Source organism: Apium graveolens, chromosome 3 (genome assembly GCF_009905375.1).
Source record: "Apium graveolens cultivar Ventura chromosome 3, ASM990537v1, whole genome shotgun sequence".
Taxonomy (NCBI): domain Eukaryota; kingdom Viridiplantae; phylum Streptophyta; class Magnoliopsida; order Apiales; family Apiaceae; genus Apium; species Apium graveolens.
Window position 1 is genome coordinate 209,628,577 of NC_133649.1, and position 72,089 is coordinate 209,700,665.

General features: G+C 35.1%; 2 protein-coding genes across 3 annotated transcripts; one reads left to right on the forward strand and one right to left on the reverse strand.

The window, feature by feature from the left end:
• Positions 1–24,793: 24,793 nt before the first annotated feature.
• On the forward strand, positions 24,794–26,988 carry LOC141713063 (zinc transporter 1-like). Its single transcript, XM_074516290.1, has 3 exons — positions 24,794–25,761; positions 25,842–25,991; positions 26,548–26,988. The coding sequence occupies exons 1-3, from the start codon at positions 25,135–25,137 to the stop codon at positions 26,851–26,853; spliced, it is 1,083 nt and encodes a 360-aa protein (XP_074372391.1). The 5' UTR covers positions 24,794–25,134; the 3' UTR covers positions 26,854–26,988.
• LOC141713062 (pentatricopeptide repeat-containing protein At1g79490, mitochondrial) lies at positions 25,637–32,932 on the reverse strand. 2 transcript variants are annotated; one of them, XM_074516288.1, is made up of 3 exons: positions 30,284–32,932; positions 27,452–27,762; positions 25,637–26,056 (listed from the first exon to the last, which is right to left on the reverse strand). In XM_074516288.1, exon 1 carries the CDS (start codon positions 32,741–32,743, stop codon positions 30,311–30,313), a length of 2,433 nt encoding a protein of 810 aa, XP_074372389.1. In that variant the 5' UTR covers positions 32,744–32,932; the 3' UTR covers positions 25,637–26,056; positions 27,452–27,762; positions 30,284–30,310. The 2 variants fall into 2 exon arrangements, with proteins under 2 accessions (XP_074372389.1, XP_074372390.1); XM_074516289.1 differs by lacking the exon at positions 25,637–26,056 and adding an exon at positions 27,070–27,362.
• Positions 32,933–72,089: the final 39,157 nt, after the last annotated feature.

Here is a 72,089-nt window from a genome sequence, read left to right on the forward strand (position 1 = left end):
TTACATGAATTTTATATTTATAATTAAACATCCTATTCGATTTATCCATTGAGTCAGTAATGAATACAGAATGAATAATTACATCAATGACTAATATTGAGATCTATATGAAAATATTGATAAGCTTATCAGTTAATAAGCTATTCTGTCAACGGCTATCAACCACTGATAGTTAGCTGTTGACAGCTACATCTACTTAATTAATAATTATGCTATATATTTTGTTTATCATAAAAAATACATGTGATTTCTAACAATCTCTCCTAATTTATGACCGATGGAATAATAGCCATAAATTAGAGTCTTAGTGATAATAAAACATATGATAGATAAAATACTTTAAAATAGCATAAATAAATTATCATTAATCTACTGAGTTTCAAAATAAACTGAAAATACAAGCAGAATTAAAAAGAAATTACTTTAAACTGTTGCTCATCTAGACTGAGTTGATCATTCTGCTTTTCTCTGCATTTCCTTGTTGTAACCAATTTGCCTTAAAATGCAATAGAATACTCATTTTCTTCAAACTTTGGATTCAACATTCCCATGAGGTTTTCTAGGTAAATACTGCTAGCTATTTTCAGCTGGCCTTGAAGTCAGATTAATCTTCTACAACCATCATGATCCCTGAACTCCATAATGTGATTTAGTTGATGATGAATTCTTCTGCCACTGAAAGGAATAATCAGCTTTCTGGTCAGTGCATCCTTCGCATTCCAGCTATTCCATATTTTATTGATTCTATTGAGCACTCCTTTCTTGGCAGTTGGAGTAAATCCACAAGTCATCTAATGTGAGTGTGTACCTTAGATAAGGTTTTGTACCCTATCTTGGGAATGTGCTGAAGAGGCTATTGTTTACTGTTTCCTCCTTTATAGTCAAACAACGGTCTTTCAGGCATCTTATGAGTAGCATCCAACCCCATGACTTCATAAATTTCATCCAGATAGAAATTGAGATTTGCCTTTTCCTCTATATCTGCAATGTACATGAAGGAGTCTTTGTCTTCAGCTTTCTTCACTTATTTGGAAGCAGTTGGTTTTGGAAATTGTTTCTTTAGTTCTTTCTTCTTTTGAACTTCCTTTTCCACAAGAAATGTGGGAAACTAGATATTATCAAGTTCAATCATCTCTTCTTTGGGAATAATTATTTCACCATGGAAATTGATTTGAGGTGTCACTACTGCAGGTTTATGAATAAAGATCAAAGGTTTTTGAGTGGTGACAATTGGTTCATCTGGTGACATCTGCCTTTTGGCTCTAGCTCTTTTCGTTACACCTTACTTTGTTCTCATCTTTTTAGGCTTCTTGGCCCCTTCTCCTTCAGCCTCTATTTCTTCATCCAGTTTTTTCGCTAGCTCACTAGCTAGCTGCTTCTGATATTCTGTAAACACATCCTCTGTTTAGATAGAGATTCCTGGTACGGAGTTAGGAGCTCCATATTCAATTCTCCTGGTTGAATTATATTGGAAAATAACCAATCTCGAATGTCCGTGGTAGAAGAGCATGCATCTTTTCCTTCACCGTCTTTAGAGTTATCATTTTCATCACTTCCAGTATTATCATCAAACTCAAATCCATCACCAGCTTCAATATGAATATTTGAGATAACATCCTCTGTAACTCCCCCAAATCCGAGGTCAGGGGATTTGGTCATCACAATTAAATACCAATATAAAATAATATGTTTAACAATAAATAATTACCAGCAGTTGAAATATACCATCTGCGACCCCAAGCTAAACCAAGATCTTTTTAGGTTACGGTTCTAGAAACAAGAATTTCAAATTCCATAAATAAATTTTCTCTTTTTTAAAACTTCTTTTCCAACGATTTACAATCTCAAAACTTAACCCACTAGTATAACTTACTCTAGTTCCACAAACCCTTGACCAACCATCTTTATAACTACCATCTTCTCTTCTTTTGTTGAACTACGCGGCTAAATCTCGCAAGTTATTCCTCACTAGAATGTTAAGTTTAAAACAGGCAAGTATGAGCAAAATAAATGCTCAGCAAGTTCAGTATGACATATTTATGGTCTTTTAAGAAATCCAAGAATTATTTTCTCAACCATATTTAAAACCAATTTGGTATATTTGAGCAAAATGCTTCAGTAATAATTTGAATCTCATTAAAGATCGAATCTTCTAAAATAATATTTACGGGAATATCATAAATAACAATATGAAATAGTGATTATGGGTTGAATCATAAATGTTATATCAACTTTATTGAAAACCCCAATCCTGATATCAATACTCATTTTGATGTCAACATCAACTTGGATATCAATACTAATTTTGATGCTAACAACACCCATACTGAATTCAACAACAACTTAGATATTAATATCAATATTTGATATTAACAGTAAATTAAATATCAACATCAATTTTTTTTATGTAAACCACACAGCAACAATTTATGAAAAATCATCTATTTTATGATTATCAATGGCGGTTTAGATGTCAACAACAATATAGGTGTTAACACCAAATGTAGATTAGAATCAATTATACACTATACCGTCCCTGATGACAGTCTCGAAATAGCACCGGTATCCCGCAGTCATATCATAAATATAAGGCTTCCTAAAAGGCATATATTTTACTTGAAATATATTACATTTTAATATAATAGCTTGAGCTGGACCGGTGTCTCGACCACTTATGCTAACTAGTAAGCAATTAATCTTAGCACCAATTTATGAAATGATCCAAATTAATCGACATCCTTAATAATTTAATTCCTCCATTTCAAATGGTCATGGATGATTATAAAAATGAAATCATCTTTCTCAAAATCTAAAACAATTATACATCTAGCATTTGAATATGTAAAAACACTTAACTATCCTGAAAGTAGAATAGCAGAAGAGTACTTGCATGATCAGAATTAAACTTTTTGATATGTAAAGCATTTACCTATTCTGGAATTAGAAAAGATATGGAATGCTTGCCTTTATTTTTAATAGTTAAGCACACTCACAATAACACAACTATTCTGCCATTATGTCTGAAGATATCACCGTTATTTATTCCAATAATCATTTGATATGTCACTCTTGCATGTGCTACAAGCCCGATATTACTGTTCAACTTTACTCTTGATCCCACTGCCTGGTCTTGATCGTCTCGAACAACTCGTATTTATAAATAGATGATAACACTTTAATCGTCTACATGATAATTACTCAACGCACTATTCGTCTAACATTCAATTGTCTACCCATACGATAGCCCACATATATATATAACAATTACACATACCAATCACCAACCACGTAGGCACATAATTCACATAACACGTAATCACATAATTCATGCAACATGTAATTCAGATCATCAAAACATTCGGCTCGATATATTTAAAAATGAAATTGAATCGAAACACAACTTTTCGATAAATACGCACCTCAGAAATGACTTGCAAAACAAGCGACCTTTCGATAGAAAAAATTATGTCTCAGGTGTATTTTTAATAGAAGCGGAATATTTTTATAGAGTCTCTACGCATTTTTTTAGTATTAATCAGATGAACAGTCTATTTATTATGAATAAAATAAGAATAATTCAATTAATAATAATATTAATTGATTTTTTAATACTCTATAAATTTTAAAAGCTCAAAATAATATTAAATAATTATTCAGCTCAATTATAAATAATTAAATTTTATTTAACTATTTATAGATAAAATTGATTGATTAAATGAATTTGTTGTGTAAAAAAATAGGTTTTTTTATATTTAATGATAGGGTTTGTGAGTTTTGAGCATTAATGGTTGTTCTCGTGATAAGGACTAGTTGTACTCGCAAGATGCCTACGTATCTCTGTGTTATAGAAAATCCATCCAATAACACAGTTCTAGGTGGAGGGGTAAAGCTTTTTATATAGAGGTGAGTATAGGGTTAAACTTGTGTTGGGAGGCTTGGTGGACAAGTCTCCAACTTAGATGGTAATTAGGACTCTTGTAAGGCAAGGGATTCTAGCTCCTTCCTTGTAGAAGTTAGTGTCCATGTTGGACGTCATATATCTGGTCTTTCAGCCGTATCGTGCCTACTCCGTGGATAACTCGTGTTTTTGGACCTTGACGACTTCTGCTCATAGCTCTTGACGACCTCGGCTCGTGGGCCTTGGTGACTTGAGCCGTCTTTAGTCTGTAACAGGCTTTGACCAACCTTGTTTATATTGGGCTGTGGACAAGATTTCCAAGCATAATTAATGCGACATTTAATGTGTCTTTATGATGTATTTTCTATTCATATAATTTGCCCCTCAACTTCCGGGAAAACTACTTGAGTTTTCGTGGAAGTTATAATGGTCAATTCGCTATCCGAGGTACTTTCGGCCCTTCTTGGGTATTGACTCTTCATGGCTATTGGCCCTTCACAGGTGGCGGCCATTCATGGGTATCGGCCCTTCATGGGTATCATCATTTTATCATAAAGTGTGTAATGACCTACACGTTTACAATGACTTAAACTTTTTTTTGTCTGTGTATACATCCTTAGGGCCTTTGCACAGGCTAGTTGAATAGTGTTTGACACTAAATAGTCCTAATCGGAACTAAAAAGCGAGCATTTATCACCCCTTAACCTTTGTCAAGGTTAATTATAAAGTGAAAGCCGTTAATAGGCCCTAATCGGGGCTAATCGGTTCTAAACGAGGCTAATTTTTATGTATAAAATGTTAATTAGGCTTAAAATAGCCTAATTTTAAGCTACAGTACTCTAACTGGCCTTAATCGAGGCTAAAATTGCCCTAATCAGGGCTAATTGGTCTTAATTAGGATTAATTAGTACTCATATGCCATTAATTATTTATAATCCACACTAAACATGTGCGTAGATAAGTTAGACGACCCTGATCAAGGCTAATTGTATCACATAAGCCATCATTACCCTTAATTCAGGCTAATTATATATAATATACACTAATCGGCCCTGAAAATTTCAAAATATTTTGATATTTTTAAAATTTTCCAAAAATTTTTAAAAATTTCCTAGGAGGATCACATGAAGTCCTCCAGGAGGCTCAGGACCAACCTCCGTGGAGGTTTTGGTCGGCCAGAGGCCTGCATGTGGAGGACTCGACCCCTCTTGCTCTTAGTCGGCCATGTAGCCACCTCCATGGTGGTCTTGGTTGGCCGAGAGGTGAGCGTCCTGTAATTTTTTTGTTTTTTTATAGGAGGGTCTACTCGGCCTCAAACTCTCTATGTGGAGGACTCGGCTTCTCCTACTCTTGGTCGGCTAAGGAGTCACCTCCAAGGTGGTTCTGGTCAGTCGGGTCGTGGAGTCTCTCGAAACTTTTCCATTCTTGTTCTTGTGAACCCTCCGTACTTGTTCCCGTGAATGTTCTGTACTTCACGAAACTTGTTTCCGTGGATGTTCTATTCTTCTTGTAGTGAGTGTCCTATACTTGTTCTGGTGAATGATCCTATACTTGTTCTAGTGAACGTTGTTAGATATATTTGTGATGTCATGTCTAATAATGATTTGTGTTTAGTTTTCAGATCTTAACTAACAGGACAAATCAGGACTTAACTGGAAATCAGTACTTATACTGAAGTCAGAGCTTAAGATATCAGAACTTAAGTTATCAGAACTTAAGATATCAGAAGATATTTATCAGGAGATAATATCAGGACTTAAGAAGACGTTCAGATAAGGAAGGCGGCTGATTGAAGGAAAGAAGATTAAGGCAAAAACAAGAAGAGATATGCATGGAGAAGAATTCTATGAAGAATAGAATACATGGAGGAAAAGATAACTAGTTAATATATTTTAGGATGCAAACTTATTTTCGATATCAATTAGAAGTTTATCTTGTAACTGTGTGTCTATATAAACACAGCATAGGGTTTACACTATAAGTGTTATCATAATCGAGAATATTATTCATTGTAACCCTAGCAGCTCTCGTGATATTTGTTCATCACTGAGAAAGAACAGTTCCATTGTAATATTGTTTTATTAATAAGATTATTCTGTGTTTCATACTTATGTTCTAAATTCGATTTGATTGTAGTATACACTGTATTCAACCCCCTTCTATAGTGTGTGTGACCTAACAAGTGGTATCAGAGCAGTCTGTTAACACATATACAGTGAAGATCCAAAATAATCATGTCCGAAGAAGAGAAAACTCCAACCAAGCCGAGTTAAAGGTACCTCGAACAACTTATGCTTTTCATACTGATGATATTACTGAGTTGAGATCTTATCTTAAAACCATATTCATTAGCTATAGAGATCAGACCTTAAAATGTGATAGGTTAACTTCTGAAAATTTGGCTTTTAAGAAAAGGAATGACTATTTAGAAAAAGAGTTAGTTATGTTCCATCAAACTCAGAAAGAAAGAGATGATGCTTTTTATGTTAGAGATGAAGTGTCAAAATTGAATCAATCTTTAAAAACTGAGTTAGAAAAGGAAAGAGAGATTATCAGGACTTGGACTAACTCTGGCAAAACAACTCAGAATTTATTAAGTAGTGTAAACTGGAAAGAGGGCTTAGGTTATGGAGATGATAAATATGAAACAGGAATTAAACAAATTAAGCCAATTATTGTTAAACAGAATACTAAGCCAAAGGTAAATCCTGTTAAGTTTGTAGCTAAAACTGTAAAGTCTGATTCTGAAAAGATGAAAGATAATGATACAGAAGTTAAGGCAGAGTCAACTTTTGACAAATTAAAATAGGATAAACCAGTTGAAGTTAACATAGGCTTAATGACAAAGAAGCAGCTTAAGTACAAGCTGAAAGAGATTAAGGATGTAAACAAGGTAAAGTCACCTAGGAAAAATAGGAATGGAAATGAAGGTGTGAATAAAAGCAATAATTATATGTCTGTTTCTAATGCTCCTAGAAAGAAATGCTATAATTGTGGAAATTCTAACCATCTGGCTTCTTTTTGCAGGAAGAATAAGAATATAAACTCCTTACCTTCTAAGTCAGGAGTTAAGAGTCAGTCTGTTAGGTTTATGCCACAAAATCCTTATTTTCATTGTGGTAGTTTATGGCATTCCATTTATACTTGTAAGGAATATCATAGTTTGTACTATGATTATTATCAAATAAAACCTTCTTTAAAGAAAGTTAGCATTATTCCTTCTAGTGTAAGTTCTGATGCAAAGTCTGATACTGTAAATTCTGATAAGAAAAATGTTAACATAAACTCTGATGTTAAATCCGCTGCAAATGTGAACAAATTTAATAAGGCCAAAGGATCCAAGCAAGTCTGGGGTCCTTAAAACTAATCATTAGTGGTCTTTGTGATTGCAGGGCAACAGGAAAAACATCCTAGTTCTGGACAATGGATGTTCAGGACATATGACTGGAAATAAAGCCTTGCTATCAGACTTTGTGGAGAAAGCTGGCCCAGGAGTTTCTTATGGAGATGGCAACATGGGAAAAACTCTGGGATATGGAAATATCAATCTTGGGAATGTCATCATTGAAAAAGTAGCTCTGGTACCAGGACTTAAACACAATCTGCTGAGTGTTAGTCAAATCTGTGACAGAGGTTATCATGTGGATTTTTTTGAAGAAAACTGTGAAGTTGTAAGCAAATCTACAGGCAAAGTTATTCTAAAGGGATACAGGCATGGTAACATTTATGAAGCTAAGCTTTCAACAAGTTCTGATGGTTCTGCAATCTGTCTGTTAAGTAGAGTATCAATTGAAGAAAGTTGGGATTGGCACAAGAAACTCTCTTATTTAAATTTCAATAATATAAATGAACTAGTCATGAAAGATCTTGTGAGAGGACTGCCAAAATCAGTATTTGCTCCTGATGGCCTTTATGATTCATGTCAGAAGGCAAAACAAAGAAAATCTACATTCAAGAGCAAGACTGAATCTTCAATTCTTGAGCCTTATCACCTACTACATGTTGATCTATTTGGTCCAGTGAATGTCATGTCTATTGTAAAGAAGAAATATGCTATGGTCATAGTAGATGAGTTTACCAGATACAAATGGGTGTATTTCTTGCACACAAAAAGTGAAACTGCATCTATCTTGATTGATCATGTCAAACAACTGGATAAGTTGGTCAAAGACTCTGTGAAAATCATTAGAAGTGATAATGACACTGAGTTCAAGAATTTGATCATGGAAGAGTTCTGCAAAGACCATGGAATAAAGCAGGAATTTTCTGATCCGGGAACTCCACAGCAAAATGGAGTTGTTGAAAGAAAGAATAGAACTCTTATTGAAGCTGCACGAACTATGCTTGATGAAGCAAAGTTACCAACCTACTTTTGGGCTGAAGCTGTGCAGACTGCTTGTTTTACTCAGAATGCAACACTTATCAACAAGCATGGAAAGACACCATATGAGATGGTGAAGAAAAAGAAGCCAAATCTGAAGTACTTTCATGTATTTGGATGCAAGTATTTTGTTCTTAAGACTCATCCTGAACAGCTATCCAAATTTGATCTAAAAGCTGATGAAGGAATTTTTGTTGGATATCCACTTTCCACAAAAGCCTTCAGAGTCTACAATTTAAGAACAAGGGTTGTCATGGAATCTATCAATGTCTCTTTTGATGATAAGAAGATTACTGGACTTGAAGATTTCAATGATCATGATCAGCTGAGATTTGAGAATGAAGCTTTAAATTCTGATTCTGTAAATTCTGATAGTCTAAATCCTGATACTGCAAACTCTGATGGGTTAAACTCTGATGTTATTGAAACTATGGTGACTACGCCAAAGGAAAATGCACCTGCGTAGGAGGAGCATATTGAAGATCCAACCACATCTCAAGAAGCATCAGAACCAAGACCAGGCTCTTCAAGTTCTGATTCATCAAGTTCTGATGGGCCTAGTTCTGATAATTCTGGAAACTCAAATTCTGATTCATCAAGTTCTGATGGGTCAAGTTCTGATAATTCTGGAAACTCAAATTCTGATGGATCCAACTCAAAGAGCATAATTTCAGGGGGAGCATCAGAAAATGTTGATGAAGACAGCATGGATCATGGGGGAGCATCCAGTTCTAGAGATAACCTTCCATCTGCAAGGAAGTAGACTAAAGCACATACACCTGACTTGATTATTGGAGATCCTGAAGCAGGTATTAGAACTAAAAGAGAAATATCAAATAAATGTCTCTATCATTCTTTTCTTTCTCAGGCTGAACCAAAGAAAGTGGAAGAAGCTCTTCAAGATGCTGATTGGGTGCAAGCAATGCAGGAAGAGTTAAATGAATTTGAAAGAAATAAAGTCTGGACCCTAGTGCCAAGACCAAAGAACAGATCAGTTGTTGGTACAAAATGGGTGTTCAGAAACAAAACTGATAGTGATGGCATAATTACAAGAAATAAAGCAAGGCTGGTTGCAAAAGGATACTCTCAACAGGAGGGAATTGATTATGATGAAACATTTGCACCAGTTGCTAGATTGGAAGCCATAAGGATATTTTTGGCTTATGCTGCTCACAAAAAGTTTACAGTCTTTCAAATGGATGTAAAAAGTTCCTTTCTTAATGGAGAATTAGAAGAAGAAGTATATGTTGAACAACCTCCAGGTTTTGTAGATTCAAAATTTCCTAATCATGTCTACAGACTTGATAAAGCACTTTATGGCCTTAAGCAAGCTCCAAGAGCATGGTATGAGACATTAGCTCAGTTTTTTCTGGAAAGTGGATTTAACAGAGGGACTATTGATAACACTTTATTCTATCTCAACCATAGAAATGAATTACTTTTCGTGTAGATTTATGTTGATGATATCATTTTTGGTTCTACAAATGACAGACTTTGTAAAAGGTTTGCCAAATTAATGCAGTCAAGATATCAAATGAGTATGATGGGAGAACTTAGCTATTTTCTGGGCCTTCAAGTCAAGCAGAATGAAGAAGGAACTTTTATTTGTCAATCTAAGTACACCAGAAATTTGTTGAAGACATTTGGAATGCAAGACTGTTCAAGTGCATCCACTCCTATGACCACTGCAACAAAATTGGATAAGGATACTGGTACATCAGTAGATATTACTGATTACAGAGGTATGATTGGCTCATTACTCTATCTAACTGCAAGTAGACCTGATATCATGTATGCTACCTATCTTTGTGCAAGATTTCAAGAAGATCCAGGAGAACCTCACTTAACAGCTGTGAAAAGAATTTTTAAGTACCTTTAGGGTATAGCTGATCTAGGATTGTAGTATCCTAGGGAATCAGACTTTAAGCTAATAGGTTACTCATATGCATATTTTGCAGGGTGCAAAATTGACAGGAAAAGTACAAGTGGAAGCTGCCAATTTCTTGGAGGCAGATTAGTTTCTTGGTTTAGCAAGAAACAAAAGTCAATTTCCACATCAACTGCAGAGGCATAGTACATTTCTGCAGGAAGCTGTTGTGCACAGATTCTTTGGATGAAGAATCAGTTACTAGATTATGGGTTAGAATTTTCTAAAATTCCTATTTACTATGATAATCAAAGTGCTATTGCTATGACAGGTAATCCAGTTTAACACTCAATGACAAAGCACATTAGCATTAGGTACCATTTCATAAGGGAGCATGTGATGGAAGGTACAGTGAAATTGCATTTTGTTCCAACAGATCAACAACTAGCAGATATCTTCACAAAACCACTATGTGAAACTACTTTTACAAGATTGGTAAATGAACTTGGAATGGTTTCAGGTTCTTTCTCTAAATCTGTTTAGTTTATGTTCTGATACATCAGACTTTATGATCAATATTTATAGATATTACTTTCTTTATGTAATCTGTGCTTAAATTGAAATTTACCTAAGTACTGATTATTGTCTGATGTGAATTTCTAAACTCTGATAGTGATATGAATGTTTCTGTGACTATTCAATCCAATGAGGATAACTGTGCTAGATGCTGACCTAGTAGTCTCTAAAATACTAAAGATCCCATGTTTGAAGTAATTGTTTATGTGGAAATCTTTTAACACAAGCAAATTCTGATATTGAGCTTGGTTAGGTTTACTTTGTGTATCTTATTACTAAGTCAAACATTAGAATAATGCTTCTTATCTGTTAAGTTCTGATGTTAGTAAATCTTATGGATGTACTAAGTGCTGATAAGCCTCACTCATCAAAAGAAAAAGTAAAGAAAAGAAATAAATATCAGGTACTCCTTTGAGATCTAGAGAAAAATGTATGTGGAAGGGACGACCCAAGTGCAATGCTGGTATTAAGTAATATGCATTAGAAAAGCAAAATAAAATTTTCTTGGTGACTTTTCATATTCTCTGATTACTGGAGAAATACTCTGATAATAGCATAAATTCTGATAAGCAGTCGTGACTCACTTACACTGAGAAGCCACTGTAAAAAGAAATTTCAAAAGATGCATAAAATGAGCACAAAACAGTTGAGATGGACTCATGCATGAACTCATTCTGTAGTGGACTTCAAACTAATGACAGATTTTGAGCAAAGTTCTTAGTTATGCCTTATTTCTAAGATGTACAGAAGTGAATCAGACTTTACTCTTTGTCTGATATTTAGCTTAATGCACACACTTACACTCCATATGAATGATGAAAATTACTGTGGTGATCAATGTTGTTTTAGATGAACAGTTTAAGTATCAGTTGCATAAATTCTGAGGACAAGTTCTGATGGAAGTACTGATGATTAAGTTTTGAGGAAACCATATCAGTATTTGTGTGAAGAATTACAGAAACAAACATTCACTTTTTGGGTAAATGATCCATATTCTGATGACTTTTAAATTATAATAACAATCAAGTTCTGATGCTGACGTGGCAGTATTTATTTCCTTGATTTATTTTTAGGTCAATACTTGAACGGTTATATTTTATCACAATATTGGATTACGTGAGATAAAGCAGTCATAATCATTTGTTTCGTGGGAACAGTTTTTTTTTGGAAAAACTGAATGTGCATAGTAATCATTACTTAATTCCCGTGCCCATTAACTTTTGTCTTAACTACTGCATGTCTGACAGGTGTAACGTCTATTCCACTTCTCAATAATTGTTGTCACGTGGGCTGTCTAAGTAAAAGAGATAAAAGATTTTCAAATCTTTTATTTACATTTCTATACTCTTCACACTCTCTCTTTTTCTTATTCTCTCATATTTTCTGACGGTTTACTATACAGACATTTTATCAAACACTTTTCATGCATTCTAACTTTTCACCTATTCTCAATGGCACCCAAGGATATAATCTTTAATGGAGCAAAGTTCGTCCCCAACAACTATGCTGCCTTTCTCACTAAGAGTGAAGCTCCTTCAGAACTTCATTTTGTACAAGATTTTTTAACTCATAGTGAGATTGGGTATGCTCTGACTCAACCTCAATCTATTTCTGGCAAACAAGTGCTGACATTCTGGCGAACTCGGTTATATGATGATGGTGGTGTTGCTGGTTCTCCAAGCATAATCTTCACATCAGGAGATGTCGAGTATGTGGTTACTAAATCGACTGTTCGTAAAGCTCTCCATTTACCCGAAGACTGTACATTCTCAACAGTGGAGGAGCCTGTTTTACAGCAGCTTATGGCCAATTTGGGCTATAAGCAAAGCTTGGGAAAGCTGGGTCAATTGAAAAGATCACATATCAGAAAGGAATGAAGTTATTTCTTTGACTGCATCACCAAGGCATTCGCAAATAAATGTTCCAACTTTGATGTTATTCCCATTCTGAGTCAGCAAATAGGGTATGCTCTTATAAATCAAACTTATTTTGATTATGCAAGTGCTGTGCTAGGTTTTATAGGGGATAGGATGACAGAAGATAGAAATGTAGTTTATTTTGCTAGATTCTGTCAGCTTATATATAGCATCTGTTGTGTTAATGAACCCCAACTATTCAGTGACTTAATTTCACCCTTTAAGCTTGCAAAAAGGGCCTTTAATGACCTGTTAAACTCTGATATCAAGAAGAGGGTTTTGAGACCTTTACAAATCCCTCAATCAGTAAAACAAGTCTTGGTAAATGCTGATCCAGAAACCTATACTACTTTATATCCTGATGTCCAACCCACCAACACACAACAACCATCAGTACCTACTCCTGTCACTCAACAACCACTCACATCAGAACATGCCACTCAACCATCAGCACATACTACAGTGCAGCCTTCCTCTTCAAGAGCAAAGAGGACTAATATAGTACCTTAGTCATAACAGAAGAGAAGGAGGATGATTCTAAGAGATGGATCAAAAGATGAGGCACAGGTTCAAACATCAGAACCTGTTGCAAAAGCAGCTGAGGAAGTGTCTCCTCAAAAAACAAAGGAAACTGGGAGTTCTAGGCCCCTCAAAAGGCTTAGAAAGCTAAATTCTGATGACAAAACTCCCAAAGTCTCTCCACCCTTGAAGAGATGGAAGAACAAAGAGCTAACAGGGACACAGCAAAGTCAGATTCATAGGATGTGGAAGCAGCAGCTAAGGAAGGGGATCAGGAATCTCTGATCCCAAAGGAGCCAATTGTGGTTGAATCCCTTCCATCTACACAACCTGAAATTGCTGAAGCCACTGCATCTACACCTCCACTGTCACCAATTCAAGCTGAAGAAACTGCTCAAGACAGAGTGCCTACACCTCCTGTGTCTCCTATCATTGAACAAGTACATGCTGAAGACCCAGGTATAAGTGTTGAAATAGACATTCACAACTTGAATGTGCCCGAGGTTCTGTACTTAGAAGCTCCAACCATTCTTCAACATACTCCACCAACAACACCAATTTTAGATGCTGATTTTAATGCAGATATTCCAACAACACCTCTTCTGAATCTAGATGATGAAGATCAGATATTAGGTGAGCATCAGAATTTGGATGTTGATCAGAACTTAGAGGATGATTTTGACACCTCTATAGCCTCACACACTATCATTTTATCAGAGGAAGCTGATTCTGCAGGCTTTGTAAGTTCTGATGCTGCAAATGCTGATAATACTGGTGAAGCTGCTACAAATCTATACGCTGATATAGCTGGTCCTTCTGGACATGCACCTCAACAAGTTATAAACAAAACTGATTTAATCAAGAACTTTGTTAGAGAGGATGCACCAGTACCTTGGAGTGAAACTCCAAGAGGAAAAGAATGGATCAAGGAGTGGAACAAAGTTGATTTTGTTCCTACTACCAATATTCTTGCTGATCACCTGGCTAAAACTGATGAGATGCTGGTGAATGATGATTTCAAAGCACAGCTCAGAGTTACTACATTGAGTACAAGGAACATTCAAGGTCAACATTCAATAATTCAAGCCAAGGTGAACAAAATTCAAGAAACACTGATTCAGCAAGACATGAATGTTAAACTGGATAAGAACATGTTTTTCAAGCCTACCTTTAGCAGAGTTGAGGCTATTGAGAAAGCTCAGGAGAAACAACAAGCTCAGATTGATGAAGTACTAAAGAATCAAGCTTCTCAACAAGTTCAACTAAATGAAATCCAATCTTCAGTGGAATTACTTCTCTCTCTCCTATTACCTGATGATGCCAAAAAGGGGGAGAAAGTGATTAAGTCCAAATGCTCTACTGATTTAACACTGAAGAAAAAGGATGATGGAAATGATGACCAGGGAAACTCTGAAAGGGGTAGAGGTCATGCTCAAGGCAAAGGTTTTTCATCCAGGAAAGCAGAAACTTCTATACTGAGATCAAGTTCTGATGCTGATAGAAGAAAAAGTTCTGATAAGCAAGTTCTGACTAAGCCTGATGTTCTGATACAGGGTGAAAGTCATGAATCACAGAAGTTTATGCAGACACTGAAGCTTAAGGGGAAGGAAACATCAGTCTACTATCAAGACCCCAAGTTACAGAAGCTGGATGAAGAAATATCAAAAAGAGGAATGGAACTTGAAAGTCTGAAGGAAGAAGAAGCCAGACTTAAAGCAGAAAATGTCAAATCCAAGTCTAAAGCTTCTATTACTGCAAAGAAACCTCCAAAGCCTAAGGGCATTGTGATTAAAGAGAAGACAAACTCTGAGGCAACCAAAATTGAATCCAAAGCCAAATCACAAGTAGAGGTAGATCCAAGGTTCAAGGGCAAAGCTAAAGTTGATGAACCTGTAAGGATATATATGTCAATCATGGATCTGGAAGTAAAATCTAATGAAGATACTATTCTGATTTTGAAGAAGAAGAATATTCAAACAACCTCTGACAGAGCTTATGTTGTTCAAGATCAGGACTTAGTAAATTCTGATATTACAATAAAGCAAGCAACCTCTGACAAAGCTCAAGTTGGCTTGATATCAGAAGATAAAGAAAAGGAAACCTCTGACATTGCTCATGTTAAACCTTCAAAAATTCTACTACTTGGGTTTACTAAAGCTCAACAATTTACACAACTTTTGAAGACTACATCAAGTGGTTTTGAAACAAGAGTTATTAGAGGGAAGGAAGCTAGAGACAAATCAGGATTGGATAGTTCTAAAGAAAAGAGAGTAAATAATACTACCTCTGATCCAACTTCTTTGAGTGAACCAGGAGTAGGAACAACTCCTGAAAGATTGAATCAACTGGAGTCTGTACAAATGATCTACCACTCTGTGCTAAAAGAAGATATCATGCTATACTTTATGACATCTGGGAGGGTATTCCAGATAAGAAATGATGCTACTCGTTTGAAGTACTTTGAAGATTGCAACATGTGCTATTTTTACTTCAAGTAAAAAATAGATCAACAAATGGTGCTGCCAGTTACTTAAAATCTGATATTCAAAGGCAGAAGAAACTTTATTCTGTAAAGTCTGAAAGACCATACTATCCTAAGTACAGAGCTCACAATGGTGATATAGTTGAGATGAAGCCTAATACCGCCAAAATCATCACTATATTTCTTGGTATTAAAGGTCTTGAATTCAATCTAGAGTCTGATAAAGCCTATGTCATCAGACTGGATCAGGATATAAGGAAAGCAAAAATAAATGATCTCAGGGCTGCTATCTTTCAAACAGGTGAAGATATAGTTGAACTTAAAGATGCAAAAAGGAGGATGCAGAATGAACTTGAATATGCTGAGAGAAGTCTGTTGAAGAACTATCTCAGAATAACTCCTGACATTAAAGAGATCACACACTGAAGCCAAGTCAAGAACTACAGCTGTTAAATTCTGAAGTATATACAGGTTAAAGCTGATATCAGACTTTAAGGATGGTAAAAGCTCTAAAGACTGTGAGTTGTAGTTATTTAGTCAAATTCTCATATGTATTTGTACTTAATGTTTTTGATATCATCAAATATCTATTGAACTTGTATATTATGCTAATTTACAAGTTGGGGGAGATTTTTAGATATATTTGTGATGTCATGTCTAATAATGATTTGTGTTTAGTTTTCAGATCTTAACTAACAGGACAAATTAAGACTTAACTGGAAATCAGTACTTATACTGAAGTCAGAACTTAAGATATTAGAACTTAAGTTATCAGAACTTAAGATATCAGAAGATATTTATCAGGAGATAATATCAGGACTTAAGAAGACATTCAGATGAGGAAGACGATTGATTGAAGGAAAAAAGATTAAGACAAACACAAGAAGTGATATGCATGGAGAAGAATTCTATGAAGAATAGAATACTTGGAAGAAAAGATAACTAGTTGATATATTTTAGGATGCAGACTTATGTTCGATAACAATTAGAAGATTATCTTGTAACTGTGTGTCTATATAAACACGCCATAGGGTTTACACTATAGGTATTATCTTAATCGAGAATATTATTCATTGTAACCCTAACAGCTCTCGTGATATTTTTTCATCACTGAGAGAGAACAGTTCCATTGTAATACTGTTTTATTAATAAGATTATTCTGTGTTTCATACTTGTGTTCTTAATTCGATTTGATTGTAGTATACACTATATTCAACCCCCTTCTACAGTGTGTGTGACCTAACATAATCCCTCGTTTGGGTCTGTGTTCAACTGATTTTGCAATCATTTCTGTTGAGAATCTTGCTTAGTACTAACACTTTAACTATCACACGTATCAATACTCTAGAAACTGAATGCTATCATTTGCATAGCTATGTAGACTCTTATATGTTACTATCACTCTCAGTTCGTCACATTAGAGTCTGTGTTCTGTATTTATTTTCACATAAATTTTAGCATGTTCAAAAGATAAGATGTGCTTAGAGATCTATTTTGGCATCCTATTCAGGTTCAATCTGCAGCATCATTTTGTAGCACTGTCCTGGGGACAGCAGTGCGGATACCGTATGAGGTTCTTAAACAACGGTTGCAGGCTGGCATATTTGACAATGTAGGAGAGGCTATTGTTGATACTTGGCAACAATATGGTTTAAAGGGTTTTTTCCGTAGGACTGGTGCCACTCTATGTGGTGAGGTGCCTTTCTACATTGCTGGAATGAGACTTTATGCTGAACCTATTTATATTAATGTGTCGTTGTGAAGTGCAATGACAAAAATAAATGAATTAGTGTTTATATTAATTTCTAGTGGGATTTTTGGTTAAGTCTTTTAGCTTTGCCTTTCTTATTTTAAGTTAGGTTTGATTTTTGATGTAATTTATTTTTGTGTTTTGTTTTTTCTCTTTGTTTTTCTTAAAGCCTGTTCTAAGAGAAATCTTGAGAAGTGACTCGTGTAAATTCTTTCTCTTTTATATATATTTTACGAGGCTTAGACCTCATTTACCTAAAAAAAATACCAGAGTGTTAAAAAAATGTTACAATAAGATATAAAAATGTTACCAAAAGATTGAATTGAGTGTTACAATAGCAAATATGGTGTTACAAAAGAGTCTATTCCAACATATTTTTGGTGTTACTAAAGGATAAGGTATGTTGTAACAGATATGTGGTTACACTTTCAACTTGTTACCATGAAAATAGAAAATGTAACTATAGGTACTCTATTGTAACACATTAATAGGTGTTACCAAAATATCAAAAAGTGTAACCGTAGACACCTATTGTAGCAGGGGAAAATCCAACACCCCTAAATTTTTAAAAAATGTAACCATAGCCCATTTTTTTGCTTTAGGTAACACTTTTTGTCCATTTTAACACTTTTTTGGTATTGCTACAGGTCAAATATGGTGTAGTGCATCCGACTCAATGATTAATTATACGAATATTTCCCGCAAACTAATACCCACATATAAATAATAACAAACATCACACAACTGACAGGACTGGTACACGCAGATTATTTATTTAATTACTCAACAATTACATCTTTAAATAATAAAGGTATACGAGTCGTTATAACAGCCACCTGGTTTTGAAGATCCAGAATTTCCAAATTTTGTATACAAGTTACTCAAGGCTCTCTATGGACTAAAACAAGCACCTAGAGCTTGGTATGACACACTGTCAGAATTTTTAATCAAACATGGATTCTTTAGAGGAACAATAGACAAGACTCCCTTCTACAAGAAGCATGGTGATGATATGATCCTAGTTCATATTTATGTGGATGATATTATCTTTGGTTCTACAAATGAAAAGTTTTGTCAAAGATTCCCCAAGCTTATTCAGAGTGAATATGAAATGAGTATGATGGGGGAATTGAGTTACTTTCTTGGACTTCAAGTCAGTCAAAGAAGTGATGGAATCTTCATCAGCCAAACCAAGTATGTCAAGGATTTACTGAAAAAGTTTGGTATAGTTGATTGTTCACCTGCATTTACACCTATGTCTACAACTACAAAGTTAGATGAAGATAAAAAGGGCAAGAATGTATACATCTCAAGATATAGGGTAATGTTTGGATCTTTATTGTACTTAACTGCTAGTAGACCAGACATCATGTTTGCTACATGGATTATGGCCTAGTGTTACACAAAATTCCAATTATGTGTGACAATACTAGTGCTATATCTATTGTGGCTAATCCAGTTAATCATTCTTGAACAAAGCACATTGATTAGAAGATGGATTTTATGGATTTCTATTCTGATTGGGATGCTATTTAAATACTCTTTGGAGACGTTTTTCATAACGGAGACTAAAAAGAAGACGGCGAGAAGACCTAGGAGCACAAATACAACGAAGAAGAAAAGCTTGTTTTTACTTATGATTCTTAAATTGAGTTGTAATCTTGGATGCTAGTTTTCTTATTTGTTGAACCTATTACTCTGGATTACGTACTTTAATTATTATTCACTTTTATAAAGACTTAGTTTATTATACCATGCTTTCATCGGAACCCACGGTGATGATGAGTTCGGTTATGGGCTAATCGTTATCGTGGGATTCTAACGGATTTACTTATGGATTTCAATAGTTAATTTGTTTTGATATCTTGGTGTGTGGTGGTTGTATGATTTCCTAGTAGTGGCCGTGCTTATTCGTCTTGTAAGCGTCGCGAACTTATAAGATAGTGTGTTAATCTCTATTGAAGTGAAAGTGAATATAGGGGTTTAGAAATTGCCATGCTAGCATAGGTTCATGCATTTGATATGCATGATTCGTAGATAATTTTAACCATCTTACTTGCCCTATGTAATCACGATAGATAACTTGTGCATTAAACCTTTCTGTTGTCAAATTCTATACACATATAGGGTCTCAACATACTTGGTGTCTATTCAGCTTCTATCTCTTTTGTGGATGTCTGGTAGTAGGGTATTCGTGCAACGAAAGTTGGCGATTACTAGTTTTGAGTTATATGATTAGTTGTCATAACCATTGCATGCTAAGGTTAAGAACAAAGTCTAATGAATGAAGTAGTAATTTGATCTCAAACCTACCTTCATTTAAACCACCAACCAAGATTCACTTCAAATTTGTTGAGAGAAAAACAAAGAAACTGCAAGTTACTGAGAGATCTCTCCGAAATTGTTATGATCAATCAGACTTTCTGCCACAAAATTGGTGCCTCTCAGATGAAGAGTACTTTCAAGAGCTAGCTGAAGAAATAGTTTGAGTCTGGATTGTATCCTATATAGAAATCAAAATATATTATGATGATGGTTCTTTCACCTTACTTGGCAGTAATCTAATGGACACACTTTCAACCATAGAATTCAAAAGAGTGATCAGATGAAGGATAAGGATACAGTCACAAAGGCATGGAAAGTTGTATTTTGTATATGGGTGAGAGAAAGGAATGAGAGAGCTTCAGAACTGCTATCAGCATTTGCCATCAAGGCATAGTTCACCTCATTTTCAGAATCTGAAGTGTCTGTCCAGCTTTTCTTCTTTGTGACAAGTGCCTTGCCTTTGTCACCTTTTCCTTTCTTGCAATCAGGAGATATGTGGCCTTTCTCACCATAATTGTAGCATTTAACATTTGAGTAATCTCCTCTGTCAAACTTTCCTGCTTTGCCTTTAGATTTTCTGAATCCCTTCTTATCAGAACTTCCACCTTTCCTGGAAAACTTCCTTCCCTTTCTGAATTTCCTGTAGGCTATCTTTGTGATGCCCTTCACCATAAGAGCACACAATTTCATCATCTCTTCATCAGCATCCATCTCAGATAGACTTTCAATTTCTGAATCCTCTTCACTATCAGAACTTGATGACTCAGTATTAGACTTTGTGATGAGAGCCTTTCCTTTGCCTTTCTTTGAGGCAGCCACTTTGGGGGATTCCTCCTCATCCTTAAGAGCAACTGTTCTTGACTTTCTCCCATGCCTCTTGCTTCTTTGATCCATCTCAAGTTCATGAGTTTTGAGCATACCATAAATTTCATCAAGAGTAGTTTCATCAAGAGCATAGTTGTCTCTTATAGTAGTTGCTTTCAAATCCCAACTTTCAGGAAGAGCTAAGAGGAATTTAAGATTAGCATCTTCAAGATCATATTCCCTATCCACCAGTGACAGATCATTTAAGAGTTTGACAACTCTGTCATATAAACCAGTTAATGACTCATCAGGTTTTGAGTCAAAGTGCTCATACTCTTGAGTGAGTATAGTCCTCATGTTCTTCTTTATTGAATCAGTTCCCTGACATCTTGTCTCCAAGGCATCCCATATCTCCTTTGCAGTCTTGCAGTTAATTACCCTGTTTGACATGACATTATCAATGATACTATGCAGCAAATGCCTTACCTTTGCATCCTTGGCAATAGATGAGATATCTTCAGCTGTATATTCACTTTTCTCCTTTGGTACACTCATTGTTGGCTGATCTGCAACTACAACAGAGAGCTTGGTTGGCTTATGTGGTCTTTCATTAATTCTGTCAAGGTATTCTGGATCTGTAGCTTCCAGAAACATAATCATCCTCACTTTCCATATGGGATACTCAGAAGGTTTCAGTATGGGAACCCTAATAGTCTCATATCGATTATGGATTTGAGTCTTTGGAGTTTCTTCAGTTTTGGTGGGCTTGGTTGGAGTTTTCTCTTCTTCAGACATGATTGTATTGGATCTTTACTATATATGTGTTAACAGATTGCTCTGATGCCACTTGTTAGGTCACACACACACTGTAGAAGGGGGTTGAATACAGTGTATACTACAATCAAATCGAATTAAGAACACAAGTATGAAACACAGAATAATCTTATTAATAAAACAGTATTACAATGGAACCGTTCTCTCTCAGTGATGAACAAATATCACGAGAGCTGCTAGGGTTACAATAAATAATATTCTCGATTAAGATAATACCTATAATGTAAACCCTATGATGTGTTTGTATAGACACACAGTTACAAGATAATCTTCTAATTGATATCGAACATAAGTCTGCATCCTAAAATATATCAACTAGTTATCTTTTCTTCCAAGTATTCTATTTTTCATAGAATTCTTCTCCATGCATATCTCTTCTTGTGCTTGTCTTAATCTTCTTTCCTTCAATCAGTCGTCTTCCTCATCTGAATGTCTTCTTAAGTCCTGATATTATCTCCTGATAAATATCTTCTGATATCTTAAGTTCTGATAACTTAAGTTCTGATATCTTAAGTTCTGACTTCAGTATAAGTACTGATTTCCAGTTAAGTCCTGATTTGTCCTGTTAGTTAAGATCTGAAAACTAAACACAAATCATTATTAGACATGACATCACAAATATATCTAACAAATTAATTATTTTTTGGTAATCCAGATTGATAGATATTCCTTATTAAGTGGATAAACGATTTATGTCCCATTATTAGGTTAATATGAAAGTCTTAAGAGTGAACACACACAATGAAATTATTATATGCATTGGCATTGTTCCCTAGTATAACCAGGACTGTTTTGAAAATATTGGAAGTCAACAATATTTGATTGTACTTACTTGTATCCTCCTTTGCACCAGAAACCCTTCTTTTTGCACTAGAAACCAGCAAAAAGGGCTTATAAAATCCCGTCCGTACTAAGTTATCTATCGATGGCATAAAACAAGAATGACCATCAACAGAATGAGCAATTTGACGCTAGATCTGATCGCGCCATCTTCTTGTATAACCCACAACTCAGCTATAGTATTAAACACATTTATGTTTATCAGACAAAGGCACCCCTCATGTATCCCAAGTCTCCGAAATCTACATCTTAAATGAAAAATCCCATTAGGCACTGCCAATCTCGATAATACCTTGTTAGTTATATTAAATGCTACGATATGCAACAAATGATTATCATTATTAGCAGCTAACCAATAGATAGACCCTGTAACTAAAATTCCTGTAGCATACTGATCATTATTTGTAAAATCAGACGCGACAGATCTAACACCCTTCCATTGCTTTATTTTAAGCGTATAGATATGAACAATTGCATCATTTTCCTCGTATTTACAAATTAAGTTGCTAAGACTTCTCCCCCATCACCTTCTGTAAACCTCTTCATTTAACAACTAAATTATAGAACTGCTAATTACCAACAATATTCAAATTGGCTTACTGGTTCGGGTATGAGGAACCCGGAGAAAAGACTCATTATGGTGTTACTGAAGCTTGACATTACAAATGCCACTTGAAGAGAACCACTTGTTGAAATGAGTAACATGCCAAGGTAAGTGTAGTATAGCATCGTACAGAACATTGTGAAGAAATACCATGCTACTTTATAAAGAGACCAGTAAAAACCTACTGCTGGATATGTGATTATCACAAATATCCCTACTTGAAGAAATACATAAGGAATTTCAATGATCACCTGCCATATAATGATATAAAATAGATATGATCGCATGTTAACATCTGAAGTTCAATTAACATTAAAGAGAACAACTTAACAGTTGATAGTACTGATGTGCAGTTGCATGTTCCTAAAAATTGTAGAAAAATAAACATTGATCCTAGTATGTTTAGCAGGTCCTGTTTGCCATTTTTTTGAACCAAAGATCACTGTCAGATTATCATATTTTGTTATATCGATAAGTGTTACTTGGCCTACTAGTTGGATCGATTGTTCTCTTGCTGGGCTCTATAACTCATTCTTTCAATTCGAGGTTTCAACTAAGATTCGAGTTGCATATCATTGGAGTTCGAGGACTTAGGATTGGAATAGATTGACCTTTGGGTTTCCGCTTTTAGTTGCGCTTTCGAATTATAACCATTGTAATAGAATTTTGGATAATTATTGTATTTTAGTTTTGATTTTAGAATTAATGGTCCGGATGTGCAGGCTGTTAAATTTAATATTGAACGACTAAATATCAAGTTAATTTTAATGATCAATTAGCAAGTTTTTTGAGTTCAATTACCCAATTTCAAGTTGGACATGACTTTAGTAATGTTATAGCTTTATTGACCCCATTAAAATATGAAAATATTCAATGTAAATTTTAACGAATTTTTTAAATTTTAAGAATCCAATTGTATTCAATTTGGATTTTAGATCATTCTTTAAAATATGAAAATATTCAATTTGAATTTTTAAGAGTATTTAAAAATCTTTGGGTATTCAAGAGTAATGCTTTAGGTCCCAAATTGGGAATCGAAAAATATTCCCAAATGATATGTCATACGTGACATGATAGTATAAAATATTTTAATTAGTTCTTTTAATGTAAATATACGGGTTCATCTTTTTTAATTGCAACATAACCAATTAGAAAATGACACTTGACGTTTGAGAATTATTTTGAGATGCAATTTGGGTGTTTTAACATTTTTGAGTATTCAGTTATGATTTCAAAAAATACGGTATTCAATCAAGATCTAAAACAATCCATTAAAATATCATGATATTCAAAAATTATTTTGTTTTATTCAATAAAATGATAAATTTAATTAGATTTGCCGGTATAATTTACGTAATTTAAAATTCAGTCAAATTAGATGAGATTTTGAATAATTCTCCTAAAATCATCATATTCTACGTTAAATTATCATACCTAATTTTAGTCCATATATATTACAAGTTTTTTAGAAAAAAATTATAGATGTAATTGAGTTATAACCTATCATGACAATTACCATCTATTTTAAAAACTAATTTGGCACCGTTGTAGGTGGCTATCACAAAAATGAGAAAAAAAAGACATGACATAAAGGAAGCACTAATGAGATGTGTACGAGATGGAAAGGATGAGGTAGATACCAAAAAGAGACGATTACAACATAATGAAGCTGGTTTTGGTAATGATAAGCTGTAGTTGAGGCGAAAACTACGCTTGTGTTTCTTGTTGTGGGTATAGAATGACAACATTATGCCAACACTTTCATCTTATTTGTTTTTCTTTATTATAATCCCTAAGCAATAAAACAAACTGCTATCACTCTATCACTGTCGTTTTTGTTTCTCCTTGATTTTCCGTGCTTGCTCTTTTGCTTTTGTTTGTAGATCTCTCGATTATTCAACTACTTATCATCTTAATTTTTTTTTGTTCGATGATTTAGGTATTCAGTTAAATTTGAAACAATACTCTTACAATTTCACATTGTTTCTGATTGTAAGAACATTTTTTTAAGAAAGTTAATAATAATGTTAAATTTGTTTAGGATGCCACGCCCGACATTAGAATGTACTAGTTGAATCAGTAAATTCATGGTTACAGATTTAATTTATCTGATAGTGATATTTGGTCCATCCATCTACATATAAGTTAGGGAGGGCCTATAGATTATTACGTACTCAAAAATATTCTCTTAAATTTAAAAACTTATCTTGGCTTGGCCTCCCATGTCTATAAAACAGCCATCTCCATCATCAACAGCCACACTCCTTCCCTCCAGTCTGCTCTGTGAATCACAGCTTCCTCGTCTCAAACCCGATCATAAGTCACATTCAGAGCAACCATGGTTTCTTATCAAGTTTGTTGCAAAAACTATATGATGATTATATGTCTTCTTGTTCTGCTGCCCACCACAGTGTTGGCAAATTACAAATGTGAAGAGGAAGCTGGACAACATCATAACAGACACGAGGCCCTTAAATTTAAACTCATCGCTATAGCCACAATCCTGGTTGCTGGTGGGATAGGAGTCAGCCTTCCGCAGCTTGGGAAGAAAGTAAGTGCATTGAATCCAGAGAACGATATCTTCTTCATGATCAAGGCTTTTGCAGCTGGCGTGATTCTGGCAACTGGATTCGTTCACATACTACCAGAAGCATTCAGCACTCTGACATCACCGTGTATTCAGAACACGTGGAAAAAGTTTCCATTTGCAGGGTTTGTTGCAATGATGTCTTCAATTGGAACATTGATTGTAGACACGGTAGCAGCTGGTTACTACAGAAGGTCAAACTTTAAAAAAGATAAGCAAGCAGTTTTAGATGAAGAAATGGTTCAAGACAATGAACATGAGATTCATGTACACAATCATCCTCATGCTAGTCATAGTCATGCTCGTGGCTCTGCATTGCTTTCTCAAGATGAACAACGTAAGTTAACTGATCTTACAAGGCATCGTGTCATATCTCAAGTAAGCATATCGATACTTTATCCATGTTCTGTTTTAGGAGGACATAGCATAGGCGAAACTTATAATTGCAGTGTTAATAGGTTCTGGAATTAGGAATAATTGTTCATTCAATAATCATTGGAGTCACCTTGGGAGCTTCTGAAAGCCCAGACACAATAAGGACTCTCCTTGCAGCACTGTCTTTTCATCAATTTTTTGAGGGCCTGGGACTTGGGGGGTGTATCTCGCAGGTATCAACACTTCCTTGATTTATTTTTTAACCATAGCTGATATAACTCCGATGATCCACATAACCCTGGAAAACATTGTAAGAAAAAAAGTTGCGCTGCTTGGATAATAATGATTACTATAATTAGCAACTAAGAACAAAAATCATGCACCTACAACAGTCAACTTTCAGCAACACTTCAGATTTAAAGATACTCTAAACCAAAAGGTCCACAATTAAGGCACAATTAATACAAGAGGACAAACAGAATGAGTATTGATTCCAGGGTTTCAATAACAATATCCAGACCAAAAACAAACAAAAAAAGGAAAAGGTACATCTGATGGTAGGGTGTCTAGCTTTCCGCTTTATTAGGGTGTAGTGTAGCACTACAGAAAACAGATAAAAGCATAACTTTCCCATTGTCCAATAGTAATGTTCAACATGCAACAGACTAGAGCCTTATATTGCTTTCTCATGAGTCATGGCATATTGGCATGCATGAGATGTTATGGCAGGCAGAACTTAGTTTTACTAGTGGCCTGTACTTTATTTGATCCTCTTATTTGCATACGCAGGCCAAGTTCAAATCTCTGCACTCGACAATAATGACTGTATTTTTCTCCCTCACCACTCCCATGGGAATTGCTATTGGTATCGGAATATCTCACGTGTACAGAGAAAATACCCCCACTGCTCTAATTGTTCAAGGGATATTCAATTCAGCTTCTGCGGGGATACTAATTTATATGGCCCTTGTCGACCTACTAGCAGCAGATTTCATGGATCAAAGGATGCAAAGCAATGCAAGGCTTCAAGTAGCAGCAAACATTTCACTACTTCTAGGAGCTTCTAGTATGTCTGTTTTGGCCATCTGGGCTTGAACCTTAAGACCAGATGTACACTTTTTTTTAGAAAATGAAAAATATGCTCATGTCTAGGATTCCTTTAATTTGCTAAATTACACAATTTCAGGCCAAGCACAAAACTAGAAATGCATTTTAACTTTTAAGTGATTATTTAGACTCTTTATTTGCAAAAAAAACACAAACAAACTATTAGCAATGAAGGTAATAAGCAAAAAGGACACCTAGAAGCTGATGTTAGTCGAATTATACAGCCTGGATCTCATTGATCATATCTACCACTACTCCCACCAAAAAAATGAAAATGCAGAAAAAACAATTATTACTCTACTATCTTGATGATGTCGCCATTAATAAATGAGAAAGACATTGACAGCTAAAATCAAATTTCTAGATTAAAACTTCTAGTATTTTCTTTTCTTGGATTCAGACACATCTTTTCCTAAGATTTGCCTTCTGCAGTAATCTTTTCGCAGAGAAGAATCTTCAAGCAGTGGGGTGATATTAAAATACTGCAACTCTGGTATCTAGATGGAGAAAACTATTTATTGGCTTGTATAAAAATATAACCACAGGAAAATGTTAATGCTGGAACAATATTTACACAATCACTTACCCCCAAAAGATTGACAATCAGCTAGATATCTGCCATTATTTCAGTGGACCTCCCTCATCTATTGCTCTGCTAGATCCAAAGTTAGGCAACTCAAATTTCAACAAGCCTTCCTTTCCTTCCAAGTTGATGTTATATGGACAATACAATGTACCCACCTTATACAAAGAGGCAGGTCCTCAAAATGAGGAGAAGCTATATGGACAATAAGATGCACCCACCATATACATAGAGGCAGGTCCCAAAGTGATGCATGCTAAATTACATCCATATACATGAAGCATAAAGCCAAAAGCAGTTCCACCAAAGTGCATCTGTTCAGTATTGTTAATGCAAATGCATGTTAACAAAAAGCAATTAACTCCAATCTTTGAAGAGGATATAATCATGTTAATGCTATCTGTTTTATATACTCAGCTCAATGACAGAAAACAGGACACTTCCTCAAGAGATTGGAAGCCTTTCCCTGTTTAACCTTGTTTTTTGTTCACTTTCCCAAACTAACCTACTTTGTTCAATTCTTCCCAAAATGACCTACTTTTTTCAACTCTTCCCAAACTAACCTACTTTTTATATTTTCTAAGTTTTAGTTATAATTATAAATTATACATTATTATTAAATTATATATATGCTGAATTAATTTTTTAATATAACATTTTCAATAATAAATAAAATTAAAATATAATAATTCATTAATACTTGGTTAAATATAATGCATATTTTAATTTTTTTCTATTTTGTTTCGCATATTATATGAGATGTGGCAATATGAATTTTCCCCAATACCGCATCAATCATATTGGACATTTCCAATAGCAAATAATTGGGAGGGGTATGGAAAGCTCGTACCTAATGAGGATTGGAGGAAGAAAAAGAAGAAAAAGCACAGCAAAGGTCAAAGTCAAAGAATTCGCACAGAAATAGATAACTCGCAGACTGGTAAAATTTGTGGAAAATGTGGACAACAAGGTCACACGAGACGCAGTGCACGTTGTCCTCAAAAATATCTTTAATGTAATATTTTTAATTTAATTTTAAGTTGTTAGTTTATTAAGTTGTAATGTTTTCGGTTTAAATAAAAATGTCCTGTCTATGTGTTTTAGTTTATTAAGTTGTTTAATTCAGCATATATATATAATTTAATAATAATGTATAATTTATAATTATAACTAAAACTTAGAAAATATAAAAAGTAGGTTAGTTACTTAGCAAAAAAAAAAAAGTAGGTTAGTTTGGGAAGAGTTGAAAAAAGTAGGTCATTTTGGGAAGAATTGAACAAAGTAGGTTAGTTTGGGAAAGTGAACAGAAAATAAGGTTAAATAGGGAAAGGCTTCAAGAGATTGAGTGATATTGTAACCTTGATTTCAGCATATGGATCAGGGATCTTAAGGCCCGCAGTCTTTCTGCTTGTTCTCAATTACGCTAGAGCATATGGCAGACAGTTGTAGATAATAAGAATATACATGTACGATATATATATATATATATGCATATATAGGAATCCAAGTGTGCCACAAACATAATTTGACCAACATTGGTGGAATTCGGAGAGAGTAGTAAGTAGTAACTGTTCATTATCGCTACTGCAATACACCAGTCCACTTTCTCAAATTCACTACTAGCAAACTGGAAGTTGCATACTATAAATATGAACAAGAATTTGTTAAATATATGATCTTATTGGGGCCTTCTTCTAACACCTTAAGGTTTTAGATGAGCTGGTTACTCAACATGGTATCAGAGCTTAGGCTGGCGGGAAAACTAAGGTTCGATCCTCATCCACCCCCAACATTCTCATAATTTATCGTGGACACTAAAGACAATTTATACCCCAAAGATGGGTGCCGGTGTTCCACTCTTCGACCCATAAATGGGCTTTCGAGTGAGGGGGAGTGTTAAATATATGATCCTATTGGGGCCTTCTTCTAACACCTTAAGGTTTTAGATGAGCTGGTTACTCAACAGAATTAAGCACACAAAAGATCGATAATTGAACATATATATTGATTAAAGAAAAGCAATTAATGTGAATTTTCCAAATATTATACAGTTTACACGATCAATATTAGCTTCAAAAGATAATACTTTCTCACTATTTAGCTAATTGCCATCTGATATCCACACGAAAGACAATCAATTCTGAACCATTAATGGTCATCATAAAAGGTCTAGATAAATTTAAAGCAGCAATATTATAATGATAGTCACTTCATATTTATGGCATGTAAAGATACAGATATAAAGACTGAAGAACTGAAGAGGTGCCAGGAAAGGAATCAATTTAATGTTATAACAAGTTTCCAACTATATATTTTTGACGGAAATAAAAAATAATGATAAGACATCAAGCATTCAGAGCTTCCAACCTTAAAATGATATGTATAATGAACAATGAAACTGTTGAAGAGACACCGCGAGAACAGTTTTATCTTAATTTTATTCTATTATAGCTTGAAAGACATTTGTGCGCAAGATTATAAAGTGTCAAGGACAGAAACGAACATAAAGTTATATGTATTCACAATGTAAGACCAACAAATCTATACATAAGAGAACCATTGGGAAAGAGACCACAACAAACACCTTAACACACATAAGAATCTAATTCGGCAAGATTTGAGGATGACATATATTACCAACAAAGGTGTTTTAATCCCAAAAAACGAAAAGGAAGAGATAGAAAGATTTGAGTATGACATTAGTTATTAATGATTATGTGAGAACAACTTATTACATTGTTATCAGCCAACCTACGCCAAATCAAATAAATGCAAATAAATTGTTCACACAAACCAGAACACTATGAGAACATATCAAGAGAAGCAACAACTTACAATAATAATCCATTATAATCGATATGTTTACACCGCTCTTCCGGATATAAGAGCTTTAGGAGGTGATAAAGATCTAAGTTCAGGTGCAGAACTAGGGAAAACGGTATTAAGCTTGTGCATCAGAATATCAGCCCTTGATGGTATCTCATTTAAAAGAAATTGCTGAACTATAGGCTTCTTAAACCACTCCAAGACTGAATCCCCAGGGGCCCTTAGTACAACCTTACTAACCTCAAATGGTGATTCCACCGAACTAAGCATTTGTGCAATCACAATTTTCAATGTTGGTCCAGTGACCAGCTTGATGCGCCGAGGAACAACACCATAGTATAACATCCGCTTCCTAAAGCGATGAAGAGTGTGAACAACTGCTATAAGAGCAGCCCCAACTGACAAATTTCTGACATCAAGGGACCAAGCAATATGCTGATCAAAAACAATTGCCTTTGGGAAAAGCTTGTTTTCATAGGCAACTTTCCACACACAACGTGCGCGGTTTATCTGGCCCATTAGAACAAGATAATTAAGGAGAACATTAACGAAGTACTTTGCAGCTCCTTCTTCCATCTCATAATCAATACCCTGGAAAAATTCTCTCACGAAAGATAAAACTGGCTGCTTCCTCTGTTCTGGGCCTGTAAAAAGACCGCACATGAATGTGTGAGCTTTATGCCTCGTAGTACTGAGGATCAACATCAGATGCTTCTCATTGTCCTCTTCCTGACATCTTACAAGATGAGCTAATATTGATGTGTAAAGTATTAGATCAACCTTTGCAGCAGAATTCACATAAGTTTCAAGCAGAGGTTTAGCAGACTCATACAGACCACTCTTCATGCATGACTCAAAGAGCTGCCTCACTATAAAGTTATTAGTTCTTATACCCGACGAACCCATAAAACGTAACCATCTCAGGGCAAGATCAACTGAAGCATCCTTGATATAAACCATCAGAACATCACTAGCACTAACATCAACAGAATATCCCATGGCCTTCATTTCAAGTAAAACTTTTGCAGCCATATCCACAAGCTTTTTTTTAGATAGCAGTGTCAACAAAGAAGTATAAGTACTCAGTCCTGGTCGAAGACCAGCATTCGTCATCGAATTATACAGCTTCATGGCAAAATCTACTTGACCAGTAGCAGCATGCATCTCCAAGAGACAAGAATAGGTAGATGGAGTGGGCAGAAATCCGGCCTTTTCCATATCTGAAAAGACAGACATTGCTATCTCAAGCTTCCCTGACTTTGCATGTGACTCAACAATCATCGTATAAAGTCCATAATTAGGTCGAAATCCTGCTTTCTTCATCTCATCCCAAAGTTTCAGAGCTGTCTCTAATTTCCCAGCTTTAACAAATGAATCAATTAATGAAACGAACATGGTCGCAGATGGCCTAATCCCAAACCCTTGCATTTCCATGTACACCTTCATTGATGTGTCCAACCTCCCCGCCTTACCCATCGAATCAACAAGTGCAGCAAATATTGCATATCCAGGACGCAGGCCTTTCGCTTTCATCTCCTGGAAGAGCTTGGATGCAGCATCTAAACGCCCTGATTTAGCCAAGCTTGGTATCATCAACTCATTTGTTGATCCATCTAAAGAACATCCAGCTAGTTCCATGCTTTCGTATATCTCAAATGCTTTATACGGTAACCCCTTGTTTAGAAACAAAGTTATAAGACAATTATATGTTTGAGTATCGATATTACAATTAGACTCCTGAATCTTCTTATAACAACAAAAAGACACCTCCAATTTCTCAGCTTTAGCTAAATACTGAATAACCTTATTATACGAACTAAACGTATCTGATACCCCACTTTTCTCCGAATCAACAATCAACTCATCAAACATCGCCTGAATCCCATCAAAATCTCTACTTACATTCAACGTATCAAACAAAGTAGCATAACAATCATCACTTGGTTTATACCAAACCTGCCTCTTAGCCCACCTAAACAAACTCAAACACGCATCCCCATCTCCCACAACCTTCAAAGCCTGCGTAACATGAACCATATTTGGCACAAACTGTAACTTATCCAATTGGGTCTCCATATCAGGCCCCCATCTCCACCTCTTAACAATCTCAACAATTTTCGCAACCGCCGAAGCATTCAGAAAAGGCCTCTTAATCCCTCCAACCATTACATGGTCATCAATTCCAGGCTCAACAGACCTAATCCCCTTACCCCTATAAAGAATCTTCCCTGATTCATCTAAATAATCTATATCTTCAGTCCATTCATTAGACCCATCACCATTTTCACCAGCACAATAAGTTCTAACATTTTTTACATTCAACCCACCACTTAAAAATCCAAAGTTTATCAAATGCTCGCTGAATAAACAAGAATTTAATCTGGGATTTTCTTGAAACGAACAAAAAGTGTTAAAAATGTATTTGGTCTGTTTGATATTTCTAGATAGCAGAAAGTTGCGGAACATCATTATACATGTATTGTGTGTGTTTATATGTGGATAGTGTAGTGTTCTTACCAGCAATTGATGGTAACTTGAATTCCTTAAACCCTAAACCCGAGAGTTCCCCTTGAAGTCTTGAACTGCCCCCCTTTTTCCTTTTCTGCTTTTTTCTTTTTCTTATTTTTTCATTTTCTGGTCGTGTCAGCGATCAGTCTAAGGTTAACAATTTTGTACGCTATACACACCAACCCGACCGAAACATGACCAAAAATTTATCTATTATATACCAGCGTAAATGCCGTGCAATGCACGGTTTTTAATTAATATTTTAAATTTTTATTTATCAAGTTATATTATATTTTTAAAATATTTATATAAATATATAATGATTATAAATTTATAATAAAAATAATAAAATAACATGTGGTCGTAATTTAGTAGAATAAATAGATTATTTTTAGTAGTTTAGCAGATATATAACACTATTATTTATATTTTTTAATAATAGGATAAGTTGTATTCGTAATTTAGTTGAATAAGTATACTATATTTAGTAGTAGTTTAATAATTTAGTAATTTATCAGATATATATCACTATTTATCAATTTTTGTAATAATTAAAATTAGGGAATTATCGTTAAACCAAACCGTTGAACCAAATTATCTCTATTCCGGCTATTATAATATAGTATAGATTACTAGCGCGGAATCTTGTTACTATTTAAATTTTTTATTTATTCCATCATATTATAATTTTTAAATATTTATATAAATATCTATTCATTATATATTTATAATAAAATTAATAAAATAACATGTGATTGTAGTTTAGTCAAATAAGTACACTATGTCAAGTAGTTTAGCGGATATATAATACTATGTATTTATTTTTTAATAATAGGACAAACGGTAATCGTAGTTTAGTAGTATAAATAGTATATGTCCTATAATTTAACAATTTAGTAGTTTAGCGGATATATAACACTATATTTTTAATAACCAAAATTAAGGGATAACCGTTTAACCAAATTATAGATCATGCTGGTTATTATAGTATAGTATAGTATAGACCGACTTAAAACCCGTGCGAGTAATTATATATTTTTTAATTTTAATATTTTATTATTTAAATTTGCTATATTTTTTTAATTATTTTATTTAATATTTTAATATAATCAATAGTGAGAATCATCTTTAATTCGATTTTAGACTTATTTTAGCCTTCAATTGTATACATTATTTTGTTTGAGTCTAAAAACATTATATCGACAAAATCCAAGTAATTATATTCAAATTTTAATATAATTTATTTAAGCTCAAATATATTATATAAATTTTTTATCCCTAATAAAAGTATATATATATATAGTTGGTCTAAGTATTTTTTTAGTTTCAATTTTTATCTTGAATTATTTATATAAATTTATTTTATTTTAGCTCGGAGATAGTATATATTATTTTGTTTTATCCGACCCTATCATACAAATGAACGAATAGTGTCCAGTTTCGTTTTAAGAAAATAATATTGTCTTTAGATTCGTTTTTATAAAATAATATGAATATTGTAGACATAGAAGAAAACCTTTCATTATTATATAAGACCTTTATATCAACCAAATTTAAGTAATTATATTTAGTTTGTTTTTTATTATAATTTAGTTCGGGTTGAATATTATTTAGTTTTAGCCTAGACGGGTAATATATACTCCCTCTGTTTTATTGAATTCTATACATTACTTTTCGACACGCTTTTCAATGCTCCTTTAAAGCATAAGTCCCTAATATTTTTTTAAAATTTTTTTATTCTGAATAAAAGTTTCATGTTTAAACTTTTATTCAAAAAAAATTAAAAAAAACATGATAAAACTATACTTTATAGAAGTCTCGAAATACGTGCAAATAGTAAACGTATGGAACCCCATGGGATGGAGGTAGTATTATTTGTTTTAACTCGATGTCATTATATCAACCAACGAATTAGTTGTATTTAGTTTTAGCCCGATGAGTACTATATATTATTTTAAACCGCACCAGTAATATTTATTATTGTATTTTAGACCAATACAACAAATCAACTAACAATATTTAGTTTTTTACTTTTAATTTTAACCCGGTCAGTAGTATAATGTTTTTTAAAGCCGTATGAATTGCTTATATTAATTTATTTTATACCGGGCTGTCATACATACCAACCAATTATTCTAATTTTAATCTTGTTTTAGATCCGTTCAATAATAAAATTATTTTGGCCCGTGTGATTAGTATATTTTTTCTTTCTAGCAAGAGACCATTATACATATTTACTTATTATTTTTCACCGATTCAATAGCATAATTAATATGACGATTATACTACTACATTATATAAATCACGTATACGAGTCACATAACAGCCACCCCCTTCCTTACTCCCCTCATTGTCCACTACCATATCATTTCTCTATCATTCAACTTCTTTTCCCAATCATCCAATCTTTATCTCCGATCACTAATCGAAACACTTCATCCACCATATTTGTATTTTCTACGGCCAATAAGATTGCCGATTTTTATCAATATAGAAAATTATATGTATGTATGCATGTATATGTCTCGTATATATTATGCGGTGATATTTATAATATAATTTGGTGATTGTGTGATATAAGTCAGTGATTATCGTTATACGATTTAATGATTGAATCGTAAATCTTGTAATTTATCTCATACGAATTGGTATTTGTGCTCGTATAACATGTTCAAATTTCAGGTGATTTTTATTGGAAGTTAGTGGTTGTTGGTGATTGTTTAATAATTTTTATATTTCATTCATATATTTCTCCTCCCTATTTCACAGTAATGGTTCAAAACCTCAACACTTTTACCCTTGTACATTGAACTTCGGTCTATTCATCATTTCCTGTTATAAAAATTAGTGCGTAATATAAATAATGATTGAAGGTGGGTGATTATGAGAATCATAATGTTTAGGGGTAGGTGATAATGGTGAACGGAGATAGATCGGAGATGGTGGCAGACGGAGATAGATCGAAAATGGTGACTTAGATAGATCGGAGATGAACAGAGTGATTAGAAATATTGACAGTGATTTGAGATGGTGGTAGGCTGGTTGTGACAGAAGATGGAGAAAGTGATAACTGATAACTAAGCGCGTGTTTTCGTTGGTGACAAGTGGATTGGGCTGTTAATTGGGTTGGGTTATTACTTAATTAGGGCAGTTTCTAGTTTTTATTTTAAGGTTGTTTTTATTTGAAACAACCCCTATATATATAGGCAATTGTTCAAATACAAATAACCTTTAAAATGAAAACTAGAAAATAACTTTTAAGATTTATATCATGCTTCCTTTATTTTTAAAACTTACATTATACCCCTAGTTCACAAAATAACTACCCCAATTTTACAATTTAGCCCCCCACGTCAACAGGGACCACTGCCACATTAGCGGGTCCCACATCGAAAAAAAATCACCACCGTAAATAATCACCACATCTAAAAAATAAAAAATCAACACACTGATTTCGGTCACCACTTCCGATCATATTTTCCGGCCACCCATAAATCACTAAACTGCTGTCAGAAATCACCACTAATAAATACAACAATCACCCTATTACTAACTACAACCACCTCCTACAATTATCACCACCACAACTATATCACCTATCACCATCACACCATCTTCATCACTACCGAACACCACAATCGGAATTTCAACAAAATCACCATAGGCACATATTTAAAATCACTAGATCTGATGTGCATGTCCAAAAAATAAAATAAAATTACCGAAATTACAGACCTGAAGTGCATCGTTAGGGATTATCGAGAAAAAAGAATGAAAAATAAAGAGAGCAAAGGTTGTGGAGAGATGAAATAATAAGTGCAGGAATGATTAAACAACAATTTTAAGACGACGACGACATGATCAGGGAGGTTAGAGCGGCGAAAGGGAGACGAGGGGAAGTTGTGCCGCGGCAGCAGTCGAACAGGGTGGGCGGAGGAGGTGCAGGTTGGTAGGTATGGGAATGGGAGAGGGAGAGGAAGAGAGAGGGAGAGAGAGAATGATATATCTGGTTCTTACCGTCAACGGCGCGACGTTGTTGCGGCAGCGGAAGAGATCTGATGCCTGGTGGTGTTTGGGTGGGGGAATGGATGAAATGTGTAGGGGTATGGATGGTGTTGGGGGTGTATATGTTTGTATAATATTTAGGTGTTGAAGTTGTAAATAATTACAAAAATGCCACTAATTTATAGTTTTCATTTTAAGGAGATTTCTAGTGGAATAGCACACACTCTCTATATATATATAAATTAATACATGCATACATACATGACACACATAAACACACGCATATATGCACACACATACATATATACATACTCATATATTCTTATTTGTCATCAATTTTACATCGTCCTCCAACATAATTAAATGGACAAATATTATATTAAATTATATGAAATAAAAAATAAAATAAACTATTTATACACATATGTATGATTTATACTTCAATAGTAATAATTCTATGACATATATCATATACTCCCACCGACTCATGGGGTGTTAACATCGTTAGGGGTTTGTTGAGCAAATTAATTCATATGACAATTATACCCCTACTTTAATATCTATATTATATTTAATTCACCTAGCCATTCATTTATTAAAAAATATCAATTGTTTTATAATTAATATGTGTATACATACATAAATACATATAATAAATATATACATATATATAAATTAATACAGGGACATACACACACATACATACTCGTATATTTTTATTTGTATTCAATCTAAACTCGTCCTCTAACATAAAAATAGCGAAATATTATATTATATTAAATTAAATGAAATATGAAATAAATTATTTATACAAATATGTACGATTTATACTTCATTATTAATCATTCTATGACATTTATCATATACTCCCACCGTCTCATAGGTTGTTAACATCGTTATTAGACATAAAGATTAAAAAAATGAATTATGTTGAAGAAAAATTAAGAAAGCGGGGTAAATTTCGGAGTCAATATAAAGATAAAATTCTATTTTAGGAAATGTTAACAATTTGTTGGAACATCCCAAAATAGAAAGTTATTGGGACGAAGAATATCATATGTCATTCGGTGAGTAAATAGTATTATATATCATCCAGTGAGTAAACTTACAGTACTGAAGTCAATTGACTATATAGTATGACTCATCAGTCACATTTCTAACACATAAACACATTAAATAATTAAAAAATAAATTAAAAATTATTTTATATTTAGAGTGATTGATATACATCATGTGCACATAATCAATTCTATTTATTTTACTTTCTAAGAATTAACATATTATAAATACCATTTAATTATGAAGTGGCAAAAAAGGTATACTAACATAATTTATTACTTACTGCGAATGCACCATTGCAAACATACCTCAATCACTCGTGCTCATATGCATAACAAATAAATTATTCATCCATTAAGTAACAACATAAATATATCATCAATAATTACAACGAAAATAATTTTAATTAGGATGATTTAGAGTATGTCCGTGCATTGCACGAGATATAGAGCTAGTTGTAATCAAATAATGGGGCATGACTGATCTGAAAATATGAAATAATTTAACTGGTAAATATTGATATAAATGTGGAGTTTATTTTTCTTAAATAAATAAAAGTATGATAAGTGACATTTCGTAACCATTTTGAAAACTAATTTCTATCCTTAGTGTTTTTTAATAAAATTTAGTGTTTGGTTCGCATGTCAAGTACACTACTAGAAACACAACATTAAAGATCAACCTTTACACATTGGTTGTAAAAGCCCTTGATGTTAAAAATCTTTTTAACATCGAATTTTTTGTTAGTTACAACATAATCTATATTGATTTTTTTACATCAACTAAAAATCAATGTCATAGATGGGATACCTTTTCTCACACATGCAAAGACATTTGGTAGGGAATTTTTAAAACATCAGTTTTTAGTCGATATCTAAAGCATAATTTGTAATAGTGGTATATGACATAAAAGGATTAAAGAGTTTAATTATCCTAAGTATGTTTGGTGAGTATAAATAATTTTTAATGTAAATACATGAGGATACATATTGATAACTCTAACCCTTCTCTGGACTCCTCTCCTTCCCTATCCTGATTCGACTTCCATTTGTGCAGAAATGAGGGTATGAGTGGTTGAGTTGTTGGTTGGGCTCCTACAAAACAGTTCGGAGGAGGTGGCGTCCTCGCAGCACCTTCGGCATGAGGATGAGAAAAGGTTTTTCTGGAGAAGGGTAGAATATGAATTATTTGAATATTCATGGTGTGTGTATATGTGTGCAAGAGAATAGAAGAAGTAACCCCCAAAATCCCTCTCTCGGGGCCTTTTATAGGCTTCCGGTTAAGGATTTTGGGGGTGTTTACCTTTTCATCTTGACCGTTAGTGGGTTTTGGAATGTGGACACCTGGACGTTTATCATGTGAGGACGTGTCCAGCTATCCCCTGGTTGTTGGGATGTCCTGACATATTAACACATGGACGCCTGAGATGTTAACACGCTCTCTTGGGTATTTTGGGACCGTTACCCTCCTGAGCTGCTGCCACGTGTCCAGGGACCGCTCGAGCTGGGCCCGAGGTCTTCTTTTATTGGGCTTTCGTGGAGTTGTTTGGGATTTATCATATGTTAGATATATTTGATAATGTCATGGCTAATATGTTTTATGTTTAGCTTTCAGATCTTATTTGAACAGGATAAATCAGTACTTAACTGTTGATCAGTACTTATACTGGAAGTCAGGACTTAAGGATATCAGTATATATGTTATCAGGAGATAATCGTCAGAACATAGATATCAGAACTTAAGTGCTGAAGGACAATCAGATAAGGACAATAGCTGATTAAAGGAAAGAAGATCAAGATAAACATAAGAAGAGATATGCATGAAGAAGGAATTCCGTAAAGAATGGAATACTTGGAAGAAAAGATATCTGATTGATATATTTTAGGAAGCAGAATTATATTCCATATCAATTAGCGATTATCTTGTAACTGTGTAGTATATAAACACAGACATAGGGTTTACACTATAAGTGTTATCATTATTAGAGAAGATTATTCATTGTAACCCTAGCAGCTCTCGTGATATTTGTTCATCACTGAGAGGTAACAGTTCCATACTGTAACAGAGTTTTATTGTTTCAATAAAGTTTGTTTTCTGTTACTTAAGTTCTTAAAGTTCGATTTGAGTGTACTATACACTGTATTCACCCCCTCTACAGTGTGTGTGTTACCTAACAATTGGTATCAGAGCCTATCTGTTAACATACATACAGTTAAAGATCCAAACACAATCATGTCGGACACAGAAACTCCAACTAAGCCTACCAAAACTGAGGAACCACCAAAGACACAAATTCAGGGTCGGTATGAGACCATCAGAGTTCCCATACTGAGACCATCTGAATATCCCATATGGAAGGTAAGGATGACCATGTTCCTGGAAGCAACAGATCCAGAATACCTTTATAGAATCAAGGAAGGCCCTCACAAACCAACCAAACTCGCTGTTGCAGTTGCAGGTGAAACAGCAAAGACCGTACCAAAGGAGAAGAGTGATTATATTGCTGAAGACATAGCATCAATTGCTAAGGATGCTAAGGTACGACACTTACTGCATAGTGCCATTGATAATGTAATGTCAAACAGGGTAATCAACTGCAAGACTGCTAAGGAGATATGGGATGCTCTGGAAACAAGGTGTCAGGGAACTGACACAATTAAGAAGAACAGGAAGACAATACTCACTCAAGAGTATGAACACTTTGACTCAAAGACTAATGAGTCATTGAATGATTTATATGATAGATTTGTCAAACTTTTGAATGATTTGTCATTGGTTGATAAAGAGTATGATCTTGAAGATTCAAACCTTCAGTTCCTGTTAGCTCTTCCTGAATGCTGGGATTTGAAGGCAACGACAATAAGAGACAACTACAATCTTGATGAAACAACTCTTGACGAAATCTATGGAATGCTCAAGACTCATGAGCTGGAGATGGAACAAAGAAGCAAGAGGAAAGGAGGAAAGTCAAGGACAGTTGCTCTTAAGGCTGAAGAAGAATTCCCCAAAGCAGCTTCCTCAAAGAAAGACAAGGGAAAAGCTCTTTTCATAAAGTCTGATACCGAGTCATCAAGTTCTGAGAGTGATGATGATTCAGATTCTGAAAGCTTGCCTGAGACTGATGCTGATGAGGAGATGATGAAGCTGTGTGCTCTTATGGTGAAAGGAATGACAAAGATTGCATACAGGAAGTTCAGGAAGGGAAAGAAGTTTTCCAGGAAAGGCATAAGTTCTGATAAGAATAATTTCAGAAGATCTGAAGGCAGAGGAGGAAAGTCTGACAGAGGAGATTACACTAATGTTAAATGCTATAACTGTGGTGAGAAAGGCCACATATCTCCTGACTGCAAGAAGGTAAAGGGTGACAAAGGCAAGGCTCTTGTCACAAAGCAGAAAAGCTGGACAGACACCTCAGACTCTGAAAGTGAGGAAAACTATGCATTGATGGCAAATGCTGATAAAGAAAGTGCTGAGAGCAGTTCTGAAGCTGCTGAAACAAAGGTACCTCAGACTACTTATGCTTTTCATATTGATGATATTAATGAGTTGAGAAGATATCTTAAAACCATGTTTGTTAGCTATAGAGATCAAACTTTAACATGTGAAAGATTAACTTCTGAAAATCTTGCATTTAAGAAAAGAAATGATTTCTTAGAAAAAGAGTTAGTCATGTTCCATCAAACTCAGAAGGATAGAGATGATGCTTTTTATGTTAGGAATGAAGTGCTAAAATTAAATGAATCTCTAAAAACTGAGTTAGAAAAGGAAAGAGAGATTATCAGGACTTGGACTAACTCTGGCAAAACAACTCAAAATTTGCTAAGTAGTGGAAACTGGAAATAAGGCTTAGGTTATGGAGAAGATAAGAAAGATAAAGGAACTGAAGAAATTAAGTCTGTTGATAAACAAAAGCCAAAGTTAAAACCTGTTAAGTTTGTAACTGTAAAGTCTGAAAATGAAAAATCAGAAGTTACAAAGAAATTAACTTCTGATAAACTAAAACAGGAAAAGACAGCTGAAGTGAACATAGGCTTAATGACAAAGAAGCAGCTTAAGCATAAGCTGAAAGATGTCAAGAATGCAAACAAGGTAAAATCACCTAGGAAAAATAGGAATGGAAAGGAAGGTGTGAATAAAAGCAATGATTATAAACCTGTTCCTGATGCTCCTAGGAAAACATGTCATAACTGTGGAAGTTCTAACCATCTGGCTTCTTTTTGCAGGAAGAATAAGAATATTAACTCCTTACCTTCAAAATCAGGAGTTAAGAGTCAGTCTGTTAGATACAAACCACAAAATCCTTGTTTTCATTGTGGTAGTTTATGGCATTCCATTTATACTTGTAAGGAATATCATAGTTTGTACTATGATTATTATCAAATAAAACCTTCTTTGAAGAAAGTTTCCATTGTTCCTTCTAGTGTAAATTCTGATTCAAAGTCTAATAGTGTAAGTTCTGATAAGAAAAATGTTAACATAAACTCTGATGCTAAATCCGCTGCAAATGTTAACAAACTTAATAAGGCCAAAGGATCCAAGCAAGTCTGGGTCCTTAAAATTAATAATTAGTGGTCTTTGTGATTGCAGGGCAACAGGAAAAATATTCTAGTTCTGGACAGTGGATGTTCAGGACATATGACTGGAAATAAGGCCCTGCTATCAGACTTTGTGGAGAAAGCTGGCCCAAGTGTTTTTTATGGAGATGGCAACATTGGAAAAACATTGGGATATGGCAATATCAATCTTGGAAATGTCATAATTAAACAAGTAGCTCTAGTCTCAGGACTTAAACACAACCTACTGAGTATAAGTCAAATCTGTGACAGAGGTTATCATGTTGATTTCTTTGAAGAACACTGTGAAATTGTGAGTAAATCTAAAGGCAAAGTTGTTCTGAAAGGATACAGGCGTGGTAACATTTATGAAGCTAAGCTTTCAACAAGTACTGATGTTTCTGCAATCTGTCTAATGAGTAGAGCATCAATTGAAGAAAGCTGGAATTGGCATAAGAAACTCTCTCATTTAAATTTCAACAATATAAATGAACTGGTCAAGAAAGATCTTGTGAGAGGATTGCCAAACACAGTATTTGCTCCTGATGGTCTTTGTGATTCATGTTAGAAAGCCAAACAAAGAAAATCTTCATTCAAGAGCAAGACTGAATCATCAATTCTTGAGCCTTATCATCTAATACATGTTGATCTATTTGGTCCAGTAAATGTCATGTCTATTGCAAAGAAGAAGTATGTGTTGGTCATAGTGGATGAGTTCACCAGATACACATGGGTGTATTTCTTGCATACAAAAAGTGAAACTGCATCAACCTTGATTGATCATATCAAACATCTGGATAAAATGGTCAAAGATTCTGTGAAAGTTTTAAGGAGTGATAATGGCACTGAGTTCAAGAATTTGATAATGGAAGAGTTCTGCAAAAGCCATGGAATAAAGCAGGAATTTTCTGCTCCTGGAACTCCACAGCAAAATGGGGTTGTTGAAAGGAAGAATAGAACTCTCATTGAAGCTGCACGTACAATGCTTGAAGAAGCAAAGCTTCCAACCTATTTATGGGCTGAAGCTGTGCAGACTGCTTGTTTTACTCAAAATGCAACACTCATTAACAAGCATGGAAAAACACCATATGAGATGGTGAAGAAAAAGAAGCCAAATCTGAAATATTTTCATGTATTTGGATGCAAGTGTTTTGTTCTCAAGACTCATCCTGAACAGCTATCAAAGTTTGATCTAAAAGCTGATGAAGGAATCTTTGTTGGATATCCACTTTCCACAAAAGCCTTTAGAGTCTATAATTTGAGAACAAAAGTGGTCATGGAATCTATCAATGTCTCTTTTGATGACAAAAAGATTACTGGTCTTGAAGATTTCATTGACCATGATCAGCTGAGATTTGAAAATGAAGACTCAAATTCTGATACAGAAAATCCTGAGAGTCTAAGTCCTGATACTGTAAAATCTGATGGATTAAACTCTGATGTTATTGAAACTGTGGAGACTACGTCAAAGGAAGATGCACCTATGCAGGGGGAGCATACTCAAGATCCTACCACATCTCAAGAAACATCAGAACATACATCTGGCTCTTCAAGTTCTGATAAGCCAAGTTCTGATAGTGCTGAAAGTCTAAATACTGAAGAATCCAACTCAGAGAGCATAGTTTCAGGGGGAGCATCAGAAAATGAAAATGAAAATAGCATGGATCTTGGGGGAGCATCCAGTTCTAGAGAAAACCTTCCATCTGTAAGGAAGTGGACAAAATCACATACACCTGATTTGATAATTGGAAATCCTAATGCAGGTGTCAGAACTAGAACAGGTACTTCAAATGAATGTCTTTACAATTCTTTTCTCTCTCAGACTGAGCCAAAGAAAGTGGAAGAAGCTTTTCAAGATGCTGATTGGGTGCAAGCAATGCAGGAAGAGTTGAATGAATTTGAAAGAAACAAAGTCTGGACCCTAGTGCCAAGACCAAAGAATGGATCTGTTGTTGGTACAAAGTGGGTATTCAGAAACAAAACTGACAGTGATGGCATAATTACAAGGAATAAGGCAAGGCTGGTTGCAAAAGGATATTCTCAACAGGAGGGAATTGATTATGATGAAATATTTGCACCAGTTGCTAGGTTAGAAGCCATAAGGATATTCTTGGCTTATGCTGCTCACAAAAAGTTTACTGTCTTTCAAATGGATGTGAAAAGTGCTTTTCTCAATGGAGAATTGGAGGAGGAGGTCTATGTTGAACAACCTCCAGGTTTTGTAGATACCAAACATCCACATTATGTCTACAGGCTTGACAAAGCACTTTATGGACTTAAGCAAGCTCCTAGAGCATGGTATGAGACTTTAGCTCAGTTTCTTCTGGAAAGTGGATTCAACCGAGGGACAATAGACAAAACACTGTTCTACCTCAACCATAGAAAGGACTTACTTCTGGTCCAGATTTATGTTGATGATATCATTTTTGGATCTACAAATGACAAACTTTGCAAAAAGTTTGCCAAACTAATGCAGTCAAGATATCAGATAAGTATGATGGGGGAACTTAGCTATTTTCTGGGCCTTCAAGTCAAGCAGAATGAAGAAGGCACTTTTATTTGTCAAACCAAGTACACCAGAAACTTGCTGAAGAAATTTGGAATGCAAGATTGTTCAAGTGCATCCACTCCAATGGCCACTGCGACAAATCTGGATAAGGATACCGGTAAATCAGTAGATATTACTGACTACAGAGGTATGATTGGATCTCTACTCTATCTAACTGCTAGTAGACCTGATATCATGTATGCTACCTGTCTTTGTGCAAGATTTCAAGCAGATCCAAGAGAACCTCACTTAACAACTGTAAAAAGAATCTTTAAGTATCTTAAAGGAACAGCTGCTCTGGGATTATGGTATCCTAGAGAATCAAATTTTAAACTAATAGGTTACTCAGATGCAAATTTTGCAGGTTGTAAAATTGACAGGAAAAGCACAAGTGGAAGCTGCCAATTTCTTGGAGGCAGATTGGTTTCTTGGTACAGCAAGAAACAAAAGTCAATTTCCACATCAACTGCAGAAGCAAAGTATATTGCTGCAGGAAGCTGTTGTGCACAGATTCTTTGGATGAAGAATCAGTTACTGGATTATGGGTTAACATATTTCAAAATCCCTATTTACTGTGATAATCAAAGTGCTATTGCTATGACAGGTAATCCAGTTCAACACTCAATGACAAAGCACATCAGCATCAGGTACCACTTCATCAGGGAACATGTGGATGAAGGTACAGTGGAATTGCATTTTGTTCCCACAGATCAACAACTAGCAGATATCTTCACAAAACCACTGTGTGAAGCTACTTTTACAAGATTGGTAAATGAACTTGGAATGGTTTCAGGTTCTTTCTCTAAATCTGCTTAGTCTTGTTCTGTGTTATCAGACTTTATGCTCAGTATTTACATAATTAATCTCATTGTGTATTCTGTGCTTAATTGATAAATGTCTTTAAGTACTGACTGTTGTCTGATATATGTTTCTAAAATCTGATAAGTGATATGTCTGTTCAAGTACCTATTCAATCCTATGAGGATAACTGTGCTAGATACTGACCTAGTAGTCTTCAATAAACAAATGATTCCATATAAGAAGTAATTATTTCAGTGGAAACCCTATGACACTAGCAAATTCTGATAATTGAGCTTAGTTAAGTTTACTTTGTATATCTTATTACTAAGTCACAAATTAGAATAATGCTACTAATCTGTTAAGTTCTGATACTAGTAAAACTGTTGAATGTACTAAGTGCTGATAAACCTCACTTATCAAAAGAAAAAGCAAAAAGATCAAAGAATAAAATCAGGTACTCCTTTGAGATCTAGAGTAAAAATGTGGAAGGGACGACCCAAGTGCATTGCTGGTATTAAGTAGATATGCATTAGAAAAGCAAAATATTTTCTTGGTGACTTTTCACACTCTATGATTACTGGAGAAATACTCTGATAATAGCATAAATTCTGATACACAGTCGTGACTCACTTACACTGAGAAGCCACTGTAAAATAGAATTTCAAAAGATGCATAAAATTAGCACAAAACAGTTGAGGTGGACTCAAGCATGATCTCATTCATCAGTAGGTTTCAGGACAATGACAGCTCTTTAGCAAAATTTTAGTTATGCCTTATTTCTAAGATGTACTGAAGTGAATCAGACTTTACTCTTTGTCTGTTATTTAGCTTAATGCACACACTAATCACTCCATCTGAATGATGAAAATTTCTGTGGTGGTCTATGTTATTTTAGATAAAAAGTCATTGTGTCATTATTGCACAAACTCTGAGGACAAGTTCTAGTTACACATTCTGATGATTAAGTTCTGAAGTCTATAACTCAGAACTTGTATGAGGATTTACTAAGATGGGCATTCTTTTTTCGAGTTAAGAAATTATGTTCTGATGACTGTTAAGTTCTGGTATAGGTCTAAGTTCTGATTTCTCAGTCTAATCCTTTACTTGGCTTATCTGTGAATAAAATTTGATAACAGTCTCAGTTCGAACTAGAATATGTAGAAGTGGAAGATTAATAGTCACTATGATTAGGATTAATGGTCTTCGTACTTGAACAGTCCACTGTTTCTTGTTTCTTGTGCGGTTTAAACCATGATTCCTCTTTCCAATGAATGTTATTCTTTTTCAAAGTCTAGAGAGACGAGGTAGAATTAATTCTATCTGTCAGCACTCAAACCCCACCTTTTAAGGTTGCAAAACGATACTTTAATGACCTGGTAAATGCTGATACTAAGAAAAAAGTGATTAGATCATTACAGATTCCTAAGTCTGTAAAACAGATCCTGGTAAATGCTGATCCTGATACTTATAGATCTGTTTACTCTGATGTCCAACCAACTCCAAACACCCAAAATCCATCAACCTCAGTACCTACCTCTCATTCTACTCAACCTACCCTCAGAACATATCTCAAATCCAATCTCTCAACTTCACAGACTGCTCGACCTTCATCTTCAGCACCTACTGTGAAATCTTCATCTTCCAAGCCAAAGAGGACAAAGAATGTTCCTCAAACATCTCAAAAGAGAAGGAGGATTGCATTGAGCGATGAATCTGATTCTGAGGAACCGGTTCCTGCTAGAGAACCTGCTGTTACTGAAGCTGAGAAAGAGGTTTCTCAGAAGGATTCTAAAATTGGGGGTTCTAGGCTTCTCAAGAGGCTTAGATGAATGATAGTTCCTGAAACTCCCAAGGAATCCAAATCAACAAGGAAGTACAAGAAATAGAGGGCACAAAGGCCAGTTTCAGATGATGAAGAGGAAGCAGCTAAGGAAGGGGATCAGGAATCTCTGATCTCACAAGACAAGGAATTTGTTCCAGTCACTTCTTCTCCATCAACTCCATCTCAGGATGCTGTATCTGACAAGGCTAACTCACCATCTGTGTCTCTTGTTGATCCAGGCACAAGTGCTGATATTGATGTTCAACACTTGGTTGTGTCTGAAGTATTTCTCTTAGAAGCTCCAACAGCAAATAATCCTTCCACAACACCTGTTACTGATGCTGTTCAAACTCCAGAGTTATCAACAACACCTTCTCTGCATCAAGATACTGATGATCAGACTTTAGGTGAGCATCAGGATATGGCTGTTGATCAGAACTTAGTATCAGATCAGCAATTAGAGGATGCTGAAGCTTCCATTGCTACTCACACTGTTGTCTTATCAGAAGATACTGATTCTTTAAGTTCTGATGCTGCAAATGCTGGAGATACTGGTGAAGCTGCTCCAACTGTAGATGCTGATGAAGCAGGTCCTTCAGGACATACTCCTCAACAGACTCTTCCTAAGTCTGAACTGGTAAAGGAGTTTGTTATCGGGGATGCACCAGTACCTTGGAGTGAAACTCCTGCAGGTCAGGAGTGGACTAAGGAATGGAACTCAGTTTCATGTGTTCCAACTGCAATACATCTTGCTGAGCACTTGACTAAAGCTGATGAAATGTTAAATTCTGATGATTTAAAAACCCAGCTTAGAGTCACTGCATTGAGTATTAAACATCTACAAGGTATTCATTCAACTACTCATGCAGAGCTACACAAGATTCAAGAGAACTTTATCAAACAAGAACAAGTTTGGAAAATTGATAAGAAAAAGTTCTTTCAACCTACCATTGACAGGATTGCTTATGTTGAGAAAACTCAAGAGAAACAACAGGCTCAGATTGATGACATTCTGACAAATCAAGCTTCTCAGCAATCGCAACTTACTGAAATCCAATCCTTAGTGGAATTACTTATCTCTATTTTCCTACCTGCTGATGCCAAAAAGGGGGAGAAGGTAATTAAGTCCAAATGCAACACTAACATGACACTGCAAGGAAAGGATGATGGAAATGATGATCAAGGATACTCTGGAATGGGTAGCGGTCATAGTCAAGGTAGAAGGCTTACATCAAGACAAGCTAGTCACAGGACAAGTTCTGATACTGGGAAAAGAATAAGTTCTGCTGCTGGTAAAAGGATAAGTTCTGATGAACTTCTAGATCTTGATGAGGAAATGTCAAGACAGTTATTTCTTCAAGAAAATCCAGGAATGGACTTGGAAAGTTTAAAGGAAGAAGAAGCCAGACTTAAATCAGAGAAAGTCACATCTAAATCTGAAGCTTCTGGTAAAAAGTCACTTCCAAAACTCAAAGGCATTGTGATCAAAGAAAGGACACATACTGAAGCAATGTTGGCTAGATCACAACCACAGATAGATCCAAGATCCAAGGGTAAAGAAAAGGTTGGTGAACCTATCAAGGTTTATATACCTCCTGAGGAGGAAGAAATTACTGATGAAAAAGATAATCTTGCTCTGACTTTAAGAAAAGTTCTTAAAACAACCTCTGACATGGCTCAAGTTGTTCAGAGTCAAGAAATTGTAAGTTCTGATATTCAGAAGAAGCAAGTAACCTCTGACAGAGCTCAAGTTAACTTGATATCAGAAAATAGATCAAAGACACTCCTACTAGGATTCACTAAAGCAAAACAGACTCAATCTTTGAAGACTACTGCAAGTGGTTTTGAAGCAAGAGTAGTTACTGGAAAGGAAGCTAGAGATAAAACTGGATTGGGAAGTGCTGATGAAAGAAGAGTACACAACACTACCAATGATCCAACTTCCTTGAGTGAACCAGGTATTGGAGCAACTCCTGAGAGATTGAATCAACTGGAATCTGTACAGATGGTTTACCATACCTACTTGAAAGAATACATCATGTTGTATTTCATGACAGATGGTAGGGTTTATCATATAAGACAAAATGCCATTCCATTGAAGTATTTTGAAGAATTGGAGCATGTACTTTTCTTACTTCAAGTGGATGACAGAATAACAGAGACTGCTGCAAACTACTTAAAAGAACAGATTCAGAGACATAAAAGGCTTTATTCTGTTAAGTCTGACAGCATATATGTTCCAAAGTACAGAGATCACAATGGTGATATTGTTGATATGAAGCCTAATACTACACAGATCAGAACAAATCTTGGTATTAAGGGACTTGAATTCAATCTGGAGTCTGACAAAGCTTATGTCATAAGACTAGATCAGGAGTTGAGAAAAGCAAAGATCAATGATCTCAGAGCTGCAATCTTTCAAACTGGTGAAGATACTGCAGAGCTTAAAGATGTCAAAAGGAGAATGATTGATGAACTCAGATATGCTGAGAAATGTTTGTTGAAGAACTATCTCAGAACAACTCCTGACATCAGAGAGATCAGAAAATGATGAAGCCAAGTCGAAGATCTACAACTGCTTAAATTCTGATATTTATACAGACTGAAGTTGTTATCAGAAGTTGAAATTGGTAAAAGCTTTAAGGACCGTAAGTTGTAGTTATCTAGTCTAATTCTCATGCATTTGTACTTAATGTTTTTGACATCATCATATATCTGTTAAACTTGTATATTATGTTAATTTACAAGTTGGGGGAGATTGTTAGATATATTTGATAATGTCATGGCTAATATGTTTTATATTTAGCTTTCAGATCTTATTTGAACAGGATAAATCAATACTTAACTGTTGATCAGTACTTATACTGGAAGTCAGGACTTAAGGATATCAGTACATATGTTATCAGGAGATAATCGTCAGAAGATAGATATCAGAACTTAAGTGCTGAAGGACAATCAGATAAGGACAGTAGCTGATTAAAGGAAAGAAGATCAAGATAAATATAAGAAGAGATATGCATGAAGAAGGAATTCCGTAAAGAATGGAATACTTGGAAGAAAAGATATCTGATTGATATATTTTAGGAAGCAGAATTATATTCCATATCAATTAGCGATTATCTTGTAACTGTGTAGTATATAAACACAGACATAAGGTTTACACTATAAGTGTTATCATTATTTGAGAAGATTATTCATTGTAACCCTAGCAGCTCTCGTGATATTTGTTCATCACTGAGAGGTAACAGTTCCATACTGTAACAGAGTTTATTGTTTCAATAAATTTTGTTTTCTGTTACTTAAGTTCTTAAAGTTCGATTTGAGTGTACTATACACTGTATTCACCTCCTCTACAGTGTGTGTGTGACCTAACATCATATTATGGCCTATTTTTTGCCTCCTACTCCCCTATGGGGGTTTCCCGGATAGGGGAATACTATTGGGGTTATTTGAACTGTGTGTTCAATGATTTGTTTAATAAAAGATTTTTTTTGTAAATTTTCGGATTTTTCTTTGATTTGTAGCCCCTAACTCCGGGGTGTTGCTGGATAGAAGGCCTCAGAGTTGTGTTTGGGTAGGCTCTTTTATTTGTGTAATGTAAGAAATGTTTTGGATTTTTCTTTGATTTGTAGCCCCTAACTTTGGGGTGTTGTTGGATACAAGGCCCCAGAGTTGGGTTTGGGTAGGATCTTTGATTTGTGTAATGTAAATTTTTTTGAAATTTTTTGAATTTTTCTTTGATTTGTAGCCCAAACTCCGGGGTGTTGTTGGATAAAAGGCCCCGAAGTTGTGTTTGGGTAGGCTCTTTGATTTGTGTAATGTAAGAAATTTTTTGGATTTTTCTTTGATTTGTAGCCCCAAACTCCGGGGTGTTGTTGGATACAAGGCCCCAGAGTTGTGTTTGGGTAGGCTCTTTGATTTGAAATGATAATTTTGAAACGTCATTAACGCGACTAGATTGTGCAACTTTTGGCATTTACATCTGTGTATATAGTTATATATATATAATACACAGACGTTATACATTCCCTTTTTTTGTCCTTAAAAGCCGTGCAAATTAAATAATTACAGCGAAGTAATTATTGTTTTGACAATAGGCATTATAACTACTGTGGTTGATTTGCGAGGCGCTTGGGATGTTGCCACGTGTCCCTCTTGTGCGACCATGATTGCACATCATTTGGCCTCTTTGACTTCTCTATTTTTCCTGTAAATACCCTTCTCTTACTTTCTTTCTTTTCTTTACGCAAACACAGAGTTTCTCCATATATTCTTAATTTTCTTCAAGGATCATCAAAGCTTTTTCCTCACTGTCTGCTTCTCGAAGCCTCAGTTCTTCTACCAATCTGTAAGTTTCTGAACTCTTCTTTACTTCTCATTTTTGTTTTGTGGAGTTTGATTCTTGAACACATGCATGTATAGTTTGATTTCTAGGTTTCGTTTGGTTGTAATTTATTTTGGGCAGGGGTTTTGTTTAAATATTTCGAGTTTGATTGGTGGAAATCTGGGTTTTGTTTGGTGTTCTTCAAGTTCTTCATAAAGTATATATATATGTATAGGTTGTATGTCATATTTTGGTTGGTTTGATTTTATTTTTGGTGTTCTTGAATGGGTCTGTTTAGTTTTGTTTTTTATTTGCGTCTGAAATATGGCATAGACTCCGGGTAGGTTTATGTTTGGTAGGAGGTGGAAGAAAGTTATATGATTAATTATATATTAATAAATTATTATTAATTTTATTTTTCAGATTAATTATAAACTATTTTGAATAATCAGCATTCGTCCAACTTCAACCATTTTTACATTTTTACTACCCGGAAGTCTCGGAAAAAAACTCCTTTCTAACCTAATTTGATTATTCTGAGCATTTTTCGTGTTTTGACTTTTTCGATACGGAGTACGGATATAACTGTACGGTTCCCAGTACAAATTTTATGATACAATTTTTGTTTCGGTAAATTGATAAACCCGTATTTTCGAGAAACGAGATATTTTGATTAAACTATTATATTATCTTCTCGTAATTCGTGTAACCAAAGCGCTGAGATCCAAATTGTATTTACAAAAAGCCTGCTTTTTAGAATTATCCTAAAACCAGTACCGAATTGGATCAGTTTTATTAACACTTAACGATTAAGTATTCTATTTTTATATCCGATATGATCCAACGGGGTTCCGATATTCGGTAAATATGAATAACCCTTACCGTATTTCATTTTGTACAGGTAAACACAATTAAACAGTAAATTATATAATTTCCTGAGAAAAATCCTAGAGTTCACCATGTTCTTCATAATTACAGAGATTTGAAGGTGTTACCGAAGTTGGATTTTTATGTTCAAGTAACCAAAACGAAGGTCTTGAGGATTACTATCCAGTTCTACAACTTATTTCACTGTGAAATCAATAGGTATTTTTCTATATTTTTCTTTAATTTTGAATTAATTTGGATTAAATTATGAATTTTTGATTTTGATATTGTTTGTATGATTTGATGCTTGCATGTTATAGATCATGACATTATGGTCAATTTGGTATATTATATGTTGAATTTAGAGTTCAATAACATGTTTAAATTGAGGTTTGATTCTCGAATTTAAGAATTAGGGTATATAGAACTTTGAATGTCCTTAATTGAAAATTAGGCATTTTTGATCTAGGGGTTATTAGTTTAATTGGTTTATACCATTAGATAGATCGTAGAGAAAGGAATCGAATGGTACTGGTGTCATGAACAGAGGGTAACCGGAAGGGGCTCGCCGGAAAATCTAGCACGGCGGCGGTGTAACTTTCGGCTGGGTTTTCCGGCCATTTAACGAAGTTCTGGGCAATTTAAATCAGCCCATCGTGTTTCTGGGCAACTATAGAATAATTTATGTGAATATGGAGCAGTGTGGTGTTGACAGAAGAGCTTGGGTTACGGCGGTGGTCGCCATTAATGGCTTCCCTGTTACAACCGGTATATTCTTAGTTGAATTATGTTTATATATATCAAGAGCGAGTCAATTATGTGCTTGTATGAGTCATAAGGGTCATATTTATGAGTTGTAAATTAAATATTTATTTGGAAAATTTTGAGAAAAGAAATGCCTTTATTTAAGTAATTTGTGATATATTATTAAAGATATTAGTTTATGAAAATTCTTTATATAAAAACTTGTTTCCTTTAAATTATTGAAAGTGATCTAAAAAAGTTTCTAAAATCCTAAACTATTTTATAGTGCGACTTTTGTGATTTATAGATTCATATTTTTATTTATAAAATTCCTTCCCTAAAATGATATTTGATTAATTAGATTAATAATTTGCCATTTACCATGATAACCTTGCATGCAAAAATTCACTCAATTGAAGGGAGGGGTATTGTTGTCAAATCCAACCCCACTAACTTAACTTTAGCTAGTCAATTCCTAGATTGCCCTTGCATGCAAACCCTGTTAGTTCTAGAAGATGGATAAGAAGGTAAATTCTTATTCCACTATAATCAAAACCACAACCATATCACCAACTTTTGTCATTTCACCACTTACACACATCACCTCACCCTCCTCTTTTCTTTCTCTCGGCCGAAGCCAAGCCCCCCCCCTTTGTTCATTTTCTTTCATCTTTTATTCAATAATTCCTACAAGAAATCATCCTCTAAGCTTCGATCACTTGTTTAGTAAGTTAATTATTAAGTGCACTACTTGGTTTAAGCTTGCATGTTGAGTTTTGATTGAGCCTAATGTTGAAAACCTTGATTCTTATGAGTTTAAGGTTCAAAAAAAAGGCAAAGCATCAAGAGTTGAAATGATTAATGGTTGAGGGACTTCCTTGCCATTTTGTATGATCATTACGCTCCTTTCCATTCGGCATTGACTCTTTAGGAGCCGAATGCAGTAGAGTTTTGTGTTCTTTATTTGCTGATTAAATGCTATGGGAAGAAGTCATGATAAGTGGTGTCTTGCCTATTAATTGCATGTTGCTATAAAGCTAAACTTTTGATGGATCATGAACTTTAAAACCTTTGCCTATTGAAGCAATAAGCATAGTAATTGCTAATCAAGAAAAGATACCTGTGAGTCAATTTTACCCTCAATGTGAGATTGACATCTCCGAGCATAAGTTTTCAGTCGACTTGATACTTTTCAAGTTAGGTTAGTTTGATATAATATTAGGAATGGATTGGTTAGGAAAGAATAATGCTCCGATAGATTTTAGATCTAAGAAGGTCTATCTTCGAGCAAAGAATGAGAGTAAGGTGGTATTCAAGGGCCAGAAGCAAGCGCAACTATTTCCCACCGCCATTCAAGCCAGCAAGCTACTTAGGAAGGGATGTGAGGCATATTTAGCCTATGTAGTAGATTCAGAGAAGGAAGTTCCTAGCATGGAGAAGATTCCAGTAGTGAGAGAGTTCCAAGATGTGTTTCTAGAGGAATTACCAGGACTACCGCCAGATCGACATATTGAGTTTGAGATTAATCTTGCCCCAGGCACTGAACCCGTTTCGAAGGCACCTTATAGAATGGCACCAACCGAGATGAAGGAGTTAGCGAGTCAGATACAAGAACTTTTGGATAAAGGAGTCATAAGGCCAAATACGTCACCATGGGGAGCGCCAGTTCTTTTTGTAAAGAAGAAAGACGGAAGCATGAGACTCTGTATCGATTACCGGGAGTTGAACAAAATGACAATTAAGAATCGATATCCGTTACCGAGAATAGATGATTTATTTGATCAACTGAAGGGAGCAAAGTGTTTTCCGAAGATTGATTTGAGGTCGGGATACCATCAATTAAAGATTAAACCAGAAGACATCCCAAAGATGACATTTATGACGAGATATGGACATTATGAGTTTTTAGTAATGCCTTTCGGATTAACAAATGCCCCTGCAGCTTTTTTGGACTTGATGAATCGAGTTTCAAGAAATATTTGGACCAGTTTGTTATGGTATTCATTGATGATATTCTAATATATTCGAAGGTGGAAGAAGAGCACAAGCAACACTTGTGGATAGTTTTGGAAATTCTTAGACACGAGAGGTTGTATGCAAAGTTCTCAAAGTGTGAGTTTTGGTTAAAAGAAGTTCAATTTTTAGGGCATATAATTGGAAGCGAAGGAATTAGGGTGGACCCCGCAAAGATCGAAGTAATTATGAGTTAGGAGAGACCCAAGACTCCTACAGAAGTAAGAAGCTTTCTAGGATTGGATGGATACTACAGAAGGTTGGTAAAGGATTTTTCAAAGATCTCTATGCCGCTAACGAAGTTGAAAAGGAAGAATCATAAGTTTGAATGGAATGCGGAATGTGAAGGAAGCTTTCAAGGGAGTTAAAACAGAAATTGGTTACCGCTTGGTACTACTCGATGACAAAGGAGATTTTGTGATATATAGAGACACTTCGCATAAAGGGCTAGGCTGTGTGCTTATAAAACATAATAAGGTGATTGCATATGTATCATGATAGCTTAAACCTCATGAATTGGAATACCCAACCCATGACCTGGAATTGGCAGCCATAGTGTTCGCACTCAAGATATGGAGAAATTACCTGTACGGGGAGAAGTGTGAAATCTACACGGATTATAAAAGCCTGAAGTATATATTCACCCAGAAGGAACTCAACATGAGATAACGGAGATGGTTGGAGCTAATCAAGGATTACGACTGTTCGATACATTACCATCCAGGAAAGACGAATGTAGTAGCCGATGCCTTGAGTAGGAAGGAAAGGTTGAATACGATAATCATGCCAAGGGATTTATCTGAGGAGATTGAAAGATTTGAGTTAGAACTCTGTATTTACGGGACGTCGAAAGAGATTTGTCACGGCATGACTTTCAGCCAGAACTATTGCAGAAGATAAAGAAATGCCAAGAAGAAGTGATGAGTCGAGAGAATAATCAACTAGGAAGAGATATGTATGAAAAAGGATGAGCAAGGAATTTTAAAATTTGCATCAAGGTTTTGGATCCCTCAAGCGATTGAATTGAAGAACGAGATACTATAGGAAGCACACAACTCAAAATTTTCGATTCACCCGGGGATCACAAAGATATACCAAGATTTGAAAAAGAAATTTTGGTGGCCAAACATGAAAAGAGAAATTGCAGAATGGGTCTCCAAGTGTTACACTTGTCAAAGAGTAAAAGTGGAACATCAAAGACCGAGCGGATTGATTCAGCCATTGAAGATTCCTGAGTGGAAATGGGAATATATCGCCATGGACTTCATTGTAGGTTTGCCTCGAACAAAATCTGGACACGACACCATATGGGTTAGAGTTGATCGCCTTACAGAATCAGCACATTTCTTACCTATCAACGAGAAGACTTCATTGGATAGGTTGGTTCATATGTACGTCCGCGAAATTATGTTACGACACGATGTACCAGTATCGATAGTTTCAGATCAAGATCCACGATTCAATTCGAGATTTCGGAAACAGTTTCAGGAAAGTTTGGGCACAAAGCTAAATATGAGCACCACATATCATCCTCAAACGGACGGTCAGAGTGAGCGAACTATACAAACAATTGAAGACATGTTGCGCAGCTATGTAATCGAATTCACAAGAAGTTGGGATGATCACCTACCACTCTTAGAGTTCTCGTACAACAACAGTTACCACTCCAGCATTGGAATACCTTCGTATGAAGCTTTATACGGAAGAAAATGCAGATTTCTGACAAATTTGGATGAGGTAGGAGAAGGAAAAGTTCTCGGCCCTGAATTAGTTCAGCAAATGAAGGAAACAGTCGCCTTAATTCGGAAGAGACTAATTGCTGCTCAAGACAGAAAAAGGAAGTATGCAGATCCTCCCCGAAAGGATGTGAGTTTCCAAGTGGGTGAAGCTGTATTGCTGAAAGTGTCACCATGGAATGGTTTTACTCGATTTGGGAAAAAGGTGAAATTGACACCGCGTTATGTTGGTCCTTTTGAAATCTTAAATCAAGTAGGAAAAGTAGCCTATGAGTTGGCTCTACCGCCTTAATATCAGCATGTTCATAATGTATTCCACGTGTCTTTGCTCAAAAAGTATAATCCGGATGTCAATCATGTGATAGAGTATGAGCCGCTAGAAATTTAGAAAGATTTGTCTTACGTGGAGCAACTTGTCAAGATACTCGACTGGAAACTAAAGAGTCTTAGAAATAAGTCAGTATAGATGGCGAAAGTGATTTGGAGGAATCCCAAGGTCAAAGAATCGACATGGGAGCTAGAGTTTGATATGCGTAATCGGTATCCTCACTTATTCTCCTAGATTCTGAGGACAGAATCCTTTAAGGGGAGAGGATGTTACAACCGGTATATTCTTAGTTGAATTATGTTTATATATATCAAGAGCGAGTAAATTATGTGCTTGTATGAGTCATAAGGGTCATATTTTATGAGTTGTAAATTAAATATCTATTTGGAAATTTTTGAGAAAAGAAATGCCTTTATTTGAGTAATTTGTGATATATTATTAAAGATATTAGTTTATTAAATTTTTTTATATAAAAACTTGTTTCCTTTAAATTATTGAAAGTGATCTCAAAAAGTTTCTAAAATCCTAAACTATTTTATGATGCGACTTTTGTGATTTATATTTTTATTTATAAATTTCCTTCTCTAAAATGATATTTGATTAATTAGATTAATAATTTTCCATTTGCCATGATAACCTCCCATGCAAAAATTCACTCAATTGAAGGGAGCGGTATTGTTGTCAAATCCAACCCCACTAACTTAACTTTAGCTAGTCAATTCCTAGATTGCCCTTGCATGCAAACCTTGTTAGTTCTAGAAGAGGGATAAGAAGGTAAATTATTATTCCACTATCATCAAAACCACAATTATATCATCAACTTTTATCATTTCACCACTTACACATATCACCTCACCCTCCTCTTTCCTTTCTCTCGGCCGAAGCCAAGTCCCGCCCTTGTTCATTTTCTTTCATCTTTTATTCAAAAATTCCTGCAAGAAATCATCCTATAAGATTTAATCACTTATTTAGTAAGTTAAATATTAAGTGCACTACTTGTTTTAAGCTTGCATGTTGAGTTTTGATTGAGCCTAATGTTGAAAACCTTGATTCTTATGAGTTTAAGGTTCAAAACAAAGGCAAAACATCAAGAGTGGAAATGATTAATGGTTGAGGGACTTCCTTGATATTTTTTATGATCATTACACTCCTTTTATTTGGCATTGACTCTTTAAGAGCCGAATGGAGTAGAGTTTTGTGTTCTTTATTTATTGATTAAATGCTATGTGAAAAAGTCATGATAAGTGGTGTCTTGCCTATTGTTTGTATGTTGCTATAAAGCTAAACTTTTGATGGATCATGATCTTTAAAACCTTTGCATGTCATGAAATACTTGGGATATTGTATGTTAAATGATTGTAAGTTGAGTCTAGGCTCAAAATCTTAGAGTACTAGGAGTGCATGTTGAAAACTAGACTATATACTTGATTGTGGCCTTAAATTCGATTATATGCCCTTAGTTATAACTTGTTTTGCTAAAAAAATGAGTATTCTATATTGATAAGTGCTTTATTATGACAAAGTATAGTATGTATAGTGGGTTAATGAGTATATTCATTTGTTATTGCATTTGCATGTTGTTCTACATATTCGTTTTGTGCATGAGTACTCGAAAATGTGATTTAAGTGTTAGTCTTGCTATTTTGCTTATATAATTTGGTCATGGTGCATTAGGGTATGAATGATCTCCACCACGTGTTAGTGGGTTAGATGAGAGTATTAGGATAGTAATTATTCTTGGTTAAAGATTGGGTTCATGGTTTATAAGTGGGAGTTAAGGTGGAAGGGTTAGTATAAGGTTTGTCTTTTTCCAGAAATTTGCACTAGTTTGTAGAAGAGTTTTGAATGGGAATTTGTTGGGAATTTGGAGGCCCAAGCCATCAGAAGTTAGGAAATGACCTATAGTTGATCCCAGAATCTTTAAATGTAAGAAATCAAGTCATTTAGTTAGGTGCACAAGTTGAATTATGACTTCTGGTCAGAATAGAGACAGTTTAAGTGAGGAGCACTTTTAAGCTTAGAAAGTGGTGTCATTGGTAGGCCCTCATTAGGCCTTATTTAGCATTGATACTAGGGAGTTTATGGGAGCTTTTTCGAGCCATAGGTTGAAGGTTTAGATTTAAAACCAAGAGCATAAAGTGAGTTCAAATCAGGGCAGTTTGAGTGTCACTAGGACATGGGAGAACCATCTTTGAGAATAGGCCCAAGGAGGCCTATATTGGGCCTTGGTGTCATTCCAAGTGCACAAGTTATATTTAGGACCTGAGATTCCATTATAGTAATTTGAGTGTCAAACTTTGAGTGAAAGGAGGATCATTGTCACTTAGTACCATATGATGTCACTTAATAGCTGCACTTAGGAACACTTTGACTTTGCACTTAGATTTGCATTCTTAGAGGTGAGGCCTGAATTGACCATTGAGTCTGATTGTTAATAAGAGGTCAGAAGAAGGTTAGGCCATATGTGTGGCTAAGTGAAATGGGGTTTGGCTAGTAAAGGCACTTCAAAATTTGGAGAGTTAGTTGGGTTGCACTAGACTAGTTAGCACTTCGAGTCATCTGTGTTGGTTGAGAGAGATCATTCAATACCCAATAGCGCACCATTATATCAATGTTTTATATTATATGATTAAATGTGTTATGTGATCCTAAATGATTATTTGGAGCATAATAAGTGATTTGTAAAGAGTCGAATGTGTAGTTAGGCCTAAGTGCCGATATGATTTGAATTTTTTAACTAGGATGGATTTTTTGTGAGAGTGTATCTTGATGAGATCTAATATTTTATGTAGGCTCAGGAGAAGATAGTAAGCTTGTCGTCAAAGTCGAGTAGTGCTCCCGGTTTCTTCCACGATCAAGACGAGAGTTAGGCCAGCCTTCTTAAGGCAACTGTTCCCGGACTTCCTTGATATTGCAAGTGTTTTCCCCCTTTGTCAATTCTCTTTTTAGTGCAAGTTTTTTTCCCTCACTTATTGTTCTAGTGTTGTTTTCCTTAAGCTATATATTACAAGTGTACCGAACCACTCTTTTGAATCATGATAGCATGTTCGTATAATGATCATTAATATTGTTATCACTATGATATATCGTTACAAATACTCTGATGTTAGATTGGGATATTGCAAATGTTGTGCTATGCTTACGGTTATTAGACTTGTTCTAAGTCTGTTTATACACTTATAAAAATCACACCCTTATAAAATATAAAACCTTATATGCTATGATAGTGTAATTTCTCTTGAATAACCGCCATTTTTTTTACTCTTACACCACCGAGTTACCAACTCCTTACATAAATCCTTACAATCATACCCAATCTTTGTCACTAGATATATCCCATATATAACCCTCAAATTTGAGATCTCTATCGTATGGAATAATGTTATGATTCTTTTCAATACTTTCTTCCCTGGTTGTCAAATCGTTGCTGACTATCTTTGAAAACCCTACTAGTGAGAAGTCAAATCATTCTGATAAGAGTTTCATCACTCGAATCCTTGATTGATGAAACCCATTTTGTTTAGATTTTTGGTAAAGTTCTCCTTGGCATCCGTTTTATAAAAGATAATTGCTCTTTAAAATAAAAGAATGATTTCATGAGATTGGTGAATTGGACTAAGATGCAAGTCCCTTTCACACTTATTACGTTAGGCTTAAAAGATGCCTAGGGATCCCATTAAATTGTTAAGAACCCAGCGAGGTTCAGGATTGCTTCACGGCTGATCACCGGCTGTAATCCGTAGCGTTATATAATGATTTTGAGCAATAATTTGGTTATAAATCTCTTGAATTGAATAACGATACCATACACCTCAATTTCTAGATTTAAATTGCTATGATATAAATTATGTCTTATGATATACCTTGTTGAGCACTTGGCTCACTTCTTGCTTTTCATTCATGTTATTTCAGCAAGCAAGTATGGTTAGATTCAAGCAGACTGCTCGTAAGTTTACCGGTGGAGATGCTGAGGCTTATGTGAGAGCTCAGGTAGTATAGTTGGAGTTTGTGTGAGGACCGGTAGCATTATATATATAAGTTGTAATAGTTGTAGTGTTAGACTGTTCAAACACTAAACCTTTGCGATCTTGGATTCTGTTGTGTAACAACCATTTGTAATAACTTTATATTTATTCAATTGTAATTTGTTAGTGTTATTTTGGGGCTGTAACAGGTTTGGTTTCAGAGCTAAGGTTTAGAGTCCCTGAACATTCCATATAGGTTATAGGATATATATATACATAGGAAATACGAGAGTGTGAGAAGATGTTATTCGAGTAAGTTGCTAATATTTTCCTTCGTATATATTGTTTCTCAACAAAGGATGCATTCTTCTTCATCCTTAGCGCCATCTGAAACTATAGCATTCTCCGTGTACGCTGACTTGAGGCTCCAATTTGATAGGCTCCAAGGAAAGTACGACCGACTTATGGAGCGACTGGATGTAGCTTTTCAAGATGATACTCGGCTTAAGGAGGAACCTAAGGCATAGTTGATTACGAGACTCGAGTCTTTGACGCAGTTCGTTAACACTAAGCTTGGGGAGATGCCAGCACACCGTGACCGCAACAGCCAGTACACCATCCAGATGGTAGCGGATGAACTTCAGGGCATTGTGAAGGTGCTTCAGGGAGAGCAGTGGGAAGAGGTCCTGATAGCTCAAGATGTTAACGAGGAGACCTAGGTAGATGACCATTAGCCTGAATTAGGAGCCAGACTTCTTATTCCCTTTCCAGTTGGCTACCCTCTATGTTAATTGTATTTCTCGAACTATGTAGTTTCTGTACTTCCTTTTAGAACTATGATGTCGTGGACCTTTTAAATTCGAACCTTATTTGATGGCGTTGTAAGATAACTTTGTTTTAATGATTAATGCACTATCGTTCCATTTTTTTATCGTTCAATTTAGCTTTGCTTTCATTTCTAGAATTGTATATCAACTCACTTGCTAATAATTAAAATCCGAATGCATGTGATCCCCTTAATTTCGTGGCACCTTGGCTTTGAAATGATTGTTATACCCCTAACTACCTTGTTAAACCTGTTATTTCAGAATCATGCTTGTGATTATCGCAAATGTTTCAAGCTTACTTATGCATTTCCGTTGTCCCAATTTTACCTATATTTATCTGCTTTCCTGCTTATAATCATTTATAACTTTGTTAAATTCTAAAAATCATTTGATCAAATCAACCCTGTGATAACCTAACCTTGAATTATCTGTCATAATCATACCTGCTTGTTACCAATTTTCTTTTCAGAAATATGCCTCCTAAAAAGACAAAGCAAACCAGTACTGCTTCTGCAACCGACCCCAATATCCTTCGAATATTGGAAACTCTACAACAACAAACTAATGCAATTTCTCAACAACAACAAACTCTTCAACAAAAATTCCAACAACAACAATTTCAAAACCGAGAGAATCATGATCAACACCAACACCAACCAGATCCACCTCAACAAATTGTGACTTTCAAAACTTTCCAGAATATGAACCCTTCAGCTTTTCATGATACCACGAATCCAGTAGTAGCCAAACTTGGATAAGAGAAATGGAGAGATCTTTCGAATTGGTTCGACTAGGGGAAGAACAGAAGACCATATATACCGTTTATTTCTTAAAAGGGGAAGCAATTTATTGGTGGGATTCAGTCAAAGCTTTGGAAGAAGTTCAACAAGTTACTTGGACTAGGTTCAAGGAGTTATTTTTGGAAAAATATTACCCCCGGTATATGCAGAAACAGATGGAGATAAAATTCTTGGAATTGAAACAAGGAAGTATGACCATCTTGGAATATGAGAAGAAGTTTACAGAATTGTCAAGATTTGTGACTAAGTATGTGAATACTAATGAAGAGAAGGCTCATAGATTTCAACAAGGGCTCGAATATTGAATTTGAGATAGAGTGTCGATGTTTGAGATTGGTACCTACGCTGGGGTAGTTCAGAAGGCGGCATTGATTGAAAGTAATGGAGCACAATCCCGAAAGGAAAGAGATATTAAGAAGAGGAAAGTGTTTCATCAGAAGGAGAGGTAAAAATTAGGGTACCGGCAAGATAGAAATGTGAAGAGAATTGGATTCCAGAAAGGATGGAATACACAGAAGAAAGGGGAAGTGAGAAAGAAACAAGATAATAAAGGAAACCATCAGCAGAATCAGGGTCAAGCGAATGATGACAAATAGCCCAGGGTCGAATGTAGGCATTATGGGAAGAAGCATTCGGGAATTTGCAACAAGCTCAACATGACATGTTATCGATGTAATCAAAAGGGACATTTGGCCAATAAATGTAAGATACAGGAACCTGGAGTAACATGCTACAAGTGCGGAAAAGTTGGACATATCGCCAAGGAGTGCACGTCAACCAGATTAATCAAAAGCATGATGAATATAACAAGCACTAGCACTAGCACCGCAGCACCACCAGAAATGTTGGCGTTACCTCCACCACCTATAGTGACTCCACAAGCATCAACAAGGACTTTTAATCTGAAAATGAAGGATGTTGTTCAGAATTCTGAGGTGATAGCAGGTTAGCTTTCGATAAACAATGTTGAAGCTAAAATATTGATTGATTCAGGAGCTACAAAGTCTTTTATATCAGAAACGTTTGCTAACTGATTAAACTGTGATAAGAAGGATATGAGTGAATCAATGAGCATAGTAATTGCCAATCAAGAAAAGATACCCGTGAGTCAATTTTTCCCTCAATGTGAGATTTTCATCTCCGGGCATAAGTTTTCAGTCGACTTGATACTTTTCACGTTAGGAGAGTTTGATATAATATTAGGAATGGATTGGTTAGGAAAGAATAATGCTCAGATAGATTGTAGATCTTAGAAGGTCTATCTTCGAGCAAAGAATGGGAGTAAGGTGGTATTCAAGGGCCAGAAGCAAGCGCAACTATTTCCCATCGCCATTCAAGCCAACAAGCTACTTAGGAAGGGATGTGAGGCATATTTAGCCTATGTAGTAGATTCAGAGAAGGAAGTTTCTAGCATGGAGGAGATTCCAGTAGTGAGAGAGTTCTAAGATGTGTTCCCAGAGGAATTACCAGGACTACCGCCAGATCGACAGATTGAGTTTGAGATTAATCTTACCCCGGGCACTGAACCAGTTTTGAAGGCACCTTATAGAATGGCACCAGCCGAGATGAAGGAGTTAGCGAGTCAGATACAAGAACTTTTGGATAAAGGAGTCATAAGGACAAGTACATCACCATGGGGAGCGCCAGTTCTTTTCGTCAAGAAGAAAGACAGAAGCATGAGACTCTGTATCGATTACTGGGAGTTGAACAAAATGACAATTTAGAATCGGTATCCGTTGCCAAGAATAGACGATTTATTTGATCAACTGAAGGGAGCAAAGTGTTTTTCGAAGATTGATTTGAGGTCGAGATACCATTAATTAAAGATTAAACCAAAAGACATCCGAAAGATGGCATTAGGACGAGATATGAACATTATGAGTTTTTAGTAATGCCTTTCGGATTAACAAATGCCCCTGCAGCTTTTATGGACTTGATGAATCGAGTTTTCAAGAAATATTGGGACCAGTTTGTTGTGGTATTCATTGATGATATTCTAATATATTCGAAGGTGGAAGAAGAGCACGAGCAGCACTTGTGGATAGTTTTGGAAATTCTTAGACACGAGAGGTTGTATGCAAAGTTCTCAAAGTGTGAGTTGTGGTTAAAAGAAGTTCAATTTTTAGGGCATATAATTAGAAGCGAAGGAATTAGGGTGGACCCCGCAAAGATCGAAGTAATTATGAGTTGGGAGAGACCCAAGACTCCTACGGAAGTAAGAAGCTTTCTAGGATTGGATGGATACTACATAAGGTTGGAAAAGGATTTTTCAAAGATCGCTACGCCGCTGACCAAGTTGACAAGGAAGAATCATAAGTTTGAATGGAATGCAAAATATGAAGGAAGCTTTCAAGAGTTGAAACATAAATTGGTTACCGTTCCAGTATTAGTACTACCCGATGACAAATGAGATTTTGTGATATATAGCGACATTTCGCATAAAGGGCTAGGTTGGGTGCTTATGCAATATAATAAGGTGATTGCATATGCATCACGACAACTTAAACCTCATGAATTGAAATACCCAACCCATGACCTGGAATTGGCAGCCATAGTGTTCGCACTCAAGATATGGAGACATTACCTGTATGGGGAGAAGTGTGAAATCTACACGGATCATAAAAGCCTGAAGTATATATTCGCCCAGAAGGAACTCAACATGAGACAACGGAGATGGTTGGAGCTAATCAAGGATTACGACTGTTCAATACATTACCATCCAGGAAAGATGAATGTAGTAGCCAATGTCTTGAGTAGGAAGGAAAGATTGAATACGATAACCATGCCAAGGGAGTTATCTGAGGAGATTGAAAGATTTGAGTTAGAACTTTGTATTTACGGGATGTCGAAAGACATTTGTTATGGCATGACTTTCAGCCAGAACTGTTGCAGAAAATTAAGAAATGCCAAGAAGAAGTGATGAGTTGAGAGAATAATCAACTGACGGGGGAAGAGATATGTATGAAAAATGATGAGCAAGAAATATTAAGATTTGTATCAAGGATTTGGATCCCTCAAGCGATTGAATTGAAGAACGAGATACTACAGGAAGCACACAACTCGAAGTTTTTGATTCACCCGGGGAGCACAAAGATGTACCAAGATTTGAAAAAGAAATTTTGGTAGCCAAACATGAAAAGAGAAATTACAAAATGGGTCTCCTAGTGTTACACTTGTCAAAGAGTAAAAGCAGAACATCAAAGACCGAGCCGAATGATTCAGCCATTGAAGATTCCTGAGTGGAAATGGGAAAATATCGCCATGGACTTCATAGTAGGTTTGCCTCAAACAAAATCCGGACACGACGCCATATGGGTTATAGTTGATCGCCTTACGAAATCATCACATTTCTTACCCATCAACGAGAAGACTTTATTGGATAGGTTGGTTCATATGTACGTGCGCAAAATTGTGTTACGATACGGCGGACGGTCAGAGTGAGCGAACTATACAAACAATTGAAGACATGTTGCGCAGCTATGTAATCGAATTCACAGGAAGTTGGGATGATCACCTACCACTTTTAGAGTTCTTGTACAACAACAGTTACCACTCCAGCATTGGAATGCCTCTGTATGAAGATTTATACGGAAGAAAATGCAGATATCCGATAAATTAGGACGAGGTAGGAGAAGGAAAAGTTCTCGGCCCTAAACTAGTTCAGCAAATGAAGGAAACAGTCGCCTTAATTCGGAAGAGACTAATTGCTGCTCAAGACAGACAAAGGAAGTATGCAGATCCTCCCCGAAAGGATGTGAGTTTCCAAGTGGGTGAAGCTGTATTGCTGAAAGTGTCACCATGGAAGGGTTTTACTCGATTTGGGAAAAAGGGGAAATTAGCACCTCGTTATATTGGTCCTTTTGAAATCTTAAATCAAGTATGAAAAGTAGCCTATGAGTTGGCTCTACCGCCTCAATATCAACATGTTCATAATGTATTCCACGTGTCTTTTCCCAAAAAGTATAATCCAGATGTCAATCATGTGATAGAGTATGAGCCGCTGGAAATTCAGAAAGATTTGTCTTACATGGAGCAACCTGTCAAGATACTCGATTGGCAAGAAAAGAGTCTTAGAAATAAGTCAGTAAAAATGGTGAAAGTGCTTTGGAGGAATCCCAAGGTCGAAGTATCGACATGGGAGCTAGAGTTTGATATGCATAATCTGTATCCTCACTTATTCTCCTAGATTCTGAGGACATAATCCTTTAAGGGGGAGAGGTTGTTACAACCGGTATATTCTTAGTTGAATTATGTTTATATATATCAAGATCGAGTCAATTATGTGCTTGTATGAGTCATAAGGGTCATATTTTATGAGTTATAAATTAAATATTTATTTGGAAAATTTTGAGAAAAGAAATGCCTTTATTTGAGTAATTTGTGATATATTATTAAAGATATTAGTTTATGAAAATTCTTTATATAAAAACTTGTTTCCTTTAAATTATTGAAAGTGATCTCAAAAAGTTTCTAAAATCCTAGACTATTTTATGATGTGACTTTTGTGATTTATATTTTTATTTATAAATTTCCTTCTCTAAAATGACATTTGATTAATTAGATTAATAATTTGCCATTTACCATGATAACCTCACATGCAAAAATTCACTCAATTGAAGGGAAATGTATTGTTGTCAAATCCAACCCCACTAACTTAACTTTAGCTAGTCAATTCCTAGATTGCCCTTGCATGCAAACCTTATTAATTCTAGAAGAGGGATAATAAGGTAAATTATTATTCCACTATCATCAAAACCACAACCATATCATCAAATTTTGTCATTTCACCACTTACACACATCACCTCACCCTCCTCCCTCCTCTTTTCTTTCTCTCGGCTGAAGCCAAGCCCCCCTTTGTTCATATTCTTTCATCTTTTCTTCAAAAATTCCTACAAGAAATCATCCTCTAAGCTTTGATCACTTGTTTAGTAAGTTAAATATTAAGTGCACTACTTGGTTTAAGCTTGCATGTTGAGTTTTGATTGAACCTAATATTGAAAACCTTGATTCTTATGAATTTAAGGTTCAAAACAAAGGCAAAGCATCAAGAGTGGAAATGATTAATGGTTGAGGGACTTCCTTGCCATTTTGTATGATCATTACACTCCTTTCTATTCGGAATTGACTCGTTAGGAGCCGAATGCAGTAGAGTTTTATGTTCTTTCTTTGTTGATTAAATGCTATGTGAAGAAGTCATGATAAGTGGTGTCTTGCCTATGGATTGTATGTTGCTATAAAGCTAAACTTTTGATGGATCATGATCTTTAAAACATTTGAATGTCATGAAATACTTGGGATATTGTATTTTAAATGATTTCATGTTGAAACTAGACTCAAAATCTTAGAGTACTAGGAGTGCATGTTGAAAACTAGACTATATACTTGATTTGTGGCCTTCGATTATATGCCCTTGGTTATAACTTGTTTTGCTAAAAACACGAGTATGCTTTATTGATAAGTGCTTTATTATGACAAAGTATAGTATGTAAAGTGGGTTAATGAGTATATTCATTTGGTATTGTGTTTGCATGTTGTTATAGATATTCGTTTTGTGCATGAGTACTCGAAAATGTGATTTAAGTGTTAGTCTTGCTATTTTGCTTATATAATTTGGTCATGGTGCATTAGGGTATGAATGATCTCCACCACGTGTTAGTGGGTTAGATGAGAGTATTAGGATAGTAGTTATGCTTGGTTAAAGATTGGGTTCATGGTTTATAAGTGGGAGTTAAGGTGGAAGGGTTAGTATAAGGTTTGTCTTTTTTCAGAAATTTGCACTAGTTTGTAGGAGAGTTTTGAATGGGCATTTGTTGGGAATTTGGAGGCTCAAGCCATCAGAAGTTAGGACATGACCTATAGTTGATCCCAGAAGCTTTAAATGTAAGAGATCAACTCATTTAGTTAGGTGCACAAGTTGAATCACAACTTCTGGTCAGGACAGAGACAATTTGTGTGAGGGGCACTTTTAAGCTTAGAAAACGGTCTCATTGGTAGGCCCTCATTAGGCCTTGTTTAGAATTGATACTAGGGAGTTTGTGGGAGGTTTTTCAAGCCATAGTTTGAAGATTTAGAGTTAAAACCAAGAGTATAAAGTGAGTTCAAATCGGGGCAGTTTTAGTGTCACTAAGACAGGGGAGAACCATCTTTGAGAATAGACCCAAGGAGGCCTATGTTGGGCCTTGGTGTCATTTCAAGTGCACAAGTTAGATTTAGGACTGAGATTCCATTGTAGTAATTTTAGTTTCAAACTTTGAGTGGAAGGGGGATCATTGTCACTTAGTATCATTCGATGTAACTTAATAGTTGCACTTAGGAACACTTTGTCTTTGCACTTAGATTTTGCATTCTTAGAGGTGAGGCTTGAGTTGACCATTGAGTATGATTGTTAGTAAGAGGTCAGAAGAAGCTTAGGCCATAGGTGTGGCTAACTGAAATAGGGTTTGGCTAGTAAAGGCACTTCAAAATTTGGAGAGCTAGTTGGGTTGCACTAGACTAGTTAGCACTTTGAGTCATTTGTGTTGGTTGAGAGAGATCATTCAATACTCAATATCGAACCATTATATCAATGTTTTATATTATGTAATTAAATATTTTATGTGATCCTAAATGATTATTTGGAGCATAATAAGTGATTAGTAAAGAGTCGAATGCGTAGTTAGGCCTAAGTGCCGATATGATTTGAATTTTTTAATTAGGATGGAGTTTTTTTGAGAGTGTATCTTGATGAGGTCTAATGTTTTGTGTAGGCTCAGGAGAAGATAGTAAGCTTGCCGTCAAAGTCGAGTAGTGCTCCCGGTTGCTTCCACGATCAAGACGAGAGTTAGGCCATCCTTCAGGCAGACTGCTCCCGGTTAGCTAGCATGTATGGTTAGATTCAGGCAGACTGCTCGTAAGTCTACCGGGGGAGATGTTGAGGCTTATGTGAGAACTCAGGTAGTATAGTTGGAGTTTGTGTGAGGACCGGTAGCTATATATATATAAGTTGTAATAGTTGTAGTGTTGGACTGTTCAAACACTAAACCTTTGCGATCTTGGATTCTGTTGTGTAACAGTCGTTTGTAATAACTTTATATTTATTCAGTTGTAATTTGTTAGTGTTATTTTGGGGTTGTAACATTCCCCGACCGTCGACGGTGAAAGGAGGAAGACGATGGCAAAATTACAATTTTGCCCTCGTTCTTTTCCCACTTTCACATTAAACCCCTGTAGTTTTTAGAAATTTTCAAATTCTTTATTTCTATTTTAAAAACTTTTAAAAATTGTATTTCCATTTTTTTTAATTCCAGAAAAATTGTTTTGAATATTTATAAATTCTAAAAAATATTTATTTTAAATCTAAAAATCATTTTTAATTCAAAAATAAATCTGAATTATTTAGTTAATTAATATTAGTTAATAATTAATTATTTAATTTTTCAATTAATTTTAAATATTAATTGATTAATTGTTTTAATTAGTTATTAATTAATTTTAATTGATAATTTAATTAGATTTAATTATTTCTTTTGATTTAAAAATCTTGAAAAATAGTTTCAAGCTTTAAAATATTTTTCTAAATTATGTTCAAGGCTCGATAATTATTATTAAATGATTTTTTAAAGTCAAATTCGGGTATTCGAACCTTGTTATTTATTTATAAAATGATTCTATTACTCGTTTTAATTCGGAAAAATGTTCAAAATTTTGTATTAAATACCTAAAAAATCATTTTAACCCCGAATCTTCTTTGGAAAATTATTTTTATTAAATACCTAACGTGCTATGTGTGATCTAATTGATGTGTTATATGTCTGTATATCCATTATTTGATGGTTTTCGTCATGACTTTCAGTCCGTAAGTCGGATTTGGGTAAAACGAAGGGTAGATAGAAGCTTGTAACGTCTACGCGACGATTAAAATAAGATAAGAATGAGAATTGATAGAGATTTTAATTTCTAGCAGAAGAAGCGAAGCGTAGAAAGGGTAAACAAGTGGTAAGTGAATAGAACTAATAGACGAGTGCAGGTGAAAGAGAAGTCAGTTGAGATAAGGCAAATGTCTCTGAACTTTCCGGTGATATGTATTCAGTATAGTTCTGTCTTATATTGCAAGTTCTTTGATTTACTGAACCTTGAACCTTGATCATCTCAATTAATCTTTAAGTCGTAAGCCTTATTCTTTGTAAACCTTTGATTGTTGGATTCCCAGATACGAACCAAATACATACGATACTATTCCAAAATACATATATATCATATACCGATTACCTAAATGGATTTGTTTAACGTACAAACATTCATACCTTCTACAATACCTTGTTATACCTTTATGGTGCCCATGAATTACCCTATGATTTGAGACGAATATCTTGTCACTGTCACTGTTGTTTATGATTCTGTTTATTGAATTACATTGTTTATTATGTTGTCATTATTGAATTGGATTATTTTCTAAAATATGGGCCATATTTGTGGTCAGACCAGATTTGTGGTCATATTAGGCCAATGTGTGCCTTGGATCCAGTATATAGAGCAGAGCTGTGTGCTTCACTTGGGGTTAGTGCATGATTGATCAGCAGCCTAACCTTAGTTTTTAAAATAAAAGTGAATATCCAATTATAACACCATTGCTTATCAAGAAACTTGATCTTTTTAAATCATTTCATTTGATCATTGTTTAATCTAAGTATTGCCACTGTGACTTACTGAGCTAGTTAGATCACTCTTGTGAATCTGTTTATGTTATTTTCCAGTTAAGAAAGAAGTTATTGGTAGCGAGGATCCCTAGACCAGTGTGTGAGCTAGGATTCTAGGTTGAGTTGGATCGAGCTAGCTGGAGAATTTTGCTTTAGTTTTGAGTTTGAAAGTTTGTAATAGTGTTTGTTAATCAGATGTAAGTTAAACTAGTTGGGATTTGGTACGATGTAATGTAAT

Coding starts and splice junctions, on each gene's coding strand:
- LOC141713063 (XM_074516290.1), top strand. CDS start 25,135: ATGGTTTCTTATCAAGTTTGTTGCAAAAACTATATGATGATTATATGT. Junction 25,762..25,841: donor GGCATCGTGTCATATCTCAA/GTAAGCATATCG, acceptor CAGTGTTAATAG/GTTCTGGAATTAGGAATAAT. Junction 25,992..26,547: donor TTGGGGGGTGTATCTCGCAG/GTATCAACACTT, acceptor TTGCATACGCAG/GCCAAGTTCAAATCTCTGCA.
- LOC141713062 (XM_074516288.1), bottom strand. CDS start 32,743: ATGATGTTCCGCAACTTTCTGCTATCTAGAAATATCAAACAGACCAAA.